Genomic DNA, 51,248 nt, shown 5'->3' on the forward strand with positions numbered 1-51,248 from the left:
TCTCGGCATTATTTTCGATTCAAAATTTAACTTTCTTTCACATGTAGAAACAGTCACCAACAAAGGATTAAAAATGCTCGGCTTCATTCTCCGAAATGGCAGAGACTTTAAAAATATTTCAACACTAAAAATCTTATATTCCTCACTTGTTCGAAGTCAAATCGAATATAATTCTCCTATTTGGTGTCCTTACTTTAAAATCCACTCCGATTCTATTGAAAAAATTCTATTCTAAAGATTGAAAATAAAAATGCTAATGTACCTATGTATACCAGATGTTATTTTTGTTTAATTTTCAACATAATTTCTCAGTAATTATTCTGTTTAACATAATACTGTTTCGCTCCTGTGAACCACTGTAAACATAAATCATGTATATTGTAAAAGCCTTTTACGGCGTCTAAATAAATAAATAAATAAAATAACGAGAAATCGCAATATTTAAAATAGATACAGAAGAATTTAATAAGAACATAAATAACTACAAAACAGAGCCATATATAAAAAAGAAACAATAGAATAACTTTTAATTTACTACAATACAAAAGAACAAAATATAAAGACAGTCAGTTGTAACACAGGCAAATTACTCATATTCATATATATACATATGCATAAGATTATAAACAATATCAGTATAAAAAAGCTTGATCTATTAACCATTTTTTAATATTATTTTTTAATTCGGTAGTGCAATTTGATTGAATTTTTATGTCCATTGGAATCTTATTAAATATGGTAGGCACAAGATAAGAGAAAGTCGAGCATTTTCGGAATGGACATACCTTCATTTCTATTGAATCTTGTGTCATATGCATGATCTACTTTTTCTTTGTGTATTGAATCAGTCGTTATGTTTTGACATATAATTAAAATAATATATATAACCTGAAGGCAAACATATAGAACCGAGATAAAATTACACCAAATATAACTTTTTCCAGTCATATATATAAATTGAAAGTAAAAAAATCTGGCTTATGAACCCAATTTCATGTACAACGATATATTTGTGTAACGGTTTCTTTCCCGGTGGCTACTTCTACTGGATTGCCCGATATTATTTTTCCAAGGACACGGCTGTTATGGAATTTAGTTCCTTTTGGCTTTTATAAAATTTGAACATTTTAGCTGTGCCTACGAACAAGAAAATGAATTTACAATGATATATTTTTTACGGTCAGTGGGAGAGTTTTCATATCGACTGGTTTCCACCCAGGGGTCGTGAATTCAATTTTTCCATCCAGAAGCAAGCAATATTTTCCGCTTACTGTGGTGATAGTAGAATATTTTTTTAAATATATAAATTTATATGTTCAATCTGCAAAGATCACGATCCCAGCTTACAAAAAACTTACTAATTTTCAAACTCAAAAAGTAGTACCTACCTACATCAATATCGCTGAAAAATTCGAAGTTTGTTCTTATTAGTTCCAGGAGTGTTTAGAGAGTTTGGATGGTAGAAAAAGCCCGTGGAATACTTAACGCAACATCTCTGCACCAGAATGAGATACGGAGTTGAATTGCAGTGGATGTAATGTAGTTGTTTTTAACTGTAACATTGTGAAATAGTAGAAGAAGTAGTGAATGGTGGAAGAATTCAAAGACGCCCGAAAAAGACACAATAACGACACATTTTGGGGTCCACGAATACTTTTTAAAAATTGATACAGTTTTTAACCAAACCAAAACCAAAGCTAACACATAATTTTCTGGAATGTCTATTTTCCAACGGTTGGTGGAACTCCAAAACATTAAAAGTAAATATTAAAACAATAAAACCATTTTATTAACAATATTCCAGTTTTATTCTTGTTCTTATTTTTTAAGTGGAATAAAGTTTAAAACTTGGTTTAAGAGCTTTTTGGATTCCACTTTACTAGAATTGTTTATGCATTTAGACAACTACCTTCGGTTACATAATAACCTTCTCCAGTATTATCATGAACTACCATAAGTTACAAGGAGTTCAGCAGTAAGATTATTATGAGATAGCAGAATAGTGACGTTTCTAAAATCAAATTATTAGCTTCTGACTGTAGCCAAAATATTCTTTTTTGCGTGATCTCGATAACTGGTATTATGTCTTTGGTACGTTGACTATTTAAAAATCAACATCCGATGAAATAAAACTTTAAAAAAAACTTACTTCGCTTTCAGTATATTGAATTGAATAAAATAACTTTCTGCTATTGTTATTATTGATACTAATATTATCTTTTAGAGATGGATGCATTTAGTAAGTATTTAAATTTAATCTTTTTGTAGCTACTTCATCAAAATTATATAATATTATTTTGTTATTCACATTTGCAATTATTTAAGCCTTAAGATATTAAATTATTATTTCTATTACTGTCAATAACGTATGAGTAGAGTCGGTTTATTAGTCAAATACATAAGTACTTAATTAAAAGCGTTAAACATACAAGCTTTTTTTGAATAGGAAGACTGCTCTTGGAGTGCTATAATTTCCTACTGAGATTTTGGTAGTGGAGAAATTACGTTACATAATTTGCAATGGACAATTATTATTTTTAATGCGCTTCATGAATGAATAACATAGAAAACAATCGACTATTGATGATTGAAAATATCAAGAATATATATTAGTATGGTTGCGTACGAAAGAAGAAATAAAAATTTGTTTTTACAGGAAAGATTTTTTATTCAATAACGTATGGATAGGTCCTTTCATTATTCAAATAAATAAGCACTTAATTAAAAGGATTGAACATAATTTTATTTATAAATAGGTAAACTACTCTTCGAGTGCTATTATTTCCAATTGATATTAGGGTAGTAGAGAAATTCGTACGATAATACATATTTTGCAATATACAATTATTCTTATTAATGCGCTTCGTGAATGAATAACTTCGTAAACAGTATTGATGATTTAAAATCTCACGAATATGTATTAGTATGGTTGCTTGCGAAAGAAGAAATAAAAATGTGTTTTTACAGGAAAGATTGTTTATTGATCATCGTTTAGCAGGAATGTTATTGGAAGTATTAACAAATATATACAAATTGTGTTTGAAGTCAGATAGATTCCTCGAAAATAGTTGTTAGTATTTACAGCTGGGCATTGATCCAGTCAACCAGTGCTGGTACTCTAGCCCATACTCCGGGGTAAGCAGCGAGAGCGCAGCCATTTCCCCAGGAAGTGACTCCGACGATAACTCCGTTGACGACGAATGGACCACCAGAATCTCCCTGGCAAACATCAACGCCACCGACTCCCACGCGTCCTCCACAGATCATCCTGGCGGTGACGGTGTTGAATCCGCTGTAAGCAGATACGCAGGTGGATTGGGCAACAACGGGGAGGGTCGCCTTGCGGAGAGAAGCAGGGATGGAGCCTCCGGACTGTGGAAAAGAAAAATATGATTATAATAACCGAAGTTCGTTCACACGCAGGATAATAAGAAAGCTACGCAGAAAATGACAAAAAATATTTAATTAATTTGTAAACGGTTTAAAACTATTTATCAATATTTTTTTATATAAAAATTTATTATAAACCATAAGCTGCTCATGCCGATGCGGCATTCCTGTGTCGAGTTGTGCAGCTTTACGATAATTGTAGTAAATTAAAGAAATACAAAATGTTCAAAAAGTGAGTTTACTCCTTAATATGATTGTCTTTAGTTGTATTACAAAGAAAGTAACCTACGGTAGTAGTTCCCCATCCGGTGACGAGAGCGCTGGCTCCAGTAGCGACGGCCAAGTCCTTGACTGGCAGGGGAATGAGTCTGGTGTTCAGGTTGTCAATGGATATGGCAGAAGACAGCTTGAGGACAGCGATGTCGTAATCGAGGGTGTTGGAGTTGTAGGAGGAGCTGGTAACCACCGTGGACACCTTGTAGGAAGCGCCACCAGATGCATGCAGGGAAGATCCGGCACGGACGTTCCATGCTCCGGCGTATGTTCTGGAGAAAACAAATCATGTTAGGATTGTGTCTATTTGAAAAACGATGGGAGCATCATGGGAGGATCGAACCACTTTTGCTTCAGGTGGTACTGCTAATCCCACTGTCGATAATGGAAAAATGTATTGGAATCAAAATTTTATTTATTTTCTTACCCCTGGGTGCAATGAGCAGCAGTCAGGATGACGGTGGTTCTTATGATGGATCCTCCGCAACGGAGTCTTCCAAGGTACTGGAGAGCCACTTGCCATGGGGCATCCTGAATGGAAGCTGCAGTTCCTCCAACAATGTGGGACTGGCCAATTCCTCGGATTGGGCCGAGGACGCCGGCTAGAAATTAAACAATTTCATTAGATTTCTCACATGGTAATAGAAATATAATATAATAATATCGAAGATGGTGATATTTGAAATTTTATTAAGACAACTTACCGTAGGCAACAGCCAGGAGAGAAGCAAGTACCACGAATTGGAACTTTTTTTTTTTTTTTTTGGTTTTAGGCATTTCACCCTGAAAAGAGTGCTTTGTGCCGGTAACAGTTAAAGTGGATAAAAAAATTAGGTTAATCTATTGGGAAAATAATAAAACAAATTCAATGTTGAATTCATTCAGGTTAATAAACTTACATAAAGCTGAAGAGATAAAAGGTATGAAATGTTAAGGAGGGACTGGTGTGTGATTTTAATAAGCCGGCGGTATATGTTCTTGAAAGATGAATGGTTTTTACAGTTAAAGAAAACGTGGTCGAGGGTTTCCTCTTCCACACCGCACTGGCAGACCGGATCATCCAAAACTATAATTCTAGCCAAGTGAGATGCAATTGAACAGTGACCAATTCTCATTCTCGAAATACATGAAATGAATCGTTTTGAAAGTTTTTTACCGTGAAACCATGGCTTAGCAGGGATATGGTTTTGAATTCCAGTATAGAAAGATCCAGTTCTTATTTTGGAGACTGCCCAATTTTCTTCCCAGGCACGAGTCATGTTGGATTTAAGAATCGGGAAGACATCGGAGATAGGAATTCTAAAATTTTGTGGAATAGTTCCGGAATCTGAACCAGATTTGGCGAGGGAATCGGCCATCTCATTACACTCGATACCCAAATGGGCAGGAACCCAGGACAATATCGTCTCAAACCCAGATTCACTTAGAGAATTGAGAAGATTTTTTATTTTACATATAGTATAGTCTTCCGGATAACATAGAATATTTGACATAATTTTAGTTAGAGCACTTAGCGAATCAGTACATAGTAAGGCTCGATGAATGTTGAGAACCTGGATTTGATTTAGCGCTTGTTCAATTGCAAAGCATTCAGCTGTAAATATGGAAACTTCTTTCGTTAATTTATAAGTGAGATTGATGTTGAATTCTGGACTATATATCGATGCTCCACAACATTTATTTTCAAATTTGGAACCATCTGTGTAAAGGATGGAACATCCAGAGAATTTTGAAGCCACAATGCTTTTAAAACAGTCATCCACATTTTGAAATTTATTTTGATAAAATATTCTTCCGAAAGTCTGATGTTATTGTGTTCGGCATAAAAGTGATTGCCTTAAATGGAATATTGTATATAGGGAGATTGGGAACTTCTTGAAGATATTGGAGGGAAGATGACAGAGAATTATAGAGATGAAAACTTTTAATTAGGAGAGGAAAACATTTTTTTCTCTCAATCTTTTGTTAGAATTCAAATTAACACTTAACCGATTAAGATTTTGTTTAATAGGATGATGTGATAACGATAAAGCCTTGAAAATATATTTACTGGCAAGGAATTGCCTTCTTAAATATAATGGAGGCTCCCCACATTCCACCTGAAGCGCATTAATTGGAGAAGACTTCATAGCTCCAATAATCATTCTGAGGGCTTTTGATTGAATTCTTTCCATTTTCTTATCTAAATATTTAGGGAGGGGGTCAAAAAGGAATGTGCCATAATCCAAGTAGCTCCGAACTAGGGAATTAAACATTAATTTAAGAGTGGTAGGATGAGATTCCCACCATACTCTGGAAACTGCTCGCATCATATTAATTCCCTTTTCACACTTTGTAGAAATTATCTGAATGTGTGGAAGCCAGGATAATTTATGGTTCAAAAGAAGACCAAGGAATTTGATTTGAGTAGCGGTTTGTAGAGGCACATTATCAAAAGAGATTGAGAAGTGGGGAATTTTTCTTATGCGCGTAAAAGCCACGACCCTTGTTTTAGATGCCGCAAGATTCATCCCATTTATTGACAACCAGCTTTTAGTATATTGTAAAGCCAAATTCATTTCCTTAGCTGCAAGAATAATATTTTTATATAACAAATATATAAGGATATCATCCGCAAAGTAAAGTCGCTTGATAGAAAAAGGAATTACTGAGTCTAGGTCGCTTATATCAATACTAAACAACAGAGGACTGATAACAGAATCCTGGGGTAAACCTCTCCATAGTTTGCGCCTTAAGCATTTAGAGAAAGACTCAAAAATAATGGACCTATCTGTGAGCAAATTAATAATAAATTGGACTAATTTTGGGGGGATTTGTTTTTTAATTAGCTTTTTTTTCAAAATATTCAGTAAAACATCATCGTAAGCTGATGAAAGGTCAAGAAATGTGGTCAATGTATAAGAATTTAGGGATTGAGAAACTCGGATATCAGTTGTGAACAAACTTAAATTATCCATTGTAGATTTCTTTTTCCGAAAACCATACTGATTTGGTGAGAAAATATCTTGACTTTCAACAAACCACTCTAGTCTGTTTTTTATCAAACGCTCCGCTACTTTCATCGAACATAATGAAAGAGCAATAGGCCGATAAGACGAAATTTCAGATGGATTTTTTCCAGGTTTTAAAATGGGAATGATTTTTTGAGTTTTCCAATAATCCGGAATTAGTCCTGTTTTAAACACATAATTAATAAGAGATAAGAAATATTCAACCGCCATATCAGAAAATGATTTAATGAAACTATAAAATATTTCATCGGGACCCGGAGCAGAGTCAGAAAGGGCTCTTATCACTCGTTTCATCTCATCAATGGAGAAAGGAGCATCTAGCCAGTTAGAGTGAGATGGATACGGCTTAATAGAAGGCATTTCTTCACATCCAGCAACTGATGGGGGGGGGGGGGGTTGGAACATCTTGGTAATGATACTTTCTATTGATCAGGCGAATGTATTTATACCATTTCTGTACTTCGATTAACTCAATCAATTAGATTAGGTGAGATAATGCATCAGACGCATTATCTTTGCACCTTGAAAGCAATAGCGTTTATTCAAATATTATTTTCTATATTTAAATAAAATTTAGACAGGTTATTATTTATATGGTAAGGTGTTTTGTAAATTATTTATAGACAGTCTTTTCTGAGAGTTGGAACGAGATACGTACGGTCCATTTTATTGGATTTTCAATTTCCATTTGTCTCTGCGAAATCAATCGAATAATGTAAAATTAATATAATTATTGTATTGAATGGGATGCCTTTCTTGTGACCGCTTAGTTTTAGCACCGACCAAGCATGTATTCATATTCATATTGCGAATGTTAGCGCGCAAACAAACAATTCATCTTAATATTTTAAAGCATAACTTACAAAAAGTGTTTTTACCCAAAATAAAAAACAACCGCCATCTATGCAAGAACAGATTATAATTTTTCTTTGGTTCACTCTTAAACACCTCTCAGACATGTCTCACATTCCCTATTTAATTAAATTTTAACATAAATTATTAAAAATAAATAGCATTGTATTATAAAAATGATAATGTTATAATATTATGAATAAATTCAACAAATTTAATCTGAAAACGTCACCCGCCATAACAAACGGGACCTTTGGAAATTATGCTAGTAAAAATGTATTTCGTGTAATTTTTTTGCAAGAAACAAAAAAAAAACAATTATCTTTCTCTCAATGTTAAAAAAAGGGTTGTTGTTCATGTGACCTGAATTCTTACAATAAACAATATACGTCCAGTCATTCGCTAAGTTAGTCCCGCCCAGATGTCGTGAGTTTAATTCCTCGGTTGGCTCAAGTTCAAGTCCTCCATCACGGCACAAGCAAAAATTTCCGCTCACTATGGTGAATGCATGATCGTATGAGAAATGTGGAGATCCGCAAAGAATGCAAGGCTGATGTACGTGTAATGAGTAATATTAATAAAGGGACGCTTAGATGATATTGATATGCACATCGAATGAGCGAACAAAAAAGTTTGAGGAGAATATATTACCAAAATGCGAATGGTAGAAGGAGTCAGGGACATTAACAGTTCATTAACTATAAATCATGATATATTATCAAGGCAAATCGATAGAAAATTCTTAAATTGGTGTTTTATTAATTAGGACTTAAAAATTATCTTAGGACCAAGGATGGAAAAAAGTATATAACGGCAACATATTATTTGTAAAACCTATTTATGTGTTCAAACATAAAGGTATTTCCAAAGTACCACATTATCTTTTTTTTATTTGACTTTGATTGTGAGATACGAATCATTTATCGTCTATCGAAATTGGGTTTTTTCAAGAAGTGGCAGGTAAAAAACAATGACAAAAAAAACGGAAAAACCATTTTTAATTTGTAAGGGCTACAATGCAAATTTAGTCTTGATTAGAGCGACTCGACGCGCTGAGCCGCCCTCAACATTTATATAAATAATTACTTATTAATTTTTTTTATTTTTTATTTATTTATTTGAATATAATTAAATTTAAAACAATATGAGATATGAGTAGTCCCACAAAGCTGTGACAATCAGCTTGTCTGTGGGTTCTACCATTTAATGTTATAACATAATACTCACTAGCTTAAGTTTAAATATTAATACAAAATATAATGTTTAGGATAGATAAAAGTTTTGTTCATTTATTAACCACCTTTTTGTCAGCTTAGGGCAAAAAAATCAATCAATCGAAAAGAAATATGTGAAATCAATTTTAACTAATGGTATATTGGTACACCTTTTTGACGGCGTCACCCAGTTTCATATAATGAAATAATAATAACAATATATTAAATTAAAATAACATTTTTTGCTTACAGTCATTCCAGCTGCCACGCGAACAATTTGGTTTGATTTATTTATTGTAATATAAATAATATAAGTTAAATTGTCCATATACATTAAACAAAATATTATAAGGTCATTATTTGTCATGTAAACCTCACCAGAAAAGAGGAGCTCTTTTGCCTGTTAAGGGAATCAGGATTCTTAAGTTGGTTGTATTTTAGGGTGCGAATAAACTGGACAAAATTTAGGCCAAAATATACTACTTCAAACTTCTTAGCATCAGTGAATAAATTGCGAAATCATGAAAATGGTCTATGGACTGGGGATATCACTGGAGTATAATTTACTGAGATAAGGGGATGGCAATGCGTCTCAGGGACTCCGGATCTTGGGAATATTTCTTAGGTGAAGATATTTTACTATGTAGTGCTGTGTCAATCGATCGTTTTAAACAAGCAATTTCGCTCACGACCCACTTCCGTCGTGAGCGGGTCATAATATCCCGCTCTTTTACGACCCGAAATCCGATTACCCGTCACCCGGTTGTTTTCATTTTTGTCCAACTTAGGTAGGTAGTAGGTACTGTTACTGCTGTAACTGTTAGAACATGCCACAGATGAAAAATTGTGTGGAACGGGCGTCTCAAGTCTTATTATCGCAACGCAGAAATAGAGATGGTAAATCTGGAACAGAAATGAATTGTCACTGTTATTTCAGTTTTCAGTTGCTGGAGTAACACGCATATGGATTATTAAGATTATCTTGAATCTTTTAGATGATGGGATAGTAGTATTTTTGCATATGGGAATTGGAGATGGACGAGGAAAAGAAAAAAAAGGGAAGCAAACTTGAATTTTGGATTTTCCAGTAATCCCTGAAATCCAAGAAGAGGCACCAGATACTTTAAAAGGCATTATATCCAATATAAGCAAAACATCAAACTGCAGTATAGGGTCAAAGGACATTTAAAAAATCTACAGAGTTACGCGAAGGGAAAAACCTACTCAGGCCAAGGATATCAAACCAAGGACTGTAATTGTTAAACTGACCTCAGAAAATTTGTACCCTGCAATAAAAAAATTTAATGGCAATGAAAACATAGAAGGCCAAATAAATACAAGTTTTATAGATACATCATTTATTGATACATCAGAATAAATTTTTTATAAAGTACGATTTGGTTATGTGAGCCTCAATGGGTGCTCAACCCGTGCTGAGGCCCCCATCTTTTTATTAATATTATGTAATTGAAAATTTTATACAGCCATGACTAGTAGGTAATGAATCTTTGAAATTGCTTCACAACACATATTTTCTACCTGATATTAAAGAAATTTTTTATTAACTGTCTTCAAAAAATTTTAATGCCAGTTACAGGTTTGTGTTAATTATGCAACATTCATACGTGAGGGTAACTAGTTCTAATGCCAGACAGGTACGATTGTCCCTCACGCAGATATCAGCTTAGTATGACGGTGTCAGTTCGTTCAGTGCTTTTTTATGTATTTATAAACTGAACTCTTTCTGTGACTCAAATCCACTGTAGGAAATCATGTAGAAAGGTAGGCTATATCCTGAACATCCCTTGGACACTATGTAATATGTATTCAAATATTTATTAGGCAGACTAGCCCATAAACGTTTTACCATAATATGTCGAACACGAAAACACGAATTTATTGCATTTAATATTATAAAATTTACGAGTTGAAAAATGCACCAAAATAATCGATTACTAGGCGAATCGAGCCGGAAAAAAATCATTGACAAACCAGTCGCTGTGCGAAATTATTATTCTCACCTAAAAACACCTGCTTCTGAAACGAAAACAAGTTGTAGTAAAGATATTGACGTCACAAGAGAGCTTGCTAGAGAAATTATAAATAGCTAAAAACACTACAAATATTCGTCAGTCAAATTTCAAAAATTAACACGAGTGGACGGAACACCTCCAGTTAAAACGCGATCTGTTAATTATAATTATAAATTCCTGAGTGTTAACTGAAATATGTAGTCGCTTCTGTTCCTCCATCACGGCACAATCGTTTTAAAGATTACAACTATTTCTAACGAGCTGTTTACGGCCGGCACTCAATCAGCTGAGCCAGACGCATCTGTCATCATTACAATAATGGGGCGTCTCCGTGTGCCGGCTCTTATAATCAAACGACTGAACTGCCCACTACCGGCGATCACCTAGAGACTGGGCAATCCCTGCTGCATTGATGCTGACAACCTAGAGGCTGATGAATTCTTCTTGGCTACCGAATGAACCAGCCACAGATGCTGACAACCTAAAGGCTGACAAATACCTGCTGGCTACCGACTGAACTGCCCACTGCCGGTGATCACCTAGAGGCTGGCCAATCCCTGCTGCATTGAAGCTGACAACCTAGAGGCTGACGAATTCCTCCTGGCTACCAACTGAACCAGCCACAGATGCTGACAACCTAAAGGCTGACAAATACCTGCTGGCTACCGACTGAACTGCCCACTGCCGGTGATCACCTAGAGGCTGGCCAATCCCTGCTGCATTGAAGCTGACAACCTAGAGGCTGACGAATTCCTCCTGGCTACCAACTGAACCAGCCACAGATGCTGACAACCTAAAGGCTGACAAATACCTGCTGGCTACCGACTGAACTGCCCACTGCCGGTGATCACCTAGAGGCTGGCCAATCCCTGCTGCATTGAAGCTGACAACCTAGAGGCTGACGAATTCCTCCTGGCTACCAACTGAACCAGCCACAGATGCTGACAACCTAAAGGCTGACAAATACCTGCTGGCTACCGACTGAACTGCCCACTGCCGGTGATCACCTAGAGGCTGGCCAATCCCTGCTGCATTGAAGCTGACAACCTAGAGGCTGACGAATTCCTCCTGGCTACCAACTGAACCAGCCACAGATGCTGACAACCTAAAGGCTGACAAATACCTGCTGGCTACCGACTGAACTGCCCACTGCCGGTGATCACCTAGAGGCTGGGCAATCCCTACTGCATTGATGCTGACAACCTAAAGGCTGACGAATACCTACTGGCTACCGACTGAACTACCCACTGCCGGTGATCACCTAGAGGCTGGCCAATCCCTGCTGCATTGATGCTGACAACTTACAGGCTGATGAATACCTGTTGGCTACTGACTGAACTGCCTACTGCCGGTGATCACCTAGAGGCTGGCCAATCCCTGCTGCATTGAAGCTGACAACCTAGAGGCTGACGAATTCCTCCTGGCTACCAACTGAACCAGCCACAGATGCTGACAACCTAAAGGCTGACAAATACCTGCTGGCTACCGACTGAACTGCCCACTGCCGGTGATCACCTAGAGGCTGGCCAATCCCTGCTGCATTGAAGCTGACAACCTAGAGGCTGACGAATTCCTCCTGGCTACCAACTGAACCAGCCACAGATGCTGACAACCTAAAGGCTGACAAATACCTGCTGGCTACCGACTGAACTGCCCACTGCCGGTGATCACCTAGAGGCTGGCCAATCCCTGCTGCATTGAAGCTGACAACCTAGAGGCTGACGAATTCCTCCTGGCTACCAACTGAACCAGCCACAGATGCTGACAACCTAAAGGCTGACAAATACCTGCTGGCTACCGACTGAACTGCCCACTGCCGGTGATCACCTAGAGGCTGGGCAATCCCTACTGCATTGATGCTGACAACCTAAAGGCTGACGAATACCTACTGGCTACCGACTGAACTACCCACTGCCGGTGATCACCTAGAGGCTGGCCAATCCCTGCTGCATTGATGCTGACAACTTACAGGCTGATGAATACCTGTTGGCTACTGACTGAACTGCCTACTGCCGGTGATCACCTAGAGGCTGGCCAATCCCTGCTGCATTGATGCTGATAACCAAGAATCTGACCAATTCTTCCTGGCTACCAACTGAATTGGCAATTGATGCTGATAATCTAGAGGCTGACCAATTCTTCCTGGCTACCAACTGAATTGGCCATTGATGCTGAAAACCTAGAAGCCGGCCAATTCTTCCTGGCTACCAACTGAATTAGCCATTGATGCTGAAACCTAGAGGCTGGCCAATTCTTCCTGGCTACCAACTGAATTAGCCATTGATGCTGAAAACCTAGAGGCTGGCCAATTCGTCCTGGCTACCAACTGAATTAGCCATTGATGTTGAAACCTAGAGGCTGGCCAATTCTTCCTGGCTACCGACTAAATTAGCCATTGATGCTGAAAACCTAGAAGCCGGCCAATTCTTCCTGGCTACCAACTAAATTAGCCATTGATGCTTAAACCTAGAGGCTGGCCAATTCTTCCTGGCTACCAATTGAATTAGCCATTGATGCTGAAAACCTAGAGGCTGGCCAATTCTTCCTGGCTACCAACTGAATTAGCCATTGATGCTGAAAACCTAGAGGCTGGCCAATTCTTCCTGGCTACCAACTGAATTAGCCATTGATGTTGAAAACCTAGAAGCCGGCCAATTCTTCCTGGCTACCAACTGAATTGGCCATTGATGCTGAAACGCTAGAAGCCGGCAAATTCTTCCTGGCCACCAACTGAATTAGACATTGATGCTGAAAATCTAGAAGCTGGCCAATTCTTCCTGGCTACCGACTAAATTAGCCATTGGTGCTGACAACCTAGAAGCTGGCCGATTCCTGCTGGCTACCAATTGAACTGGCTTCTGCTGCAGCAGTCGCCCACGCCATTTACTGTATCGTATGGCGCGATGATGCACAATGTGCTCCAATCTGAAATTATTGTGAAAGGCAAAATTTCGTTTTAACTAAAAACGCGAAAAAATATTTATGGTTTGAAAATAGGGCATTTATAAGTTTTCTTTGCGTTTCAAGGCATTTTAAAGTGTTTCCAGTGATTTCTATTTCGCGAACTAACGCGAAAAACGTGATTTTGGCCGTATTTCAGGTAAATTATTCTATTTAGCAAAATAGGCGCGAATTTCCCTAAAATACCGGGTATTGACTGACAGGCGTACGAGAATGAAGGAGCCCACTATTGAAACGTGCGCAATGCTATCATTCAATCAGTAAAGTGCCTTTTCCATTGTTTTTTGTATTTACCTGTATTTCAAATATGCCTACTTTATTTCATTGTTGGAAGCCTGTCCTACCTCTTTGTACAATTTTGTTACTATTTTATCTGTAAATATTTAATATTTTAAATTTATACTGTACGCTGAATTTAAACGCTTTCCGAGAATATAGCGTATTTCAGAAGTCAAAGAACCATACAAATTGGAGAAGCTGATACTGTAATATTTAGTCCAGTACATTTAAGAAGAATTGAGAAAAATGTATAAGGAAGGTAGTTTTATGTGAATGTGCAGGGAAAAGTATTATGCCTACTTTATTTCATTTTTGGAAGCCTTTCCTACGATGTTTTATAATTTTGTGTGTAAATATTTAATATTTTTGTACTGTAGGCTAAAATTGCTTTTTAACATTACACAACTTGTGCGAAATAAATTACGCCTATTGATGTTAATCGCAATCTGCATTTTTTTGTGTTTGTGTTCGACCCGTACTTAGAGTTTCCTTTCTAATTAATTTAATATTAAAATTAATTATTTATAATCTTTCACATGCAAATGAAGGTTAAACATATATTTTACCAAAAATACTTAAAATATGCGCTAAAAACATTCAGGAAATACTTTTTTTTCTATTTTGCTACAAAACGCTAAATTATTCCTCAAAATGCTATAAAACGCAAAATTTCCAATTGTTAATGCTAAAAAATCTGAAAATTAATGCTAAATTTTGCCATCTCTACCTATAAGCTACACCACTTTGTACGTTCTGTATACCAATACAATACTTGTAAATAAAATGTGAAATTTGATTCGAATCGTCTTTCTTTTATGATGGTTTGGATAGAAAACCTCAAGGTGTTTTACCTTAATCATTACCCAGGTTGAGGACTGATGTGTGCCGGTGATTATTATTTACAGTCTTTTCTTATGCAGGCAAACACGTCCCGTACACATAATATCGTTGGAAGACATTTTATGGATTGTTGTTATAGTATAAAACCATCCCGCCGTTCCCACAGGGGTAGGCAGAGACGACTGACTGACAAACAAGTCGGTCTTGGCACAGACTCCTTGCCTCATTCATACTCATACATTGTCTCGTACATACTTTTCTGTTATTCCGACTCTTGACATTCGCCGACTCAAGTATCTGGCTTACTTGATCGAAAATGTCAATCACTAGAAGAACATTTGTTAAATTATCGAAAAATATACATCTTTACAGTCGGCAATAGTTTGTGATACATTGGTCGACAAGAGAAACAAAGTTGTATCTTTTCAATGTTTTTACCAGTTTTTTTTATCATTTTCGATCACTGAAACCAACGATATTAAAACGAATTTCGACAATATTTTATGTGGAAAAGGTATCTAAACTTCTTCCCACAAAACCATTAACTTCATAAATTTTAATCGTTAGGTTAGGTTTCTTTGTGTTATTTGTTTTACTTTGTCGTTATCACCATTCATCGGTACATTGTAGTACATACAATCTGTCAGATCGCAATTGTGACGTTTGCGCATGCGTCATTCTTAAATAAAAGGATTATTGCGTTAACCGGCCGATTTCGGGTGGTCAAATTTTGTCAGAAAAGAAACTGAAGATTCATTGGCATCTGCAAGAGAACAAAAACACAACTCTTTTTCATTTAAATTCTCACCTACGAAAAATGAAGAGGTTTTAAAAAATATTGAAATTTCTTAATAATACACATTTGAAAGGTCCTGATGGTCTTCGTACTCATACACTAAAAATCATCAAACACAATTTGCATCACCTTTATCAAAAATTTTAATAAAAGTTTCTCTTCATCTTTAAAAATAGATTAAGTAACTATGTATAGAGCCGAAAACTTTAAGAAAATATAAGTTCGGCTTTGGGCCGGGGAAAGGAACGGACGAAACTATATCGCAACTTACAGAACATATTTCTGGAAATATAGATCGCGGAAAGAAAAACATTCTACTGTTCTTAGGCTCAGCCAAGGCTTTTGATACAATATCGCATAAACTGCTATTCAAAAGATTAAAAAATATTGGTATTGTAGTTAAGCCCTAAGAATGGTTTAAGAGTTACTTAAAGGGTAGAAGCCAGCAACTCAAACTTTGTGGTACCACAGGGAAGCACATTGGGACCTCTTCTATGTATAATTTACATCAATGAGTGATGCGAGCTACAGTGGGCGGAAAAAGTATAACAATCGCAGACGATACAATAGCTATATTTGAAGGAGAGGATTAGATTCAAACTCATAAACATGCTGAAAGTGGAATCAATGCGATAAAACAGTGGCTTGACATATATCTACTAAAACACTGAATATGAAAAAAACCAAATACATAAGACTAAGCTCAACTATAAAAGGACAACCTAGCACACCATACACAATAAAAAAGGGTGGAGTCTGAAAAACTATTAAATAATGTCACTTGGAATTTTACATGGTTTTCTATTAATGGCTCATTTAGTAAAAACTTAATATTTATTCGATTTTGTTAAAAAAAAATAAACTTTGTAATTTTACAGAATACATTTTTAGTTATTTAAACTGCACTTGGTTCCTTAGAACGGGCAATCTGCCTAGCTAGGAACTAATATCGACCTACAATTCATAATAACACTTGTACTTATTTTATACTTATACAGTTATTGCAATATTATTACATTGTCATTTTGCTATATAAATGTATCTAATGTAATGTAATAAATAAATAAAATAAAAATATTTTAGTTTGATTTTAGGGTTTCATCATTTTCACTGTTCGGTTACATGAGGTATTACTAAAGTTTTCACGTTAGAGAAAACATATTTATCACATAAATAAACAAAGTACATACATAATACAGAAATGAATATATCAAAGTATATAACTACTACATTTTAAAAATTGATACAGTTTTGAATGTACGAGTATTTGAAATGTTTTTAACCATATTAAACCAAAGCTAACATATCATTTTCTGGAATGTCTATTTATTAAACTGTTGATGGAACTTTAACGCACAGTAAATAATAGAAAAAAACAATTAAACCAATTTATTAAAATTATTTCATTTTTATTGTTCTCATTTTTTAGTGGAATGGAGTTTAAAACTTGGTTTTATTGTACTTTACCTTAAAAGAGGGTGATTTGTTGTGAGTTTCTAATAGCTTCATCTTTGCTACGCTACATAAAGCAGAAATAACTCATTTAAATGAATAACAGAATGTTGAGGTTTCTACAATCAAGCTATTGACAGCGAATATGACCCTAAACAAGTTGTTGGTTAGGTTAGGAAAGGCTGTAGCTAAAATATTCTTATTTGCGTGATCTCGAGAACTGGTATTATGTCTTTGGGACGTTGACTATTTAAAAATCAACATCCGATTAAATATAACTTACACCTTCATTTTTTTCGCATTCTTTATATTGAATTGAATAAAATAACTTTCTGCTATAGTTGTTATTGATACTTATATTATCTTTTTGAGATGGATGCACCTAAGAAGTATTTAAATTTAATTTTTTTGTAGCTAATTCATCAAAATTACAAAATATTATATTTGTATTCACATTTGTCATTTTTTTAACCTACAGATTTATATGTATTCTTTCTATTACTGTCAATAACGTATGGATAGGTCCTTTCATTATTCAAATAAATAAGTACTTAATTAAAAGGGTTGAACATATTTTTTTTTTATAAACAGGTAGACTACTCTTCGAGTGCTATTATTTCCAATTGAGGTTAGGGTAGTAGAGAAATTCGTGCAATAATACATATTTTGCAATGTACAATTATTATCTGATAGTATTAATACGCTTGCGTCTGGACGATGTAGGCCCTCTGATTGGTCAAATTTAAATTGTCTGTTTCGGGTAAATTCAGCTAACTTAAAAATTAAGACACGATTTCATACTAAAATAGGATCGCCTCATAATAATACGAGATTTCTTCAAAAACATCGTTTCTGCTCATATAATTTTTGGATAATATCGAAGAAAATATGTTTCAGAAAGTTCATAATCCATTGGATTAATTACACTATAGTGAAAATTATCCACAGTTACGTGATTATGTTTGACGTTTATAAAAAAATCACGCGTTCCTTCAATGGCCGATATGCACGGCTATAGATTAAATGGCCGACAGAGCGCACCTCTAACGGTATAAAAACCAACCAAATGAATGGCGCGAATATTTAAATATGCAGCTCACAATATTTGACTACTTACGATTAACAAGCGTTTAATAAGAAGATTTCTCCTGGAAGCTTATCACTTTGTAATGGCATTTTTCATTATTATTTATATTTTTTTTGTTTATTAATTATATCTGATTTTATATTGACAAGTTTCCTAATTTCTAAAATTTCAAAATTATTTATTTGCGATGCTTTATATCCTGAGTGAAGTATTTTAAGACCTGAATTTTTTATCGAAAGTGTGATCATTTCTCAAACTCAGATTCAATATTTCCATTTAGAGCCCTGCAATATTCTTTAGCCCTGACTTCAAAGTTTCTATTGGTTCTACCTTTGTAAAAGAAATTACAATCATCTCAATTGAGTTTTTAAACTCCGGATTTTTTTGTTTGAACTTTGCTATCTTTATTATTAAGAATATATTTCTTCATTGTTATTAGTGTAAAACGCCAGCTGAATAGTACCAGGATTGTTTTATATATAATTTTAGAAGTATCGTTATCCACAAACAGAATTCTATGCTATTGTATATTTCTATCTTTAGATTTGAAGAGAATATGTTTAATTTTTTTATTTAGTATTTCAACTATCAATTTATTGGAATAACCGTTATTAAATGCTATTTGTCTTATAAATATATTGTTTTATGGTTATATGCTATTTGTTTTTTTCAGGTCTTAAAATACTTCATTATAAATAAATTTGAAATTTTAGAAATGAGGAAAAATGTTAATATAAAAGCAGATATAATTAACAAGAATTTTTTTATAAACTTTCTATTAAATATTTTCCCACTCAACTGGTCTTTCCCGTCTAACGATATTGTAATTCCTAATTATTATAAGCCCAACCTACTCTTACCCCTCCCCCCTCCTTCCACTTCTTCTTTCTCAATTGGAATCTATATTTAATTTTTGACTTCGGTGTATACACAATAAAATGTAAACATTATATTTATTTATTTATTGGACAATTTGCATAGCGCCGCTTTTGTGAGATATCACCGGGGCGCTATATTGTAGTAATCTATCTTTATATATAGATTTTTACTCTCCTGATGATGTTGTATATTTAATCTAACTTTAAACTTTATTAGATACAGTAACAGTTGTAGGTAAAGAATTAACACCAGTCGGAGTAAAATTAACACCTTTTAATTAAACCGACTGCTAATCTCATTGCGCAATTACCTTCCTTTTATTCATAAACACGAGTACAATCAATCAATATGTAATAATCTATTATTTAAGTCAACTTTGTTATAACTATCTTTAATTGTAACAAACTAAACGATATTGATTCAATTTATAGACATTGACGCTTGTAACACATATTTAAGCACTGCAAGTCTCCTATGAGCTAATTATATTAGGTACCTAAGATAACAGTTAATATCAGTTGTAGACATGTAGTCAATAATAGTGTTTTATTTGAAATAATCCATCACAAATACGTAAAAGGTCATTTATTCAAACAACTGTAATTCTTATTATGCGTAAATTTACCATGTTATTATTAATTAACTCCTTCCTGTTCCGTGTTTTAACAATATATATACTCACCCTCTCTCTGTGAATGTCCTAATATCTATCTATTATATGTAACTGTTGTTAATATCACTTGAAATTTGCGAAGCCCAACCAAGAGCCGCCGCAGGGCCTAGCAGAAAAAACCCGCGGAGCGGGTTTTTAACTAGTTCTTAATAATTAACTTTTAACTAGTTCTTAATTTTTATCTAGTTCTTAATAATGCGCTTCGTGAATGAATAACTTCGTAAACAGTATTGATGATTTAAAATCTCACGAATATATATTAGTATGGTTGCTTACGAAAGAAGAAATAAAAATGTGTTTTTACAGGAAAGATTGTTTATTGATCATCGTTTAGCAGGAATGTTGTTGGAAGTATTAACAAATATATACAAATTGTGTTTGAAGTCAGATAAATTCTTTGAAAATAGTTGTTAGTATTTACAGCTGGGCATTGATCCAGTCAACCAGTGCTGGTACTCTAGCCCATACTCCGGGGTAAGCAGCGAGAGCGCAGCCATTTCCCCAGGAAGTGACTCCGACGATAACTCCGTTGACGACGAATGGACCACCAGAATCTCCCTGGCAAGCATCAACGCCACCGACTCCCACGCGTCCTCCACAGATCATCCTGGCGGTGACGGTGTTGAATCCGCTGTAGGCAGATACGCAGGTGGATTGGGCAACAACGGGGAGGGTCACCTTGCGGAGAGAAGCAGGGATAGAGCCTCCGGACTGGGGAAAAGAAAAATATGATTATAATAACCCAAGTTCGTTCACACGCAGGATAATAAAAAAGTTACGCCGAAAATGACGAAAAATATTTAATTGATTTGTAAACTGTTTAAAAGTGTTTATCAATATTTTTTATATAAAAAATAGTTATAAACCATAAGTTGCTCATGCCGATGAGGCGTCCCCGTGTCGAGTTGTGCAGCTTTACGATAATTGTAGTAAATTAAAGAAATACAAAATGTTAAAAATGTGAGTTTACTCCTTAATATGTTTGTATTTAGTTGTATTACGAAGAAAGTAACTTACGGTAGTAGTTCCCCATCCGGTGACGAGAGCGCTGGCTCCAGTGGCGACGGCCAAGTCCTTGACTGGCAGGGGAATGAGCCTGGTGTTCAGGTTGTCAATGGAGATGGCAGAGGACAGCTTGAGGACAGCGATGTCGTAGTCGAGGGTGTTGGAGTTGTACGAGGTGCTGGTAACCACCGTGGACACCTTGTAGGAAGCGCCACCAGATGCGTGCAGGGAAGATCCGGCACGGACGTTCCATGCTCCGGCGGATGTTCTGGAGAAAACAAATCATGTTAGGATTGTGTGAATTTGAAAAACGATGGGAGCATCATGGGAGGATAGAACCACCTTTGCTTCAGTTTCTACTGCCAATCTCACAGTCGATAATGGAAAAATGTATGTTTTCAAAATTTTATTTCATAATGTTTTTATTTTCTTACCCCTGGGTGCAATGAGCAGCAGTCAGGATGACGGTGGTTCTGATGATGGATCCTCCGCAACGGAGTCCTCCGTTGTACTGGAGAGCCACTTGCCATGGGGCATCCTGGATGGAAGCTGCAGTTCCTCCAACAATGGGAGAGGAACCGATTCCACGGATGGGACCGATAACGGTGCCAGCTGTAGATAAATTGTTTTATTTAGTTTCATGAAAATTTTGTTTCTTTTCTGTTTTGCAATTTAAACTTAATAGTTAAATTATATCAAAGGTGGTGATATTTGAAACATTATAAGGATAACTTACCGGAGGCAACAGCCAGGAGAGTAGCAAGTACCACGAATTGGAACATCTTGGTAATGATACTTTCTATTGATCAGGCGAATGTATTTATACCATTTCTGTACTTCGATTAACTCAATCAATTAGATTAGGTGAGATAATGCATCAGACGCATTATATTTGCACCGTGAAGGCTGAAGCCTATATTCAAATATTATTTTCTATATTTATATAAAATTAAGGCAGATTATTATTTATATGGATGTGTTGCTGATAAGGTGATTTGTAAATTATTTATAATCAGTCTTTTCAGAGAGTTGGAACGGATACGTACGACGTACGCTCCATTTTATTGGATTTTCATTTTTCAGTTTTCTCTGCGAAATCAATGAAATAATGTAAAATCAGTATCATACTTAAATCCTGCATGACAAGTGAGTAAATGCAAGGAGAAGTTAGCGAAATTCAAGAACAACTAAATATTTTTCTCAAACTATCTAAACCCTTGGTAAATAATTCGCTTTTAGACCCGTATAATATTAACTAAAATGATGACGTTGAGAAAGCAAAGAGATTTTGTAAGAAAAACCATCTATTTCGGAAACCATTCTCTTTCCACTCATGCATCATGCTTTTAGTCCTTGCATCCAAGAACATTTGATTATTCTTTCAAAAAGTAAATTACGAAAACTCGAATTTCCCAGTTCCTAAAACCTTACACAATTTTTTTGTCTGGATACACTTTCCTACCAATTTTGCCGGAAGATGAAAAACATTTATTTTTAAGTTGCTATAAATAGGAAATTTTTACGGGAAAATTTTACTGAAACATTATTACGCTACGTGAAATTTGGAAAAAATTTAATCTGGAAATAAATAAATAAATTTCCAAATCAAAAGTTTTCCAAATTTCACATAACGAAATATAAAAGATAAATGTTTAAATAAATATTTCCCGAACAATTCACCGAGCAAAAGTTTCCGATTTGTCTCAACTTCAAGATAAATGTCTAAACAAATATAACTTTTTCCAAAGTCTAATATATAAATTGAAAGGAAAAAAATCTAGCTTATGAACCAAATTTCATGTGCAACGATATTTTCCTGTGACTGTTATTTTGCGGTGACTACTTCCACTGGATTGCCCGATATTATTTTTCCAAGGACGCGGCTGTTTTAGAATTTGGTTCCTTTTGGCTTTTATAAAATTTGAACATTTTCGCTGAGCTTACGAACAAAAAAATGTATCTACAATGATAAATTTATACGGTCAGTGGGAGAGTTTTCATAGCGACTGGTTTCCACCCAGGCGTCTTGAATTAAATTTCTCCATCCAGGAAAAAAATCTAGCAAATTTTTTTAATTTTGAAGTGAAACTTCTGTACGCGCGTTATGCAATTTCGAGGACCGGAGTAAAACCAACTCATGACCGTCATCAAAAACCGTGATCATTTCGCTATAGGAGCCTAGCCAATATTATATACCTACTTTCGTTCGCTCTCCAAACTCAGCTTCGCGGTCTAGAGGAAAAGCGCCCGATTGTCGTCGTGAAGAACCGAGGTTCGATCCCCGCTTTAACTAAAAAATTTTTTCTTTTTGTAATTTTTTTAATAATAATTTTTTTTAAAGTGATAAAATGCTCTCGTGCTGCGACTTTTAGATATTTTGACAATATGATATTTTGTTCGAATACGTAATAACCGCGGTCTAGAGGCAGAGCGTTCGACACTCGTTATGCAGGACCCGGGTTCGAATCCCATATTTTCATAACTTTTTTTATTTTTTATTAACGATTTGTAATAATGTAGTAAAAAATAAGATAAATTTGGTAATTTAAATTTAATTTACTTTACAGTACCTATATGATATTTTGATCGAAATATAGCTTACAAATCGTGCCGGTAGAGTCGCTCGGTATTTTGATTAATTATTTTTATTTTGAATCATTAAAATTACTAATCAAGGCCGATAACGCCGCGTCGCGCGAAATATCTCTCCTGGCGGTCTAGAGGCAGAGCGTTCGACACTCGTTATGCAGGATCCGGGTTCGAATCCCATATTTTTATAAGTTTTAATTTTTTTTTATCAACGATTTGTTTTTTTACTTATAAATATGTCAATAGACAGAAAAAAAGAGAGAATGAAATGAAAAGAGAGAGAGAAGAATACTAAAGGTTTCACTTCTGTCGTGCGTAGGCTTGCCACACGCTGTATTTTTTATTTAACGGCAATATAAACTCAAGCAAAAAAGATACAATATTAAGTAAAATAAAAATATAAAGTAATGTAGTTTATTCTCAATCATCCTCACTAGGTATTCCTGTTCTGAGGCGGACTGTAGGTTGTTGTATGTATGATGATCATGATTTCTTCATCTTCTAATTTGTTGGTTCCCACAAAATATAAAATAAACTAAGCAATAAGTATTTATGTTTGTTGTCTTTAGGTTGCGTTGGGGTTACTTCATAAATTTAATAATTTCCTCATCTTCATGTTTAGTTAGCCATAATTTGATGTATTTTTTAAACATTTCTATATCCATGGTGTTTTTAATTTCAATAGGAAGGACATTATATAATTTTAGAGCATGGAAATAATAGTTTTTCTGGGCGAAAGATGTATTTAATTTTGGAATGTTTAGTAGATTTGAGAATTTCGTCCTTGTAGTGTAGGTGTGTTGTTCAGCAAGGTATTCATATTTTTGTTTAAAATTGAGTAGTGGATTTTTTGAATATAGTTTTATAATGCTAAACACGTTAAATTTTTTAAAAATTTCTTTTGATGGAGTTCTTATGGGTACTTTCAGGATTATTTTTATTATTAATTTTTGTGTTTTAACGAGCCGCTTCATGTGAAGGTTTGAGGCAGATCCCCATCCAATAATCCCATATTCTATGCGTGATTGGCAAAGAGCATAGTAGACTTTGTATAGATAATTTTTATTTAGTTTATTTTTAAGAAGTACATGAGCTTTGTAAGTTTCTTTGTAATGCTATTTATGTGAGTTTTTCATAGAAGATTTTCATCGATTTGAACGCCGAGATATTTTATGTTTCTGGAGGGTGTTATGGTGGGGCAGTGACATGATTGCGTTAAGTTTTTTCGTTGACAATCATGTATTTTGAAAGCATAATCCTCAGCTGGTTGTCCTCTAGCCGTTATAGAAAATTGTAATCGTTTTGTTGACATTTAGTGTAAGTGAGTTTGGTTTAAGCCATTTGTGCAGAAGTACAAGCCCATGTTCAGTTTCCCTGTAATTGGTTACCCAATCCCTTTCATTAAATAAAATAACGATGTCGTTGGCAAAACAAATTATTTTTCTTTTTGTGTGTTAGTTACAGATATCGTTAGTATAAATCACAAATAATAAAGGTCCAAAGACACTTCCTTGCGGTACAACATATTTTATTGGGAGAGGTTTACTTTTATGCTTTTCAATTTTAACACACTGTGTACGTTCTGACATGTAACTTATTAGAAGGTTTAAAATTGTGTATGACGTCCCGATTTTTTTTAGCTTCGTGAAAAGAATTTTATGGTCTATTGTATAAAGGCCTTTTGTAGGTCAATAAATATTGCCAAAGATTTATTTCCCCCGTCTAAACTTTTCGTGATCGTATTTATGATATTCTCTATGCCGTCGGTAGTACTCAGGTTTTGTCTAAAACTATAATTTTGACCGGTCAGTGGTTGAGTGGGCATAGCGCTTGGGTCTCACCCGAGCGTCGCGTGTTCGATTCCTCGGCTGGCTAAGTCCTCCATCACAACACAAGCAACATTTTCGGCTTTCTGTGGTGGTAGTAGGAGATTTTCAAACATTGTTGGGTTATCCGTGACCCGGGAATGTTTGTCTTTCTTTTTTAAAAAAAAAAAATTATAATGAGTTTTCGATATTAGGTTATTATCTTCTAGGTACTTCATAAGTTGTATTTTTAGCACTTTTTCCAATATTTCAGAAAAGGTACTTAGAAGGCTTATCGTCGAAAGTTATTGATATCATTTGACATCCTTGTTTATATATAGGAATGAAAATTGCTACTTTAAGGGACGTGGAAAATATGCTTTTAGTTAAAGACAAATTGATTAGATTTGACAGTGGGAAGGCAATTTTTTTCACCGAGACGTTTTATTGCATTTGTTGAGATTACTTCATCCCCCGATGATACATTTGGTTTTAAGTAATTATGTTGTTGATTTCGTCACTGGTTATTTGTTTGAAATTTAGTTCCCTTTCCATATTGCTAGCTTTATTTGGTTCGACTGCATCATTATCACAAGGTGTAATTTATTTTGCTAATTTTTATTCAATGTTTGTGAAAAAAATATTAACGCGATCAAGAATTTTGTCAGGGATTTCAGCAAGTAGAGTGGGAAACTGGTTTATGTTCAGTTCATCAACTTTTGATGTATTACTGGTGGATATAGAATTGGTCGCTTCATTTAAAATTTGCCACATTTTTCTGGGATTATCGTTGCATGCTTCTATTTTTTTATAGAGGTATTCTTTTGTAGTGTTAATGATGTTTCTGCAAATGTTTCTATATCTTTTGTAATATCGTAGTTTGTGTATATCAAATGGATTTTACAACAGTTCACATCATCCATCTGCTATGAGAGATTAATTAAGGATCTATAATCTATAGATAATAACGCACTCGACTTATTTATTAACAAAATAAACATGCATATATCAAAAAATTCAAAAGATTAACTCATTGCACATAAAAAAATACCACTTACTCCTTGGATTAGCAGTGGTATTGAAAAAACCATACACAAATAAACCATTTACACAAAGTGGAGAAAAAAGACCCACAAAACACTCTTAAACAACAGAATTTCCTTAGGTATCGTAACATTTGTAAAGATGTTATGCGTAATGCAACAGAAAAGTTCTATAAGCATCAAGTCGGCCAGGATCCATCTAGTAAAAATATGTGGAAAATCGTTAAAAAAATTACCAACACTAAACATACAATAATAAACTTCTGATTGGAAACAAAGCCACCACCGATCCGGGTATAACAGATTGCCACCCTAACCAATTTTTTTCGAAGGTAGGGTATAATCTTGCGGAAACATCCTAAGTGTCACCAAAGAAACTGAAGATTTATTGGCATCTGAAATAGAAAAAAAACTCGACTATTTTTCATTTAAATTTTCACCTACGACAAATAAAGAGGTTTAAAAAATTATTGAGGTATTATTATGGACAATAATCTTAAGTGGAAATATCAAATAGAAAATTTTTCAATAAGGGTAAGAAAATTAATACACATATTCCTTGCATTACGAAATATAATCAAACAACAAAGCCTAGGAAAAATATATTTCGGATTGTGCAACTCCATCTTAATGTATGTTTGCATTGATTGGGGAGCGTCAGGTAGAACTATTTTAGATCCGCTTGTGAAGGCCCAAAAATTCGTTATTAAAGTCATTTTGCGTAAATCTATAGGTACTCTAGCGATTAGCTATAAATAAAATTTAATATACTTGATGTTCGTCAAAATAAGATAAAAGGGTTATTATTCATGAAGACAAAAATCTAGAAAATCTGTTTAAAATTGATCATAAATATATCACAAGAAGTCACACCCGAAAGGATCTCATGGTCGAGGGAGCAATACGGCAAAGTATCAAAAGTCGTTTACATATCTAGGACCGAAATCATATAGTAAAATCCCTCAAGAATTAAATATGAAAAGGGTTCAATAATAATTAAATGGTTGATTTGGCTTGGGGAGGGTGGAGTCTGAAAAACTATCAAATACTGTCACTGAAAATTTAACATGGCTACCCATTAATGGCTCATTTAGTAAAAACCTAATAAATATTTAATTTGGATTAAAAAAAACAACAATACTTTAATTTTACAGAATAAATTTTTACTGCATTTGGTTCCTTAGAACGGGCAATCTGCCCAATAACTAACTAATATCGATACAATTCATAATAGCACTTGTACTTATTTTTAATATACTTTTACAGTTATTGCAATATAACATGTCATTTTGCTATAAAAATGTGTCTAATGTAATGTAATAAATAAATAAATGAAATAAAAATATTCTAGTTTAATTTTAGGGTTTCATCATTTTCACTGTTCGATTACATGAGGTATTACAAAAATTTGCACGTTAGTGAAAAAATATCTTAATCACATAAATAAAATATATACATACATAATACAGAAATAAATAAATGTCAAAGTATATAACTACTCCTTTTAAAATTTGATACTGTTTTGAATGTACAAGTATTTGAAGTGTTTTAACCATATTAAACCAAAACTAACATATCCTTTTCTGGAATGTCTTACTATGGTGTACGTATGATCGTATGAGAAATGTGGAGATCCGCAAAGAATGCGAGGCTGATGTAAGTGTAATGAGTAAGATTAATAAAGGGATGCTTAGATGATTTAGATATGCACATCGAATGAGCGAACGGTAGGAGGAGCCACGGACATTAACAGTTCATTAACGATAAATCATGATAAATCAAGGTAAATCGATAGAAAATTCCTAAATTGGTGTTTTATTAATTAGGGCTCTAAAATTATCTTAGGACCAAAATCGATTTCTTTCCGTGTATAGATGGTTGGGAGCAGAAGAGACGCTTGGGCGGTTTACAAAATCGAAAGATAAATTGTCTTAATAGGGATGGAAAAAAGTATATAACGGCCACATTTTATTTATATTTGTAAAACCTATTTATGTGTTCAAACATAAAGGTATTTCCAAAGTACCATATTATCTGTTTTTTTATTTGACTTTGATTGTGAGGTACGAATCATTTCTCGTGTTTCGAAATTGGGTTTTTTCAAGAAGTGACAGGTAAAAAACAATGACAAAACAAACGGAAAAACCATTTTTAATTTGTAAGGGCTATAATGCAAATTTAGTCTTGATTAGAGCGACTTGACGCGCTGAGACGCCCTCAAATAAATAATTACTAATTAAATTAATCAATCAATCGAAAACAAAAATGTGAAATCAATTTCACTCCCAATTCGACGACTCCTTATGCATGCTCACAGAAAACGGATTCATAGCAACAATCAATACACCTACTCGTGAACAGGGCACGAACAAATCCTGTTTGGATCACATCAACGTAAAAAATATTAACTTCACTGACTCTTTTGTTATCCACACTTCAATTTCCGACCACTACACAACAGCCCTCTGCTTTAAAGTTACACCGCCCACAACTGCAAAAATTAAGTACGTCCCTCCAACAAACTACAAGAATTTAATTGAGGACTTGCAATTAGAATACTGGCAAAAAGTATTTGATCAAACTGATACTGACATTGCGATGAACGAATTCATCTCCATCCTTCATACATATATATATCTAAACATACAAGTAACAAACTCATACCGAACAGCCAGTTAAAACTTACGCCCTGGATATCTCCCGGCCTTGTCAAATCGATTCACAAAAGAAATCAACTCCACAAAAGGGCGCAAAAGTTTCCAGATAATATTTTAATTCAAACTCACTATAAAAAATACAGGAACTTATGCAAAACGATTATTAAAAATACTAAAGAAAATTATTATAAAACGTTCGTTTACGAAAATTCTCATTCTCCAAAACGTATGTGGGAAGCATTTCGTAATATTAGTAAAACAAAAATCAACGGGTCTTCCGAAATTAAATCATTAGATATCGGTAACACAAACTCCTCTAATCCTAAACATATGGAAAATTTTGCTAATAACTACTTCACGTCGGTGGGAACCACACTTGCCAAGAATATCCTCGATAAATGCAATAAAACTGAAACCGATCTTGCCAAGTTGGTCGCCTCTAACCTCAACCATAAATTAGACAATATACAAACATCGACGAACGAAGTCTTTGAAATAATTGACGACCTAAAGCCATCCAACGCTTGTGGACCAGACAAAGTTTCGACAAATCTGCTAAAAGTAATTAAGTCATTCATAGCAACTCCGATAGCTTTTATCTCAAATCTAAGTCTCAAATCAGGAATATTCCCTAACCATCTAAAACATTCAATTGTTGTATTACTACATAAAAATGGAGATAAATCTCTGGTCAATTCGGTCTCAAAAATGATCGAGAAAATTGTCAAAAACCGTCTTAGCTTTTACCTTGAAGATAATAACATTCTTTCTGAAAGACAATTTGGCTTCCGACCGGGTATAGGTACCGAAAATGCCATTGGCAATCTTACTAAAGTAATTTCTAATAACATCGATCGAGGAATTAAAAGCATCGCGCTCTTTCTGGATCTGGCTAAAGCTTGATACCATCTCGCACAAAATCCTTTTGAAAAAACTTCAACGAATCGGTATTCAGGGGCAGTTACTTGAATGGTTAGGAAGCTATCTAGAAAATCGAAGCCAAAGAGTTAATATTAGTGGCACTCTAAGCGATCCAGCTAATATCGAATTTGGTGTTCCACAGGGAAGTACTTTAGGACCGATATTGTTTAGTATTTATATTAATGATTTTTGTAACAGTAACCTTGCCGATCATATCATTACTTTTGCTGACGATACGGTCTTAATATTTGAGGCGAAAAACTGGTTCGAAACGCATAGAAAAGCCGAAATTGGGATAAACAATGTTAAACATTGGCTAGATAATAATCTCCTTACTCTCAACACGGAAAAGACAAAATTTATACGTTTTAGTGCAACTCAAGTGGGACAACCCAAGGAAATACTGAATATTACTATTCACATTTGTAATGAACCGAATACTTGTACTTGCAAAAACCTAGAATCCGTAGATAGTTTAAAATATTTAGGAATCACCATTGGCAAATATCTGAGATGGGAAGAACACATTAACTCAACTGCCTCAAAAGTCAGAAAACTTACCCACCTCTTTATGACCATCAGAAATATTCTCTCTGTAAAAGATATGAAATCAATATACTAGTCCATGTGTAATTCTTTACTCGAATATGCATCCCTAGGTTGGGGTGGCTGTGCCAAAACAATATTAGACTCCCTGGTTAAAGCACAGAAATCACTACTAAGAGTCATCCTCAAAAAACCATTCAGGTACCCCAGTGATGCATTATTCACGGAAATAAAAGTTCTCGATGTTAGACAACTGTATATTAGAAAAATTATATTGCTTGCACAAAAACAACGTCAGCACTTCCCTTCCATCGACCACCTTCACGACACCCGACTTTCAAGGAATAATCCAATAGTCCCAATAAAAACCACGACGTCCCTTGGGCAACGGCAATTCTCGTACTTAGGACCTAAATTATTTAATATCATTCCTAATGCTTGGAAAACGAAAAGTACAAATGTTTTGCGTAAATTGGTCAACGACTGGCTCCTTGATTTAGGGAGGGTAAAAAGTGAAGATATGTTGATCAATAGATAATCTCATTATAAAAAATATATATGTACATTATTGTCAAAACACTGATACATAATTTTTTTAAGTACAACAATACAAAAACACATATTTATCACCTCTGAATACAATGGTCAATTCTGTATTAATCTGTACTTTATTTATCAATGCTATCGATTATTTTCTAATCATCCAACTATATTATAAACTTATAAACTACCCTTCCCATTTTTTCTACCTTACAACTCCTGTAGTGATCTGTCTTTTTATTACTACTATCTGGCTGTTATTTAATTTACCGGTTTTGTTTTATATTAAGTACTAAATTATAATATGAACTAAACTTGTCAATTTCACTGGCCTAAAACAGGATCCATTCCTAGTTGGCTAGTCAAAGTTTCCGCATGTTTTATTGTATGATTTTTATGTGAAATAAGTTTATTATTATTATTATTAATTGTGACTAATGGTGTATTCTTACACCTTTTTGACGGCGTCACCTATTTTCATATAATGAAATAATAATAACAATATATCAAATAAAAATAACACTTTTTGCTTTCAGTCATTCGAGCTGCCACGCTAACAATTTTTTTTAATTTACTTATTGTAATATGTATAATATAAGTTACATTGCACATATATATTAAACAAAATATTAAAAGGTCATTTTTGGTCATGTAAACCTCACCAAAAAAGAGGAGCTCTTTTTCCCGATAAGGGAATCAGGATTCTTAAGTTGGCTGTATTTTAGGGTGCGTATAAACTGGACAAAATTTAGGCCAAAATATACCACTTCAAACTTCTTAGCATCAGTGAATTGAATGAAGATATTTTACTATGTAGAGCTGGGTCAATCGATCGTTTTAAACAAGCAAGGTCGCTTACGACCCAATTGGTCGTGAACGGATCACAATAACTCGGTCTTTTACGAACCCGAAATCCGATTACCCGTCACCCGGTTGTTTTAATTTTTGTCCGACTTAGGTAGGTAGTAGGTACTGTTACTGCCGTAACTGTTAGAACATGCCACAGATGTAAAATTGTGTTGACCGGGCGTCTCAAGTCTTACTCTCGCAACGCAAAAATAGATATGCAAAATCTGAAACAGAAATGAATTGACACTGTTGTTTCAGTTTTCAGTTGCTGGAGTAACATGCATATGGATTATTTAAATTACTGTGAATCTTTTCGATGCTGGGATAGTAAGAGAAGGTCTGTAAAATAAATGATGTTTGCATATTTTTGTTTTATTTTAGGGTTTCATCATTTTCACTGTTCTGTTACACGATGTATTATGAAAGTTTGAACCTTAGTGAAAACATCTTAGTCATATAAATAAACAATGTACACACATAGTACTGAAATATCAAATTTATGAAATATCAAATGAATATATCAAATTATATAACTGGTAATTTTTAAAAATTGATACTTTTTAGAATGCAAAAGTATTTCAAGTGTGTTTAACCATATTAAACCAAAGCTAACATCTTCTTTTCTTTAATATCATTTTTTCAACTGTTGATGAAACTTTAACGCATACTAAATAAATATTACAAAATAACAATTAAACTAATTTATTTCATTTTTATTCTTGTTCTTATTTTTGAGTAATTTATTAGTGGAATAAATTTTAAAAATTGGTTTTATTACATTTTACCTCAAAAGGGGGTGATTTGTTGTGAGTTTGTAAAAACTTCATCTTCGCTGCGCTACATAAAGCAGAAATAACTCATTTACATGAAAAGCTTCTTGGTTTCCACTTTACTAGAATTATTCATATATATCGACAACTACTATCGGCTACATAGTAAAATTCTCCAGGACAGTATTACCATAAACTAACCTAAGTTACAAAAAAAATTAAAAAATAATGTTGACGTTTCTACAGTCAAACTATTAGCTTTTGACAACCAATGTGACCCTACACAAGTTGTTGGTTAGGTTAGGAAAGGCTGTAGCCATAATTTTCTTATTTGCGTGATCCCGAGAATTGGTTTATTTCTTTGGGACGTTGACTATGTAAAAACCAACATCCGATTAAACAAAGCTAACTTCTACTTACTCCATTTTTTTATTAAATCTTTTCTAATATTCTCGCTTTTAGAAGATTGAATTAAATAAAATAACTTTTTGCTATTGTTATTATTGACACTAATATTATTTTTTTAAATGGATGCACCTAGGAAGTATTTAAATTTAATCTTTTTGGAGCTACTTCATCAAAATTATAAAATATTATTTAGTTATTCTTATTTGTCATTATTTTAGCCGTCATATTTAAATGTATTCTTTCTATAACTATTATAGAGACTGTTTGTAAGTCAAATAAATAATTTATTAATTAAAAGAATTTAACCTTACAGTTTTTTAATTGGAGAATTATTAATTAATGGAAGACTGCTCTCTGAGTGCTAAAAGTTCCAATTAATTAGCGTAGTGGAGAAATTCAGTTGCGTATTTTGCAATGGATAATTATCCTTATAAATGTGCTTCGTCCATGAAAAACCTAATAAACATTCGACTGTTGATGTTAACAAATCGTAAGAATATTATTAAGAAAGAACATATATGTTAGCGTAATGAAGAAAAAATAAAAAAATGTGTTTTTACAGAAAGTTTTGTTTATTGGAATAAATTAAGATTTGTTGAGAAGGATTGTTATTGATGAACGCAATAAAATATTACTTAGTTTGAAGTCAGATAGGGTCTCCGAAAATGGTTGTTAGTATTTACAGCTGTGCATTGATCCAGTCAACCAGTGCTGGTACTCTAGCCCATACTCCGGGGTAAGCAGCGAGAGCGCAGCCATTTCCCCAGGATGTGACTCCGACGATAACTCCGTTGACGAGGAATGGACCACCAGAATCTCCCTGGCAAGCATCAACGCCACCGACTCCCACGCGTCCTCCACAGATCATCCTGGCGGTGACGGTGTTGAATCCGCTGTAGGCAGATACGCAGGTGGTCTGGGCAACAACGTGGAGGGTCACCTTGCGGAGAGAAGCAGGGATGGAGCCTCAGGACTGCAGAAAAGATAAATATGATTATAATAACCGTAGTTCGTTCACTATTTAACTTTATTTATCAATTTATTTTATATACAAACAAAATAGTTATAAATCACAAGCTGCTCATGCAGATGAAGCATTCCTGTGTCGAGATGTGCAGCTTTACGATAATTGTAGCAAAATAAAGAAATACGAAATATATTAAAAATGTGAGTTTACTCCTTAACCCTTGAGACGTTATTGATTTGCACGGATCGAACCTTCTACAAGCTTCCATTTTTTCAACGACAATAACAAGCACTATTTCGTTCTCTTTCTGACATAAAAGAAATAATTCATTTTTAGATGAGAGGAAGAGAGATATATGCATTTTAATAATGTGCGGTCGTTCTGGGACAAATATGGTCTTAGGAGAGTATAATGCGCGCACGGCATTTGGAACTGTTTGGGTCTTAGAAGGTCCCAAGGGTTAATATGTTTGTATTTAGTTGTATTACGAAGAAAGTAACTTACGGTAGTAGTTCCCCATCCGGTGACGAGAGCGCTGGCTCCAGTGGCGACGGCCAAGTCCTTGACTGGCAGGGGAATGAGCCTTGTGTTAAGGTTGTCAATGGAGATGGCAGAAGACAGCTTGAGGACAGCGATGTCGTAATCGAGGGTGTTGGAATTGTACGAGGTGCTGGTAACCACCGTGGAAACCTTGTAGGAAGCGCCACCAGATGCGTGCAGAGAAGATCCGGAACGGACGTTCCATGCTCCGGCGGATGTTCTGGAGAAAACAAATCATGTTAGGATTGTGTCCATTTGAAAAACGATGGTAGCATCATGGAAGGATAGAACCACTTTTTCTTCAGTTTCAACTTCCAATCCCACAGTTGATAATGGAAAATTGTATGGAATCAAAATTTAATTTCAGAATTTAATTTCAGAATTTATTTTCTTACCCCTGGGTGCAATGAGCAGCAGTCAGAATGACGGTGGTTCTGATGATGGATCCTCCGCAACGTAGTCCTCCGTTGTACTGGAGAGCCACTTGCCATGGGGCATCCTGGATGGAAGCTGCAGTTCCTCCAACAATGGGGGACTGCCCGATTCCTCAGATTGGGCCGAGGACGCCGGCTAGAAATTAAACAATTTCATTAGATTTCTGACATGTTAATAGAAATATCGTTAGTACTTAGTATAGTTTGAGTTTAGAGAGGAACCGATTCCACGGATGGGACCGATAACGGTGCCAGCTGTAGAAATTTTTTTTGAATTAGTTTCATGAAAATTACTTTTAATTTTATTTTCTTTACGCTTTTGCAATTTAAAGTATTATAATATCAAAGGTGGTGATATTTGAAATATTATTAAAACAACTTACCGGAGGCCAGTAAATCAATCTTGGGCAACAGCCAGGAGAGTAACAAGTACCACGAATTGGAACATCTTGGTAATGATACTTTCTATCGATCATGCGAATGTATTTTGTACTTCGATTAACTCAATCAATTAGATTCGGTGAGATAATGCATCAAACTCATTATCTTTGCACCGTGAAGGATGAAGCCTTTATTTAAATATTATTTTCTATATTTAAATAAAATTAGTCAGACTATTATTTGTATGGATAATGTGTTACTGATAAGTTGTTTTGAAAATAATTTATAAACAGGATTTTCAGAGAGTTAGAACGAGATACATTTTATAGATTTTTCTCTGCGAAATCAATAAAATAATGTAAAATCAGTGTTATACTTAAAAATACAAGTAGTAGTTAAATATTTTTCTCAAACTAACTAAATAGTTTTAAATAAATCGTTTTCAGACCCGTGAAATGCTCACTAGAAAGCAAGGATATTTTGTAAGAAAAACAATCTATTTCGGAAACCATTCTCTTTCCACTCATGCATCATGCTTTTAGTCCTCGCATCCAAGAACATTTTGTTATTCTTTCAAAAAATAAAATTAAGAAACTTAGAATTTCTCAGTTACTCAAAACTTACACGATTTCTTGGCTCGATCCACATTCCTACCAATTTTCCCGGAAGAAGAAAATTGTGTATAATAAAATTTTTCCAAATTTCACATAACGATATATAAAAGATAAATGTGTATAATGTGTAAACAATTTGTATTTCGTGTGATTTTATTTTCATGAAACAAAAACAAAAACTATATCTCAATGTTAAAACAACGCTTGTTATTCATGTTTCCTGAATTCTTAAAATAAGCAATATACGACCGGTCATTGGCTGAGTTGGCAATGCGTCTGGGTCCCCGCCCATCACGACCGAAGCAAAATTTTCGGCTTACTATGATGTATGCATGAGCGTGTGCGAAATGTGAAGATCCGCACAGAATGCGAGGCTGATGTAAGCGTAATGAGTAAGATTAATAAACGGACGCTTAGATGATTTGGACATGCAGAGGCGATGAGCGAAGAAAAAAGTGTAAGGTGAATGTATTACAAAAATGCGAATGGTATCAGAAGTCAAGGACGCCCGAGCAAGATATGCCACAATCAAGTGAATCAGATACTTGAGTCGGGCCATGTCAAGAGTCAGAATAATAGAAAAGTAAATATGAAGTAGCCTGGGAAGGCCAAGGTTAAGATGGAGCGACAACGTCCTCAAAGATTTGTCTGCCTTGGAGCTTCGAAACTGGAGAGAGCTGGCGCGGGACCGAGATGAGTGGAGGAAGACTCTTGAGGAGGCCAAGACCCACCAGGGGTTTTAGAGCCAAAAGTGATGATGATGATGAAATATGAATGTGAACGAGGCTAGGATTATGTACTCCGTCCTCTCTGCCTACCCCTGCGGAGAAACGGCGTGTGGGTTATCTAGTTAGTTCTTCTAGTTTACCATTGTGATAGTAGGAGATTTTCAAATACCGAAAATTTTTGTCTGTCTTAAAAAGTTGTATTTACAGTTTTTTGTTTTAGTTATGAGAGGAAGTCGCAAAAGCAGATTTGAAACGTTGCTTGAAATGAAGTTTACCTTATTAACGTGATTGTTTTTTTTATTATATATTTTACCCAAAAATACAACGATAATATTTTTGGTCATGAAAATCTTAAGCCACATCCGGTATCTAGAGCGCTTGGAGACCAGCAATTGTGCATGTCTTAGTCTCACCGGCTACACGGAAAGAAATGACTTAAGCTATTTTATTAAGAATATTTTCAATATATTGGTAATTTTGGTTAAAAACGTGATTGCAGGCCTTATTTATGAATTAACATGTTTCTTTATAATTTTTTAATAAATTACCAATATATTACCGTGATGTCGGAACAGGTGTTCATGAAAATCAGAATATATTTTCTTTACAACGAAAATACAATACATACTTAATGGGGATGAAAAAGTATGAAGTTAAAACGGCAACATATTATTTATATTTGTAAAACCCATTTATGTGTTCAAACATAAAAGTATTTCCAAAGTACCATATTATGTGTTTTTTTATTTGACTTTGATTGTGAGATACGAATCATTTCTTCGAAATTGGGTTTTTTTAAGAAGTGACATGTACAAAAAAATGAAAAAACAAACGGAAAAACCATTTTTAATTTGTAATTGCCATAATGCAAATTTAGTCTTGATTAGAGCTACTTGACGTGCTGAGTCGCCCTCAATTTATTATAACTAATTATAACTAATTAAATTAATCAATCAAAAGAGGAAAACAAATCTACGAAATCAATTGTGACAAATGGTGTATTCTTGCACCCTTTTGACGGCGTCACCTAGTTTCATACAACGAAATAATAATAAAAATGTATTTAATTAAAATAACAATTTTTGTCTACAGTCGAGCTGCCTCGTTAACAATTTTGTGTATCAAAATTGGGTTTTTTCAAAAAGTGACAGGTAAAAAACAATGACAGAATAACCGGAAAAAACCATTTTTAATTTGCAAGGGTTATAATATCAAGCAAGTATTGATTAGAGCGACCGACGAGCTGAGCCGCCCTCAACTTGCAAATATATTACAACTAATTAAATTAATCAATCAATCTAAAATACATGTATGAAATCAATTGTGACTTGACATTTTAAATAATAAAAATGGGAAACACTTTTTTTAAAGTCACTAATAAAGTGACTTTAAACAAAGTGTTTCTCTTTTTTATTATTTAAAAAAAAAAAATTTTGCTTACAGTTATTTCAGCTGCCACGCTAACAATTTTGTTTAATTTATTTTTTGTAATATTAAGAATTTAACTTAAATAGTACATATGCATTTAAAAAATATTCTAAGGTAATTATTGTTCATGTTTACCTCACAAGAAAAGAGGAGCTATTGTGCCTGATAAGGGGGTCAAGATTCTTAAGTTGTGGTTGTATTTTAGGGTGCGTGTAAACTGGACAAAATTTATGCCAAAAGATACTCCTTTCAACTTCTTAGCATCAGTGAATTGTGAAATCTTGAAAATGGTCTATGGATTGGAGATATATATCATTGGAGTATAATTTACAGAGATTTAAAAATAAAAATAAAAAAAATTATAGAGAGGGGATGGCAATGCGTCTTCAGGGACCGGGCGACTCCAGTCTTATTCTCGCAACGCAGAAATAGAGATGGTAAATCTGCAACTGAAAAAATCAGCCGACATTGAAAAACTCATCAAAAAACACGTAGATGTTCGCACTCTGGGGATCGGTGTTGCACGCATGCGAAAATCGAATAACAGCGACAAATTAATCTTCAATATGGCCTCCCTGGAAGATAAAAATAAATTTAAAAAAGAATTAAATAAAGGGCTACAAGGCAAAATAAATATAGCAGAAGGAAAAAAATTGAATCCTATGGTTATAATTAGAGGCCTTATCAAGGGAGCTACTAATGATGACCTAATGCATTCCCTGGAGAAACAAAACAATAGGATAGGTATAGATTTCTCGCAAAAAATATCCATTAAATACAAAAAAAAATCATAGGAATGCACTTCTTTGCAATACCGTATTAGAATTATCGCCAAAAAACTGGAAAAGCTTGATAGAAGGTGGCCATATCAATGTGGGATACCAACGTTTAAAAGTGGAGGATCAGTCACCATTGGTCCAATGCTATAAATGTATGTATTTTGGACACACCCAATTGTTCTGCAAGGAAGAAACGGCCTGTGTTCACTGCGGGGGCAACCAAAAATTCGAGGCCTGCCCTAACAAAAAAGAGCAGCCTACATGTACCAACTGTAATAATGTAAGTCATAACGATCACAGAGCCACCAACTCAGAATGTCCAACCTGGAAGATGATGGATAAACGTGTTAGGGAAAAAGTAGACTACGCCGGAATTTGTTGAAAAAAGCTGCTGACCAATCAATCATACAAAGGAAGTACCAATCGGTGGATGACTATATACCTATAAAAAATAGCTTGAGAGTCCTGTGCATTAATGCCAGAAGACATATTCGAAACAAAGTAGACGAAATAGAAGAAACGCTCAAAAGAATACCGGATACTGTGCACGTCTTAGTTGTCACCGAAACTTGGCTGGGAGATGGAGAAGGATTTTTGTTCAACATCGATGGCTATCAGGGTACTTTTGCTTCCCGGACTACTGGAAGAGGACGAGGAGTGGCGATATATACTCACAAAACATTTAACTGTAAAGTTATTGAAAAGTGGTCAAATGAAAACTCTTTTTTAGGAGTTAGGGTTCAATATAAACATTTTAAACCATTAAATATATATGGTATATACAGGAAACCTAACAACAATATAAATGCTTTTCTAGTATCTCTTGAATCTATATTACAAAAAAGTAGCCTAGATACACTCATCTTCGGGGATTTCAACATTAATGTTCTTAAAAAAAATGATACAACAAAAAAATATATCATCACTTTATTTTCATATAATTATTTATATGTAATAATACACATCCCACGAGAGTTAGGGAAACCAGCAGTTCTCTTTTAGACCATATTATATCAAATAGAGAAAACATATCTTCAACGACCTCCAATATTGATAACCAGATAAGTGATCACAGTGTAATGATGTTAGACTACCAAAACTCTTTGAAACACCACTCTAACAACAGAATACCACCAAACATAAACATCAGTATCAATAAGAGGGCTTTGAGAACATATTTTGAAATCCAACCGTTTTCTCACAACACTACCAATATAACTGAAAATTTTAATCAATTTTTTAAATATATCAAAACAGCGATTGACACTTGCAAATTTAAGCCAAGGTTACGAATAAGAAACCCTAAGCAAGGTAATACACCATGGTTTGACAAAAAACTAGATCTTCTTATTAGAGAAAGAAATACTAACTGCAAACAGTGGAAAAAAGATCCGCTAAACAGTCTTCTTATATCACTTAAAAATAAGTCAAGAAATTCAGTAACTAATTACAGACGTTTCGCCAAAACAAAATATTACACAGATATTTTTAAAGAAAACATACATAATCCAAGACAAACCTGGAAAACAATAAATTCAACCATAACTAACAGTCCAAAGAACTTGACAATTAAAATTGAAACTCTTACCATCAATAACATAGACATAAATGACCCGAAGCAGATATGTACAGCGTTTAATGACTTCTTTACATCGGTTGGTGAAAATTTAGCTGCGAGCATCCCATCTCATTCAGATGACGTAAATACAATAAACATGGAACCAAAGTCATTACAGTCCCTCTACATGGCCAATACAAACAAACTAGAAGTTTTAAAAATTATATCAAAACTAAAAACTAATGCATCTCCAGGGGTCGATGGTATGACAACTAACTTACTCGGATTCTGTAAAGAAAAATTAGCGGATCATCTTGTTATTCTCATTAATCAATCATTAGTGAGTGGACTGTTTCCGGATCAATTAAAGCTAGCAAAAATCGTTCCAATTCACAAAGAAGACTGCAAAAAAATCCATCTAATTATCGTCCAATATCAATACTCCCAGTCTTCTCCAAAGTATTTGAACATGTAATCAAAAATAGACTAACGAAATATCTCACAACTAATAATATTCTCACGCCTCAACAATATGGGTTCAGAAAATTCTCCAACACGAAATGTGCTGCCTTTGATTTTATACTAACTCTTCAAAAACACTTAGATCAAGGAAAATATGCAGAGGGCATTTTCATAGACCTCGAAAAAGCGTTCGATTCGGTTGATCATAAGATTCTGTTAGAAAAGCTTGAATATCTGGGCATCGTGGGCAACAATCTAAAATTTTTATCTAGTTATCTTACGGGTAGGTGCTCTTCGGTTATTATTGGAAAATAATCAAGTGATCATAGAAATATAACATGTGGTGTACCACAGGGCTCGATTCTAGGGCCTTTATTATTTATGATTTATATAAATGATATTGCAAAATAGGGGTTGAAAGGTTGTTATTTGGAAAACGAGTCATAAGTAGGTACAAACTCTGTTCTGATAGCCGTCCTAATTATCTCCAAATACCAAACTTTGTACATCCAGAGATGATGGGCTTTTTTAATCTTTTCATGTATTTTGAATGTAAAACATCTTGTATTAGGTCTGTTTATTTTTGAGCCCGTACTTTTTAATGTATTTTCCTGATTTTGTTTTTATGCATTTCTATAGTCCATCGTTGAGGATACTTTTTTAACTTTTTGACACCAACAGTACATAAATCAAATGAGTGATTATAATAATTCATAAAGTCTTATAAGACAATTTTTTGTGACATATCTTTAAAGTGATTCTTCATATGTTGTGTCTGTCTGTTGCTTCTGTGAAATGTTTTGTAAATGTTTTCTTCATACATTGTGTCTGCACATTGGGTTGGGTTGGGTCTAATTTTTCTGTACAAAACTCTTTTTTTTTAATTTTTTTAATCTTCTATTTCAAAACTACCAATTGGCGATCCCTTAATGAGTTTTATAACTCATGGGAGTGCAACATCGTTTGTGATGTTTAAAAAAAATAAAAAATAAAAAAAAAATAATAAAAAAAATAAAAAAATAAAAATTGTCACTGTTGTTTCAGTTTTCAGTTGCCGGTGTAACATGCATATGGGTTATTAGGATGACTGTGAATCTTTTGGATGCTGGGATAGTAAGAGAGGGTCTATAAAATAAATGATGTTTGCAAATATTTGTTTTATTTTAGGGTTTCATAACTTTCACTTTTCGGTTACATGATGTATTACGAAAGTTTACGCGTTAGTGAGAACATCTTAGTAATATAAATAAACAATGTCGTACATAATACAGAAATGAATATATCAAAGTATGTAACTAACACTGTTTAAAAATTGATACAGTTTTGATTTAAAGCATTTGAAGTGTTTTTAATTTATTAAAATTATTTCATTTTTATTCTTGTTCTTATTTTTTAAAGTGGTATAAAATTTAAAACTTGGTTTTATTACATTTTTCCTTAAAAAGGCGTGATTTGTCGTAAGTTTGTAAAAATTTCATTTTCACGCTTGATAAAGCAGAAATCATTCATTTACGTGAAAAGCTTCTTGATTTCCACTTTAGTAGAATTATTCATACATTTCGACAACGACCTTTGGTTACATAATAACCTTAGGGTTGGAAATAAGCCAACAAAGATCAGTGGTTCAGAGCACCTAACCGGACATCAGAAGGTACGGGTTCAATTCCCGTTGGCCGCATTCATTTTTACCCGGGAAATGTTTTCATTTTATATTGATATTTCTTCTTATAATTATTTGTTATCCTTTATGCTATGCATAAAACCTTGTCTTATTAACATTAGTTTATCATTAAAATCGTTAAATCTAGAAGCACTACTCTTGGAGTGCTATTATGTCCGAATTGAGATTACGGTAGTGAAAAATTACTCTAAATATCTTGCAATGAATAATTATTCTTATTAATGCGCTTCATCAATCAATAACCTAATAAAAAATCGATTACAAATCTCAAGAATGTATATAAGTATGGTTGCTCACGAAAGAAGAAATAAAAATGTGTTTTTACAGGAAAAATTGTTTATTGATCATCGTTTAGCAGGAATGTTATTGGAAGTATAAAAGTATGTGAAAATTTTTTTGAAGAAAGACAGATTCGAAAATAGTTGTAAAAATTTACAGCTGTGCATTGATCCAGTCAACCAGTGCTGGTACTCTAGCCCATACTCCGGGGTAAGCAGCGAGAGCGCACCCGTTTCCCCAGGAAGTGACTCCGACGATAACTCCATTGACGACGAATGGACCACCAGAATCTCCCTGGCAAGCATCAACGCCACCGACTCCCACGCGTCCTCCACAGATCATCCTGGCGGTGACGGTGTTGAATCCGCTGTAGGCAGATACGCAAGTGGCCTGGGCAACAACGGGGAGGGTCACCTTGCGGAGGGTGGCTGGAATAGAGCCTCCGGACTGTGGACAAGAAAAGTTGATTATAATAACCATAATACAATTCACACGCAGCGTAAGTTATGTCGAAAAATGACAAAACATATTAAAGAGTTTTGTAAACCGTTTGTTAGTGTTTCGTTGATATATTTGTTTTCCGATGAATTACAAATGAAGTAACTTACGGAAGTAGTTCCCCATCCGGTGACGAGAGCGCTGGCTCCAGCGGCGACGTCCAAATCCTTGGCTGGCAGGGGAATGAGCCTGGTGTTCAGGTTGTCGATGGAGATGGCAGAGGACAGCTTGAGGACAGCGATATCGTAGTCCAGGGTGTTGGAGTTGTACGAGGAGCTGGTAACCACAGTGGATACCTTGTAGGAAGTGCCACCAGATGCGTGCTGGCTAGATCCGGCACGGACGTTCCATGCTCCGGCGGATGTTCTGGAAAAAAACGAACCATGTTAGAATTGTGTAAATGAAAAACATTGAGAGCATCTTTGAATGACTCCATCACTTTAGTTTCTACTGCAGAACCCATTGTCAGTAAAAGAAGAAGGATCATGAATATTATTTTTTCAGATTTTTTCCTTACCCCTGGGTGCAATGAGCAGCAGTCAGGATGACGGTGGCTCTGATGATGGATCCTCCGCAACGAAGTCCTCCGTTGTACTGGAGAGCCACTTGCCATGGGGCATCCTGGATGGAAGCCTCAGTTCCTCCAACAATGGGGGACTGACCGATTCCTCGGATTGGGCCGAGGACGCCGGCTAGAAATAATATAAGTCCATTAGATTTCTGACATATTAATAAAAATATCGTTAATACTTAGCATAGTTTGAGTTTATGTTATTAATCTAAATCAAGAATTTTAAAAATTATTTAAGTAACTTACCCGAGGCAACAGCCAGGAGAGTAGCAAGTACCACGAATTGGAACATCTTGGTAATGATACCTAATATCTGTCGAACCGGACTATTTATACTCTTGTTTAAAGAATGCGTATCTAACGATATACTAGGATTAACATCATTCAAATATATATATTATCACTATAATCATTTCTATGTGTAGTTTAACATATCTTATCTAATTAATGTTTTTGTAGGTTTTCCCTGAAAAGCGTTCACCCGAACAGTTTTTTATGTGGCCAAATTTTATCATCGACATTTAACAGAGTGGGTAAAATCCAGATTGAATATATTAAAATATGAACCCGGAGGAGGGCAACAATAACATTTGGTTGTCATCAGTTGTTTTGTTTCGCTTCTTCAAAAAATAATCCAAAATCCAATATTTTCCGTCTTCTGCTCAAAAAAGTTGTTCTGTTGTGTGCCTTGAGAACTCTTGTTTCCTGATCTTTCGGGGATCACTTTTTACCGATTTATAATACAGAAATTTCAGACAGTGAATTTGTTATTCTTACTTAAACTAAACAAGGAAATTTAGCCCTTCTTCCCCAATTAAAATAGACTTGCCTCCGACTTCACACTCCCTACCGACACTTTTCAACCTCTTCCAACAAACTTTTATTATCCTCCTTTCTTGTGGCCCGTACATATCATACTCTTAAAAAACCGATCTAGGTAAAAGCATTCTTCCGCTTGAATTTGATAAATTTCCAGAAAATAGCAATAACCTTTCTATTAAGCCTGGAGATGTAAAAGCCGTGGGTCGATTTCGAATCTCTGTTGAATTGCTTACGGGGTTATTCGCCAACAACTTTATTTAAAACATATTCATATCTTTGAATTCTAAATTCCTGGCTCATATAACCACTTTTATTTTCACTCGCATGGACTTGGAACGATCTGTCCACATCGCAGAAAACTTATCTTCACTCCAAACCCTCCAACACATCGGCAATCCCATAAAAGCCAGTGGGGCTAAATTTTTATTTATTTATTTTTTATTAATTTTTATTATTTATTTTTATTTATTTATTTTTTATAAATTACAAGCACTCCTCTGAGGGCAACGTTTCTTGGAAACCTTCCCAATCTGTGGTCATCACCTTTAAAGGATAATCTCTTCCCTCTAATATAAACTTATTCTTCAATTCATTACCGCTTGAAATGTATACTTATCCCAACACGCAATGTTTGAATTGCTGCCGCTTTGGTCATACTAAAGCTGCATGCAGATTCCCGGCCAGATAATTGTTTCATTATCAAAAGTATAAGGACTTGTTTAATTTTAATTTTCACATCCTTCAATAAAAAATAATTTCAATGTTTTACATCTGCTAGGAGTCCCATGAGTGCTTTTTAACAAAAATTCTATGCGTCGGGTTACCAGTGTCATCACCGGGTTCAATTTATTACAGTGTCATGTAATGTGTTCAATTTATCTGTAATAGATCCTTACATCTGCTAAACATCTCATTCATAATACCCATACAATATACACTTTAACTACTACAGACATTTCTCACATTATCTATTTAAATAAATTAATATATTAAATATTATTAATATAACATTGTATTACAGTAATTATTATAAATTATCAATCACATTATAAATAAATTCGATCTGTAAACTTCACCCGCCTATCACAGGGACTTCCCTATCTTGGTGAGTAAGATAAGACAAACAAACATATTATTTCATTATTATTTTAATACTGTACTTTTTTTAATATTAACTCCACACAGGAGGCCCTGAAGAAAATAAATTCCCTCAGGGCCTATGTCATCTTTGGGGATGCTGTGTGGAGGGTCTTTTTGTGGAGAGGAAGGAGTGAACATGGGTCTTGAAAAGTTCCATGTTGTAGGAGGGAGGAAACACAGAGGCCGGCAGTTTGTTCCACAGCCGAGCTGTTGAACTTAAGAATGAATCGTAGAAGCGACCCGTTCTCATGTGACAAGTGTCAACTGTGTACAAATGTTGGGCGCGCGTTTGGCGTGTATCCCGACTACGCACCGGCGCCGAAGGGATCAATGACGCTAGTTCCTCAGAGCATCTTCCATTGTAATACCGATAGAACAATAACAGCATACCTACCTGACGCCTGTGCTCTAAAGATTGCAGTCCGTTTGTTAAGATTGGGGAATCTATCAAACGGACCGCCCGTTTTTGCACAGAGTCAAGGGTTTTTTTCAGGTATTTAGGGGCTCCGGACCAGAGATGGCTGCCAAATTCGACAGTAGGGCGCACTTGCGATTTGTACAGGGTCAGCAGTTGTGTATTATTAAAGTATCTGCGGGCCCTGTACAGTACGCCCAGCTTCTGAGAGGCCAACTTCACTCTGGCTTCGATGGAGCCCCCGTACCTGAGCTGGTCACTTATAGTTATACCAAGCATATCAATGGAAGGCCTGTTCGGAAGATTGCTTCCGTTGAAGGAAACTAGATTATCATTTGGATCCCTTTTAGACGTAATCAGACAGGATTGGGTCTTTGAAACATTAAATTCAACGAGATTATTTTTACCCCAGGAGGAAATACTCTCGAGATAACTGTCCATTCTCTGCTTCAAAGCCCCCCGAGCGGTTGGAGTTTGTGTGCCCTTTGGGGGCTTGTCAAACAAAAAGCTATCATGAACTGTACTGTCATCCGCGTAACAATGAATCGGTGCACATGTCAAAAGGTCATTGATGTGCAACAAAAACAAAGTTGGAGACAGAACCGATCTCTGTGGGACGCCAGCATTTATGGAGTGCGAGGAAGAGATGAAACCGTCAGCAACCGCCTGAATCGACCTATCCCTTAAAAAGTCAGCAATCCACGTACACAGGGATGCGGGAAGTCCGTAAGAAGGCAATTTGTTGACAAGTCCTCGGTGCCAGACCCGGTCAAAGGCCTTGGATATGTCTAGTGCGACCGTTTGGGTCTCACCGTGACGTTCCAGGCACCGCCCCCAAACATGCGTCACATACGCGAGAAGATCACCGCACGAGCGGTTCCGCCGGAATCCGTATTGACGGTCGTTGATAATTTTGTTCTTCTCGAGGTATGTGAGCAGTTTGTCGTTGATCACACGTTCCATCACTTTGGACAGAACTGATGTGATCGCTATGGGGCGATAGTTGGCCGGGTTGGAGCGGTCACCTTTCTTGGGAATAGGGTGAATGACCGCTTTTTTCCAACCAGAGGGCACAGTGCCACACTTCAGGGACATTTTGAAGAGCTTTGTCAAAACTGGAACTATTTCCGCAGCACACCTCTGCAATACCAGGGCAGGTATTCCATCAGGTCCACTAGCTTTGTTAACATCGAGCCCCCGTATGACGTGGAGTACATCCCGATGCCGGATCCTCAGCTTTTTCATATAGAAGCCGCAGTGAGGAACCGACGGCGGAACAGCACCTCCGTCGTCGAGGGTCGAGTTTTCCGCAAACATTTTCTCTAATAGGTTAGCTTTTTCGGTGGCGGTGTTTGCTAGTGAGCCGTCAGGTCTGGTAAGAGGTGGCAAACTGGGTTTGCAAAAATTTCGACCTATTGAGCCCGCAAGCGACTAGAATGCTCTACTGCCATGCGGGCAGGCAGCCAGCTTTTTGCTGATCTGCAGGTCGTGTTCGAATTTCGACCTATTAATGATTCTCTTGCATTCCTTTGCCGATTTGTTATATTATGATCTGCTTTCGGGCGTTCGAGATGTGTTGTAGGCTCGGTAAGCCGCGTTTTTTCGTCGAACTGCTTCGGAGCATTGTCGACTGAACCACGGCTTTGAGCCCACACCAGTTTCTTTAGTAGTCGATTGTATGAAGCCATCTATTGCCTATTTGATGACTTCACCAATCTCCTGGGCACATCTTGAAGGGTTCGAAGTCCGAAAACAAACAGCTGACCACGGAAAAGCGTTGAAATGGGCCCGCATACCGAACCAATCTGCTGACCTATAGTGCCACACTTTTCTCCTCAGCCTCTCATTGGTTGGTCTGAGGTTAACGGGGATTGATGTCGTCACTAGGCAGTGGTCGGATGATCCCAGAGGCGCTGTGACATCAATCTTATAACCGTGTGGCACAGTAGTTAAGAATAGGTCTAACAGATTGGAGCGGTGAGTCTGGACATCAGGAACCCTTGTAGGCTCCTGAACCAATTGCTCTAATCCGTAGCAAATGGCAAAGGATTCCGCCTGTCGGCCAGCCGAGTCCGTTGGGCCTGAAAACTTCAACCATGGTTCGTTATGAACATTGAAGTACCCCAGAACAATAAACTCGGCCGAAGGGTAGCGGGGCAAGAGATCATCAATAGTATCGCTCAAATGTTTGAAGAGTTCGGAAGTGTCTTATTCGCTATGGTTCGGTGAGCGGTATAAACATGCGTAGAATCTTGCCGTACTGGCAAGATTGACGCGCACCCAAATTACGTCGAATCTGGAGTTTTCCAGACTCAATAGTCGTACACAGTTGACGTCAGATCGACTATAGAGGCAGACTCCTCCTTTGAGTCGGAACTTGCTTGCGAGGGTAAAGCCCGGGCAGTCCAGATAGGAGGAGTAGGCGGCTCGGCTATCTGAGTTTCGGATAGGAAAAGAAGGTTGGGACGTTGGGATAAAAGATGGTGATGAACGGAGTTTAAATTTGTGTGCAGGCCGCAAATGTTGGCAAAATTTACCAACAGTTTTGGCCCGCACCGGGGACGCCTGCTACTCGCCGCTGTATTGATGTTAAATTTATTTTGTATATTCATGATTTTATTTTTATTTTTATTTTTTTTGTAAAGGTATGAGGTGAAAGGAAGGTCTGGAAAGGAAAGTTATGAGGGGTGGGTAGGAATCTGGGGTTCAGGCTGTCCAGGAGTGATGAGCGTTTGGTTCCAGCCCACCCACTGCGGTGCTAGGCGATAGGCTGGGAGAGTCCGGCTGGAGAGGGCATCCAATGCGCCCCAAACGCTGCTGCTGGGTCCCCTCCGGTCACGAACCGGCACAACAGCAGTGGCGGGGTTTTTTCACTCGCTGATGGAGCAGCCCACCCTTAGTCGTGAGCCTGAGGGTCGGGCCCCTGTACTATCGAGCGGCCCGGACAGCGGTAACCGGTTGTAAAGGGTCTCCCTCAACCAGCATCTCCCAACCGGCCCGCCACGCAGAAGGTGGGCCGACGCACCCGCCACCAAGACCCGGGCAAACCTTAACCCATGAACCCGGGCACCCCTGCTAAGTCACCAAACGTAGCGAACCATTTGGGGTGACCTGTGGCAGAGGTGTTGGTCATCCAATAAATGGTTCCCAGGGCGGCGGTACCCATTCCCGCCTACCAAATTATAAAATCAAGCAATCTTATCAAACAACCTATCAAAATGTTAATACTAATCCTAATTCTACTGTCCTTAAACGGAAATCCTTCTAGTTGGGCAGTCAAAACATTTCTTAAATAATGTATAATCTTTTAATAAATAAAAAATGCATTTCCTGTAAAAAGATTATTCATGAAAATTTTAAGAATTTTATTTAATGAAACAATAAAAATAAAAAAGTCCTTTTTCTTGATGTTTAAAAAAGGTCGTTATTCATTCTTGAATTTTTATAATATACAATATATGACTGGTCAACGTCCGAGTCGGCATCGCGCCTGATTCAATTGGTAAGTTCAATTTTTGGGCAGTCCTTAGTCCTCCATCAGGATACAAGCAACATTTCTCCACTTACTCCTGTGGTAGTAGGAGATTTTCAGATATTGTAAGGTTATTCGAATCCTTGAAATGTTAGTCTTTAAAAGAAAAAAATATATATTTGAAACCTTAAAGTTAATGTGACAGTTGAAAGAGCATGTAGCAATTGCAGAATATCATTAAGAATTAAAAAAATATTTTAAATGGTGTTGACTGTATTATTTGTGATTTATTTTTGGTGTAAATATACCAAAAATAAATCACGGTAATACGGTCAACACGATAATAATTTTGGTCGTGAAAATCTCAAAATCATCGGGTATTAGCCGCGCTTGGTGACCAGCTCTGAATAGCCAGGTGATGCTGTAGTATCATCGGCTACACGAAAAAATGATTAATGCTAAATAATTAATAAACTCTTCAAATTATTGGTAACTCCGGTTAAGAACTGGATTGCAAGCCTTACAACTGAATTGACAAGTTTCCTGATAAACATTCAGTAAATTAATAATAAATTATCGTGATGTCGGAACAGGTGTTCATGAACATCAGAAAATTTTTACATTACAAAGAAAATTTTAAAAATTCTTAAATTTCTGTTTAATAATAAGGGGTGTTAATTTATCGTGTTGGAAAAAATCGTTTTCTTTACATGTTTAGGCGGTTTAGAGCAGTAGGGAAAAAGGAGAAGATAAACGCTCTGAATGACGGGAAACTTCATACTTGAAGTCGTAACGGCAGCATATTAATTATATTTGTAATACCTACTTATGTATTCTCATCGAATTATCTTTTTTCATTTGACTTTGATTTGTGAGATAAGAATCTTTTAGCGGGTATCAAAATTGGGTTTTTCCGAGTAGGTAAAAAACAATAACAAAATAACCAGAAAAACCCATAATTATTTTGTAAGGGCTATAATGAAAATACATAATAACTAATTAAATTAATCAATCAAAAGAGGAAAACACATGTACGAATTCAATTGTGACTAATGGTGTATTCTTGCACCCTTTTGACGGCGTCACCCAGTTTGATATAATGAAATAATAATAACAATATATAAAATAAATAAAAAATTTTGCGTACGGTCATTTGAGCTGCCTTGCTAACGATTTGGTTTATTTTATTTATTGTAATATAAGAATATAATACTATATTTTACGTTTATATTTAATAAAATATTATTGGTCATGTATCCCTCACCAGAAAAGAGGAACTCTTTTGCCTGATAAAGGTACCACTATTCTTACGTTGGTTGTATATTATGGTACGTATAAACGGACAAAATTTGCGCCAAAATGCACTCAACATGCCAAGCAATTAATTTTAAGAGGCGGGTACGGGTACCGCCGCTCCGGGAACATTTATTGGATAATAAACACCTCTTCCATAGGTCAACCCAAGAAGTTTGCTACGTTTGGTAATTTAGCAGGGGTACTCGGGTTGATTGAGTTAGGTGTGTTTAAGTCTTGGCGGCGGTTTTGAAGTGGCCGGGTAAGGGAGACCCTGGGACCTCTCCAGTTGGTCTTTCTCGACTCATCGTCT

At 35.5% G+C, this 51,248-nt stretch overlaps 4 protein-coding genes across 4 annotated transcripts; all 4 read right to left on the reverse strand.

The window, feature by feature from the left end:
• Positions 1-2,946: 2,946 nt before the first annotated feature.
• LOC149423336 (trypsin beta-like) lies at positions 2,947-5,807 on the reverse strand. The gene is made up of 4 exons (XM_089632726.1): positions 5,714-5,807; positions 4,091-4,265; positions 3,680-3,935; positions 2,947-3,372 (listed from the first exon to the last, which is right to left on the reverse strand). Exons 1-4 carry the CDS (start codon positions 5,805-5,807, stop codon positions 3,079-3,081), a joined length of 819 nt encoding a protein of 272 aa, XP_089488852.1. The 3' UTR covers positions 2,947-3,078.
• Positions 5,808-20,047: 14,240 nt separating this feature from the next.
• Positions 20,048-21,527, reverse strand: LOC149423337 (trypsin beta-like). The gene is made up of 4 exons (XM_089632956.1): positions 21,482-21,527; positions 21,180-21,357; positions 20,758-21,013; positions 20,048-20,451 (listed from the first exon to the last, which is right to left on the reverse strand). Exons 1-4 carry the CDS (start codon positions 21,525-21,527, stop codon positions 20,158-20,160), a joined length of 774 nt encoding a protein of 257 aa, XP_089489082.1. The 3' UTR covers positions 20,048-20,157.
• Positions 21,528-33,538: 12,011 nt separating this feature from the next.
• On the reverse strand, positions 33,539-33,836 carry LOC149423338 (trypsin Blo t 3-like). The gene has a single exon (XM_089632957.1). The coding sequence runs from the start codon at positions 33,739-33,741 to the stop codon at positions 33,553-33,555; it is 189 nt and encodes a 62-aa protein (XP_089489083.1). The 5' UTR covers positions 33,742-33,836; the 3' UTR covers positions 33,539-33,552.
• Positions 33,837-42,092: 8,256 nt separating this feature from the next.
• Positions 42,093-44,085, reverse strand: LOC149423339 (trypsin-1-like). The gene is made up of 4 exons (XM_089632727.1): positions 44,040-44,085; positions 43,740-43,914; positions 43,333-43,588; positions 42,093-43,171 (listed from the first exon to the last, which is right to left on the reverse strand). Exons 1-4 carry the CDS (start codon positions 44,083-44,085, stop codon positions 42,878-42,880), a joined length of 771 nt encoding a protein of 256 aa, XP_089488853.1. The 3' UTR covers positions 42,093-42,877.
• Positions 44,086-51,248: the final 7,163 nt, after the last annotated feature.

This window comes from Hesperophylax consimilis, chromosome 6 (assembly GCF_061612785.1).
Source record: "Hesperophylax consimilis isolate HC1 chromosome 6, BYU_Hcon_1.0, whole genome shotgun sequence".
In the NCBI taxonomy this organism is placed as follows: domain Eukaryota; kingdom Metazoa; phylum Arthropoda; class Insecta; order Trichoptera; family Limnephilidae; genus Hesperophylax; species Hesperophylax consimilis.

Coding starts and splice junctions, on each gene's coding strand:
- LOC149423337 (XM_089632956.1), bottom strand. CDS start 21,527: ATGTTCCAATTCGTGGTACTTGCTACTCTCCTGGCTGTTGCCTCCG. Junction 21,358..21,481: donor TCTCCTGGCTGTTGCCTCCG/GTAAGTTATCCT, acceptor ATTTATCTACAG/CTGGCACCGTTATCGGTCCC. Junction 20,452..20,757: donor CCGGATGGGGAACTACTACC/GTAAGTTACTTT, acceptor TCTTTTCCCCAG/TCCGGAGGCTCTATCCCTGC.
- LOC149423338 (XM_089632957.1), bottom strand. CDS start 33,741: ATGATCTGTGGAGGACGCGTGGGAGTCGGTGGCGTTGATGCTTGCCAG.
- LOC149423339 (XM_089632727.1), bottom strand. CDS start 44,085: ATGTTCCAATTCGTGGTACTTGCTACTCTCCTGGCTGTTGCCTCGG. Junction 43,915..44,039: donor TCTCCTGGCTGTTGCCTCGG/GTAAGTTACTTA, acceptor TATTATTTCTAG/CCGGCGTCCTCGGCCCAATC. Junction 43,172..43,332: donor CCGGATGGGGAACTACTTCC/GTAAGTTACTTC, acceptor TCTTGTCCACAG/TCCGGAGGCTCTATTCCAGC.
- LOC149423336 (XM_089632726.1), bottom strand. CDS start 5,807: ATGATTATTGGAGCTATGAAGTCTTCTCCAATTAATGCGCTTCAGGTG. Junction 3,936..4,090: donor GCTGCTCATTGCACCCAGGG/GTAAGAAAATAA, acceptor TGTTTTCTCCAG/AACATACGCCGGAGCATGGA. Junction 3,373..3,679: donor CCGGATGGGGAACTACTACC/GTAGGTTACTTT, acceptor TCTTTTCCACAG/TCCGGAGGCTCCATCCCTGC.